This window comes from Perna viridis, chromosome 8, assembly GCF_037379345.1.
Source record: "Perna viridis isolate PV_CMFRI_1.1 ecotype Kerala chromosome 8, ASM3737934v1, whole genome shotgun sequence".
NCBI classification, from domain to species: Eukaryota; Metazoa; Mollusca; class Bivalvia; order Mytilida; family Mytilidae; genus Perna; species Perna viridis.
Window position 1 is genome coordinate 9062274 of NC_142452.1, and position 72089 is coordinate 9134362.

Here is a 72089-nt window from a genome sequence, read left to right on the forward strand (position 1 = left end):
AATAATGGCGCCTTAAAAAACCTTCATCAAAATCTGACAAATGTTTGTGGCCATTTTGAAAATGGCGGCCGAGACGCACGCGATTCTTTTTTCGTGATTTTGTTTGGACTATTGAGCTTAATTTATACACCAAGTTTCGTCAAATTCTGACCAGCGATTATCGACAGATATGATGTTCCAATTTCCGGTGTAAAAAAATGGGTACCTTTAGTCTGGCGGCCATTTTGAAAAAATGGCTGCAGCTGGAAATTATTTTTGAGGTTCTGCATCCTTCGAAGAGTAGTTCTACATCTTGAGAAGTGTCATCTCAATAGTACCAGCCACTTTTGAGAAAAAGTCATTTTTGTGTCACAGACATCAGTTTTGTATCACAGAAATCAATTTTGTATGCAAATTAGTTTACAGAATCCTTGCATATGCAGATGAATTCTCAAATCACGATTTTGTAAGAAGTCTCTCATTGGATATAGTAACCGTGGGTCTCGCAGACTCAGGTTCACGATTACATCGAGGAAGGATATATCATATTCTGCAAAAGTGAGTAATACCTAATATGAGGAAGGTGAGACCTTAAAAGGTCCCGAAGAAACATATGAATTAAAACACCTTTCATAATTTGTGTTAGCCTTGTTATTATTAACTAACAAATTGGTCAAATATGTCATATACGGTTTTTATTGTCCTTATGCCTTCTCCTATTGTCATGGTCTGAAATATGTATGGGGCGAAATGTCCAACTTTGGTAATGAACTGTGAGTTGTCATGGACCGAAATGTATTTGGGTCGACTTGTCCGGTATTGATTACGTAATGTTCGTTAACATTCGGGTGCCATGTTTTCACCATCCTTCTCTAAGAAAAAGCTCAGATTCAATTATTTATATTTAACCATCGAAGCTAGTTTATGTTTCTTAGACTGGTGTGGTCCTCAATCGCATTTACCAAGATATGCCATTAAACTGTTTTCAAGCTCCCGATTTTACATGCACAAACCGGATATTGATGCCTTTTCTCCCCATAAGTATACAGAGCCCTGTTGATAATACAGCCATTTACGCTTAATTCAGGAGCGTAATAAATTATTACTTACTTTTGCAGAATGGAGCATCAGCCATATGATGTGCCCTTGCACGAAGTAATCGGAAACCTGCGAGACCCGCAGCTACTATATCCAACGAGAGGCCTTCTTGCAAAATCGTGATGAGAGAACTCATTTGCATATCCAAGGGATTTTGTAAACTAAATTTGTACAGAAGTTTTATGGCCGTCATCGTGAACTCGTGGATCGTTATGGTGTATCCACCAGCACCATGAAAACTGATTTATTCAACGGGTCATAGTTTTTCTTTGCTCGTTTGTCTACCCCGGACTTGACTTTTTATGAGCAACTCGGCGGGTGTTTCTAAAAAAGCAGAGGACGCTTACCCTACCGGTGCACATGTTCCATGCTCCCAGTTTTTAAATTCTTTTCATGAGATATTATATATACTGATGAAGATGTACTTGTAATATGCCTTGTGTGAAAAGTTCTTTGGAATATTTGAAATGATGTATTAATATAGAAATAATAAGAGAGATGTATGTCTTCCGTGCACATGAAATATATTTTTTTTGTAAAAAAATGGTTGTCAAACTGCAAACTGTACTTGGTGTTAATTCAAACAAACTTTACATGTTTTGAAAAAAAAACATTGTTTCTCTTTTTTCATTGTAGTTGTAATATATATTGTAAAACTCAGTATATAGATGTTTGTACAGAAGAAACAAATTACAACAAAAACACAAAACAAAAATGCTGCCCGTTTACACATAAAATAATTACATAATCCTGAAGGTTTAGCGAGCCTTGAAACCTAGTTAAACCCACAATTTCCATCCGTACCAAGTCTGAACCATTGAGGTTGTTAACAATTGTCTGGTTTTTGTTTACATATTCATTTTTTATACAGACTTTCCACATTGATGATTCCTTCTGCCTTTTACCTAGAATTTATCAGTTCGGAAATTTTGTTCGTCAAAATAACAGATAAGAAGTTAAGAAACGAAGCTTAAAAATCGATAATATGATTCATATTATTCGATGGAAACAATGAATTAGTGAAAATGACGACAGTATATTCATTTACTTTTGTTACTTTGTATGTATTATTTTGGTTATTTTATGTTCTTTGTTGTGTGTGCCTGTTTTTCCATGTCTGGGTTTTGTCCCTGGATTACATTTTTGTTTATTTCCGCTAGAATCTTGGTTCTCTCGATTACTTCTATAACCTGGCATTGAAAATGAATGCATCTGGCAGTCTTTTGGTTGACAGGTCACCTGACCCACAACTGCAATCTACCTTCGAATGGACGACAATGAAAAACATGATCTGATTCATTCTTGATGAATATCTTCATAGACCATCATGCACCATAACAATCCAAACGTTCGCACAATATCCTCTTTAGACATGAGTTTTTTTCTTAATATAAAAGGATACTTAATTTAATAACGAAAATGCAGGTAATACAACATGTTATTGTACTTTATGTGTGCCTTTCTCTTATTTTGTTGCATCTTTTATTTTCATCACTTTTTAAAATGTGATGAACATACTATAGTAATTACTGCTTGAGTATTAAATGACTGTTCCTCTTCCTCTAATCTTATCTCATCTGTGAGAAAGAAACTTTATATCGGTCTATCAAAGAAATTCTGTAACAACAATAAAATAACTTTTGTACTGATGATTTCATCACAGACTGAACATACTTTTTTCTAATTTTATTTCCGAATATCCTTGCTTTATTAAGAAATACAGGATAAGATGACGTTTGAACTGGCATGTCAGTTAACTTTTAGCAGGCCTTTGTTCATATATTTGTAACGTATAATCAGTTTTTTTATTTATGTTTTTACAAAAAATTCAGACGTGCTTGAAAATAATTTCAGATATGCTTAATTGTGTAATATCATTTCAATGGCCAGTTTTAAGAGGGGAGGGTTATGATCACGCCAATGTTAATGTTATTACTTGATGAAAGATTATATATATAACTATTTCTCCTTTTCAAAGATAAATCATGAACTAATTCTCCTTTCCAAGCTTAAATAGGAGTTGATTTCATCTACACATATTTCGGTTTCATGTCTTGTTAAGAAAAAAAAATATCACAATTAACTTTTATTAATTTTCTATAAGGGAATTATTTTTTTTACGATGGAGTAAAAGTGATATCATCAGATAATGAATAGGAATTATTTTAGTATTGGCGCTTTTTTGCTAGTATTGGATAACATGATACATAAAAAACATAAAAAAATGCAAAAACATTTACGCTCTATATTTACTTACTAGGATGTACCTCTCGGTTAATGAAAGTTATATTTTTATAAAGCCTAGTCGGCCGAGTGATCTATAGAGTTAAACTTAGTACAGGCGGTGTTGCCATAGATTTTAGAACAGAGAAATGGTTCGAATCCAACTGAGGGGACGATCGAATTTGCAGCCTCGCATCGATTCCAGAATTTGGATGTTCACGCATCAAATTAGACTTTATATATAACATTAAGAAAAAATAAACAATAGTAAAAAGTTTTAATTTGAAATCCAGACACGACGCCTTTTATGTGATGTTAGCGTTGTTCATTTCAATATCTTCAACTTTGATAGAACTAGGAATCACATGACTTGGTTTATTCTTGACAAACATCACTCCATATCCAAAATCGCAAACTTTTTAATAATTCAAATAATTTTCAACTATCAATTGCGCTCTTAGATAGAAATGGAGATCTATACATTTCGTATAATCCGCCTAACAAAGATTTTGAGACTACAAACTCATTGAACATTTTGATAAGCATATAAGGTATTTACACAAGAAGTCCCATTCTTATTTCGTCTATTTCAATTAAACACTGAAAACTGATTATGTCGTATAACTTTGAAAATCTCAAATCTGGAATTCCATGATTAGATTTAATTTCATGCAATAGCTGAACTTCATATTCATCAGAGTCCCGGAATACGATAAATGTTTTAAATAGTTACTTTCTTCCCAGGGATTGTATAGTGGACGACCGCAAAACAGATACAACGTATGTATGTTTAAGTGCTTTTGGTTTTTTTGTTTAGAAAAAAAAAACACTTTCTAGGACGAGATTCTGGAGAACAAAACTGTAACAGATAATTCTAAGAGAACAATTTTCCGTGTTTCAGCTCTTCTAAAGCCCTTTCTTTAATAAAAAAAAAATAACAGGTTGCTCCTTAAACAGCTATACAACCGATCAGTATATTTTGAGGTAGACAATGATCTCGTCCGTACATAACCTTGAGCATCAGTGAACTGTTTCGCAATTGAGGCTATTGAATACATAATTAATGGATACAGAATGCGGTAAGCTATCGCTTTATGTATTCTTTTACCGTCTCTTTTTTCAACAATTTTGATACAATGTGATAATCACGAACATGGTGTTATATTACATAAGAACAAAGCATCATTAACAGACTGTCTTACCATCATCTTAATTTCTGATCTTTGTCGATAACAATAGCCAATTTTGTTCCAGTTTTCTGACTTACTTCCGGTGAGAGTATTACTTCTTCGTTTAATATTGTAAACCTGTTTATTTATTAGTAGCATTTTATAATTGACTTTTTATGAGAACTCAGCAGGTGTTTCCAGAAAAAGTATAGGACGCTTACCCTACTGGTGCATATGGTCCATGCCCCAGTTTTTAGTCCGAGTTGCTGATTTATTTTTTACTTTGTATGTATTATTTTAGTTACTTTATGATCTTTGTTGTGTTTGTCTGTTTTCCATGTTTAGTCTTTGTCCCTAGATTACATTCTTTTGATTTCCGCTAGAATCTTGGTACCCTTAATTACTCTCTACGACTTGAGCTTGTTCAAAACATTATCACTAAATGGAATATTGATTCATTGTATAATGTGTATAGACTGTTATTTGTTTACTGCCGAGGAGTTTATATGAGTTCCGTTAAACTGCTAAAAATAATGTTTAGTTTAACATATTTCATTAAAAAAAAATAACAAGTATCTTCAACGTACAATCTATTTATTTACGAAAAAAAAAAATTTAGTGACAAGCATGTTTGCGCTCCATTTCATGTTATTCCGACTTTATAATATATATTTACAATATTTGATAAATTGCGTATTTCAGCAATATCATTTCGAAAACTGTAGTTATAAAATCCGATTTGTGAATAAAAGTACCTCAGAAGAAGAGAAAAATTCATACTAATACGCTATTGTAACATTCTATACATGCACTAATGTTCTCGCCATAGATCAACCTTTATATTATATGCCGTTCAGTTAATGTGTTTGAGTACGAGTGTGTGTTTGTGTCTGTGTGTGTGTCTGTGTTGTTCATTTTTTATTTTTTGCACACAATTGACGAATGGCACTTTTCATCATCTTTGTGTTCTCGTGTCATTAACATGCGATTTTGGGTAAATTTTTATTTTTAAAAATATTTTTATATATTTTTATATTTTTAAAATATTCTTTACTAAGTATTTTTTAGTTGAAATACACTAGATTAATCGTCTTAACAATTGTTTTGTCCTTCGTCTTTGTCTCTAAGCCAATGTACTACAAAATATATTAAGGAATCCATGTTCTTTTAGTAAGTATTTTTAGTTGAAATACACTAGGTTAATTGTTGTCTTAAATAATTGTTTTGTCCTTTGTCATTGTCTCTAAGCCAATTTACTACAAATCTTAACATTCATACCTAGTAAAATATCGTAAAATTTTTGTTCTCTCATATTACATCCCAGCTGATTTGAAAGCATGAATATTAAAACTAAGGAAAAGCTTAACACTTTGGGAAAAAAGCAAATTTATTATAAAAAAAAATCAAAGCCTCTTCAAGTGTGGAATCATTAAATATATTTCTTAATTCATTGGATTTCTTAATTACTTTCCTTCATTACATTTTATCTGTTGTAGGCGGGATTATAAGGGTAAGCCTCTGATTTAAAGTCTAGATCTTGATATACTAAAGGAACAAGATTGAGAATCAGTGTAATCCATAGTTTAATCTGCTTTTTCTGCTGACTACAAGTACGGTAATGGCATGAAGATCATAGAAATTTCCTTCAAACTTAGATTGAATGATTTTTAGCTGACAACATTGGGGGGATGGGGGATATTACTCCTACTCATAAAATAATGCGTTGTTGTAAGATTACAACGTTCGCTTTATTTTTATAAAGTGTCGAGAAAGGCTGGTGTTGCCAGAGGGGCATGTATGGACGCAGACTGGTATTGCGAATTTGAACAAACGAACGTACATTCGTTTGGCATTGGCTAGGAAACAATATTGTGGTATTTAACAACAATTGATGTCACATTTATATTGGATTTAATATGACCACTTGTCCACGGCAGTCAATTAGTAGTTGTGTCCTCTACATCAGGAACTAGTGTGTTCATTTCATGGACGAGTATGAAGCAGGCATTATTACTCTTGACACTTAAACATGCATTAGTGAATTCTATATTACACATGTACCATATAAGCAATAAGAATAGATCAATCTTTTCTGACCTGCAATAATTTTGTTTTGTGCAAGCAATGCAAAATATCCGATTTCGGAACTGAAAGATTCTATGAAGTTTCATTAAACTCAATTTAGTAGTGTAGGAGGAGTAAAATTAAGAACCCATCAGCAAATTGGAAGGAAGGACGGACACCTCTATCATTATACACCATAGCTGAAATAAGGGGGTGAAATAATTGACGATATTTCCTCTGCTATACATAGAGAAAGTGGCGGGTGCTTATTTTTTTCAGATTTGAAGACCTATTTTTCAGAAAATGATTTAGATTTATAAATCATAGACAAATTATATACATATACATTACAATGCTCCTTTCCTAAATATGTACTGAACTTTTCTATGTCATGTGAAGAATTGGCCATTTCACTTACTGTACGTAAAGGTGATTAAATTTGTTGTTCTAACTCTGGATGCTACGTTTTTCTATTTTTAACAGAAACCGACAGTGTGGTATCTATCAGTTACATTTGTTTGTTTCTTGGGGTTTAACGTCCGAGCAGCAATATTTCAGCTATATTCAGACGATGAACATGAAATGATGATGAAATGAAAAAGAGATGGGACACAAGGACAATGGGGTCGACACATTTTGATTGCCACTGGAAATAGGGAGAGGTGGGTATGGTCGGGCAATTTAGCCTCCTGTGGCGGAGCCCTATGGTTCTTACTCCGGGAGAATACCACAGTAGGGTTCTTTAACGTGCGAGGAACGTGGCATCTTTCCCAACACGGTGCACCACTATGGTTTGTGGTCAGGTTTTCCGTATTATAGCCTGACAACCCCAGCATGTAAGACGCCAGGGGTACCCCATTCAACCACCTGGGGCACACATCCCAGTTGGTCTATGGGCAAAGCGCCCTAGCCCCCCGGGTTCTGAGCACTATTTAGTCGCCTTTTACGACAATCTTTCTATCAGTTACATGAAATAGAGATATCCTGTACTGAAGTTTTTAAGTTCCACAACTATGAAAGAAAGCTGTATAGTTGTTATATATTACATGAAATTAGTTACAATAAAGTTGGTGGCATTTTCCTGACATTTTGTATGTTTAGGAGGAAGAACGCAAATAAACTTTTTGCAGGCAATTATTTATTTCATGCAACAATATCCTGGACAATTCGTCAGTACTGGCTTTTCAGAGACTGCAAATTAAATAATAAAATTAGTATAAGATGATATTTTGTTCTATAACAGATAAGCGTGTTAACATTTGGGCCATCAATGGGCCCACACAAATAATTTCAGTATGTTGCAGTTTTGTGTTGAGATTTAGTGTTATAATTCCCCACACACTCGGTGCCAGCTGGAATTTGCATATTATACATGAAATAAACTAAAAATATTTTGAAATTAATACATGATATATAGTTAAAAATATAAAATAGATTATATGGTTAAATTCAGTTCAAAATGTACTTCAAATTCAATTGATTGAACATATGAAACTGCCATAGTATAATAAGAAAAATACCTTTGTAGGGATCTATGTCAAAATTAACCTTTAGTCAAATGACTTGGTAACAAAATGATAACTACAATATAACTCCCTGCAAAATTACTACGTATACACAATGTATGTCATATAGTTTAATCTTTGAAAATCTTTAAAAAAATGTAAACGCCCATAACCCAGTAAAATGTGTCCGTCCTCTAGGACAGCTTCATAAAATCGCAGGGTTGAACCATGAAAAAAGTAGAGGTAAGTAAGGACACACTATTCAAGGTTAATACAGCTTTGCATTTTGTCTGCATTAACACAGGATAAGAATTTCATCAATTCAATGTGACCGTATTTGACCCTCATTTGGCTCAAGACTTATCTGTACTTCCCTTTGGAGGAAAAAGAATTTCATCAGAATCTACACGACCCTTTTTGGCCCTCATTTGGTTCAAATCGGTCTGAACTTTGAAGAAAAGGCACATGGTGGTACAATTTCAAAGAGATCAGTTCTGTTTTACTGAAGGTATCATCAAGACACCAGAAAAATGTTGGGTTTTGACCCTAGTTCTTAATCAGATCAAGTCACAACCCCCAAAGGTTCCTTGTAGTGCAATTAAAGAGAGGTCAATTTATTTGTAACTGGTACTTAACTTCAGAAATTAGGGAAATGTCTTTTCTGGCCCTTTTATGACCCAATCATTCTTTAAAGGTTCAAATCAACCATCAGTACCAGTCTAACCTTAGTGGAATATAGATAATTGTAGAGCAATATCAGAGCATTCATTTGCTCCTCAGAATTCAGGGAATGCTTGTTTCTAGCCATTCTTTGGTCCAAAATTCCTTAAGGATTCAAATCGTAACTATCAAAACCATTCAAACCTTATTGGTATATAAACAATCGTAGAGCAATATCAGAGACATTAACATAAGTTACGTTATATAGTTCTATGAAATGGTGGCTTTTGGTCCTTAATTCCCTAACGGTTTATGCCATATCTCCCATAATCAATGCTGACATTCTTTCTGGACTTAAAAAAGCAATTAACTAATACTTATATTACACATAATTATCAGATGAAACTCAGTGTCTATGGACATGCATTGGCAACAAGAACGACAGTATCAAATCATTACGTGTCAACAAACTCGAATAAAAACTAATGACTTAACTGACCCCTTGCCATGTAGAACTATTTAAGACCTAAAACGTTTATTTATAGTAAAATAAGAAATATGCTTCTATTTTATTCTGTGTAAAGATTTAACTTCTTCAATCAATCAGGCAGCATAACAACAATTTCCTGCAGAAATTATTCATATATATACCCACAATGAATGTAATGTACATGCATACGAGTTTATATTGTACCTGTCAAACGTCATTAAACGTCAGAATGTACAACATGTACACGTAAATGAAGTTTTTCGAGTATGTAAATTCAATCATAAGATTCTTGAAAATGAACTGAATTTTCTGGCCATCCTTTATTTCAATTAAGTCTGAAACATCAAAGTCCATCCCAGCCTTCCTTTTGTGGTATAACATCTTTAATATAAATTAGTTAACAACACTGAGCTATTCACCTATACAGGAGTACTATCTTGTTATTAAGTTGAATACATTATGGAATCAAAAATTGTAATTTCTAATAAAAGAACTTACCTTATTTTAATGAACTTCTTCAAACTGGTAACACATTGACAAACATTTTCCTGAATAAAAAGAATCATATACATTGAATGTATAAAATCACACAATGTATATATTACACGGAGGTAGGATGGAGAGGACACCCGTGTCCTTTAACTCAGATAATAAATTAAATTAGTGTGTATGATATCACAAAAATACTAATACCCCCCCCCCCCGAAACTTTTCTTTCCCTTTTTATATGTGTGTGTGTGTGTCTGTGATGAATCATATGTATATTGACTACATCCACAAAAACACAAATGATAATGACATAAATGACATTCCTCGAGTGATCTGTAAATGTGCCCCTCTAAGGAAATCAAAAAGTATAGTATAGCTATAAACTGGGGTAATCAGTACGTCGCATAAAACAAAATTTCGTGTACATACATCATCATCTTCATGCACTTTATGTACGTCACAATTAAATGATCTGAGAAATGTAGATTTATACAACTGTATTTTAAGCCCTAAAAAGCTGGAGCAAGTATTATTTGACAGTAGGTCTAAGCTGAATTACAAAATATTTTAATTTGGATCATACTAACATGAATATATACAGCATATATATCTGGTATAGGAATTAAAAACAGAAATTCAAAATAATTCTTCAATTCTCACCAGTAGAGAATTTTGTTGATGCTTGCAGAATGTTAGCCAAACTAATTGCATCTATACCTTTGTTGACAAACGGTAGTGAAAGAAATAATCGTTATTTTTATCTAGCCCTTTTACACAAGCTGGTTTAAAGAGTCTTTGAAAACCAATATCCAAAATGATGGGAACAAGTTTACATAATGATGAGGTAGGTTCAGAAGCAGAAGCGTTAAGACTTGTTTTGTAAAGGGAATGTAGTAGTGTGACATGAACAGAATAGAGTTCAGTACGAATGTGATGATGTCCTAGAAGGTTTTTTTTATATAGAAAGAAGAAAAACATCTATGGAGACATCATGCACCTAAGGTGATGTATAGTGACAAAGGCCTTGTCTGTCTTGGATTTGTTTCAAATAAATTCATTACTTGATAACGACTAAACGTTATTTTAATAAGTAATGGTCTTGATTTGGAAATCCAAATACAATGGTATTTAGCTATTATTGTTTTTCTTTACATGTACGTTATGAAAATGTAATGCAAACACATTTAAGTATCAAGTTTTTTGTTGAAAAAAGTTAAATTGTCGCCCCTGTATTGAAGAGGAATCAAGGGAACCAAGATTTTAGCGAAATGCAAAAGAATATATACCAAGGATAAAGACTAGCAAGTGAAACAGACATACACAACTAAAACACATTGAATAACCCAGATAACATTAAGAAACCAAAGTAAATGAGAACTTGGAATCCACTAAAAATTGGGAGTATAGACCATGTGTACCGGTCCGGTAAGCTTCCTCTGCTTTCCTAGAAACACCCGCCGATTTGCTAATAAAATGTTTACTCCGAGGGAAAAAAAATAGGAAAGGAAACTATGACACTGTGAACAAATTGGTTCTCATAGTGCAGATTGATGGTAAGGACAAAATGACCGACGAAGTGGATTGTTGTGAAATGTCGGTTAATCCAATTAATTGAGATGTTCATTATGAAAGGTCAATTGTGAATATGTATAGTATCCAAACTCGTAAAATTGAGTGTACTAACACTATAAACTGTTAGTTCACAATATTCCCTAAAACAATTATATTGCAAATGTTCTGACGGAATTCAGGACCACTATCCCCACGGGTGGAAACAATGGAGACATTGATTATAGTCAAAGCTCTCTGAGTGCAGAATCCTCAACATTTATTCCGAACCAAGGCTTTATAGAAAACTAAATATGGCATTTTCAGATCTCCCATATGTGTGTAGACTAAGAGAGTAAACCCATGATCCTGACAATATTACATGGCGTAGGAGTATGTTGACAAGTAAAAGAAAATCTTAGGAAGAGTGTCCCAGGGGAAGGGTAAATTAAATAAAAAACATCGAAGTCCACTTCGACAGAGAAATTTACCAGAGACTGTTATAATTTTTACATGTTTCTGAACGGTGATATCACCTATATTGACGATGTGTATAGAAAATAATGACACGAAAGCAACGAGAGTGAGAACAGTTCGTTTTCTACAAATTGTTCTATTATCGAAATGCAAGGCATGATACAAACATTATTTGGTAGCGTTGAAACTTTTGAACGTATAGATTGAGAGAGAGTAAAACAATAGAAACTTTGCTTGCGAAAAAAAAATCAACTGAAAGCGAACTTCTGTGATCTAGTGGCAAACTGTAAGAAAAAAATCACCCATCATGACTCTACAATAAATTTCTAATTCGACATTTATAATGACTATATTATACGACAAACGTAACCAGGTAACCCTACCTACCGGTGCATCCTACCGTCGCACCTGGTCCATGCTCCGAGTTTTTAGTGGCGTCCTAGTGGCTCATTTACATTTGTTACTTTATATGTCTTATTTTGGTTATTTTATGTTCTTCGTTGTGTATGTCTGTTTTCCATGTCTGGTCGTTGTCCCTGGATTGCATTTTATTGATTTCCCTCGATTATTATACCATATCTGGTAAACGAATTTGATATCTACACGTATCAACAAAAATAAATCAGTAGATAATGAGATTGAGCGTGTAGAAAAACTTTGTACGCAAAGGAAGAAAAACATTCAAAAGATAAGGAATACATATCTTTCGTCATACGCAGCAAAAACAACTCCAAAATGTACCCCAATAAAAAGTGAACAATAACAACACAACTCAATAGATACTAACAGGTAGTTATAAGATTGAGATACACAAAACCAGACAAGCGTAACAAATACGTCTAATGGTAGCCATAGGTTCGATCAACCAGAGTAAAAGCTCAGTAATTTGTCAAATTAATCTGACAGTAATAATCGCTATAACGAGCAAATATCAAAGAATACAAAATCCCTGTAAGAATACAAAGAGTGATTGACGGAGAATGGCAAGAGGGAGACAAAGACTTCTCTTCTTTTAATATGTCACTCACAATAGAACCGCCTCTTCTGTAAAGCTGGCAAAGATGCCGAGTAGACTGTATCTCGAAGTAAAGCATTTCGCAGTCAAGCTGAACTTGATATACTAACTTGGAATGTTAGATGTATTATGTCCTCAACTGCGTGTTTAAGTGTTTAAAATAAACGAGTAATCAAGGGAAACAAGGTTATAGGGTAATCAAAAGATGCAACCCAGAGACAAAGACCAGACATGGAAAACAGACATACACAACAAAGAACATAAAGTAACTAAAATCATACATAAAAAGTAACAAAAGCAAATGAGCAACTCGGACTCAACTGGGAGCATGGACCAGGTGTACCGGTAGGGTAAGCGTCCTCTGCTTTTCAAGAAACAACCGCTGAGTTGCTCATAAAAAGTCAAGTACGAGGTAGACAAACGAGGAAAGGAAAACTATGACCCGGTGAAAAAATCAGTTTTCATGGATACACCATAACGATCCACGAAAACGTCGATAAAACGTCTGTAGTGATGACTTCATTCTTGTAGCAACACAACCCTGTTCCAGAAATATATTTGTTAGAGTTCTAGCGCGATACAAAAGGTCTGCGTAGTTTCGGCAAGCTCTGGCATAACTTATGAGTTGTGTTAAAGAGACCAACCCTTGTGCGTCACTTCATTTAAGTTGTTATATTACCTATCATGTTGTATGGATGTGATGTATGGTCGAAGCTTAAATCAACTGACATTTTGTTAAATACATACTTGACTTGAAAAAAAAAACAAGAGATATAATATGTGTCAAAGTATTCCACTTCATTGTCTATACTAGAAACGAAAGATGAATTTCTTAAAGAAACTGTAATTTATATGACGAACTCGTTTTATCAATACATTATCCTGGGTAACTTTTACTGTTTTTGTCTAGTAAGGACAACATGTAAAAAGCAATTGCCATGTGATGGAAAACATAGATATACAAGCTATATACTCATCTCTGTCACCCATATCGTGCTATGTATTGGTCACTAATGCACGGCAAATCGTCAACTAATTATCGATCTATACCATAAATTGAGCAGCGAGACATCCTTGTGTCTCCATTCATATCATTGAGTAAATAACATACGTCGTGAGCATATAGCGTATTTATGCGAAACTATTTTAATTGCTGAATGTACTTACAATATCTGTCTAAATAACTTTGCTACAAGATCTAATAAAATTACACATACAGACAATTATCAAAAACATGTCAAATATTTAAAACATCGCATAAATAACCTATCCGTTGGTATGCAGCCACGATTTTGTCGACATATCATAGCGCCACTTACAAAATCGGATATTAAAATAAAATTTGAAATAATTGTTCTAATCTATCTATCTATCTATCTATCTATCTATTAAAACGAAAAGTTTTAACGAAATGATTACGTAAATAGGAAATAACAAAAATTATGCCCGAGTAAAAATGAACATGCCGACTTATATCATTGCTTAAGGAATGAGATCGGTAGTGCGTTTTATCAATATTCGTGCGAGGGCAAAATTTTGTTATTGGTGTTGTTGGTCATTTGGTACAAACGTTTGAAATGATGATACTTTGAGGAAAATGGCCGCTGAAAAAACTATGTGTCAAAGATCATACCTATTTCAAAATTCATTCCACATGCTGTTGCTGGACCGATTTTCTTCTTTTTCTTCATGTTTGTATAAAATCCTTCAAATAATTGGAAATTACACAAAAATTAAAAACGAAATCATAGAAACAAAGTATTCTTATTTAAAATTATTAACTTACCAAAACAAATTCAAACTGAGAACGCTGAAATTATTTGGAACAATATATGGCGACTAGCTTCTTCAACAAACATTTCAAGAGAGCGCTCTACGTCACGGGGTTTCTATTTCATCAATATTGGATCTCCCAAAAAACTGGTGTACATTCCCGAATACGTCCCCTGCGCTAAATTAATTTAAGTATAATTAACTTATATTCGAAAACTGAATTGGTAATTATTAGCTAGCTTGGTCAATGAATGTAAATATAAATCCAAAATTTACACTTGAACTTAACAGTAAAAATTATAGCCAAAGAAGCAATGTAAAAGTGGGGGAGTATTTCCTGGATTAGGGGCTGAATAGATTAGGGTTGGACGACAAACCAGAGCTGATTTGGAATACGGACAAAAAAATGTGTGCCACTATATAGAACACACTCCAAGTAAAGTAGTTGTTGTGAAGTCGTCTAGGACTATTCCTGGAATGGTTTCGAATTCGCGTAAAAGAAACACAATAGTCGGATCTATCAATGCTAGAGGTGCCAGAATGCCTCCACTTATTATCATGAAAGGAAAAACACAAAAGGCAGTAATGAGCTACAACACCGCATATGAACCAGTAGGCGCGAGATGGACTCACCAATCCAAAGCATGGACGGAAGATATCTTAGGTGTTGAATGGTTTACGAAGATAATTTTGAAGGAATACGGGAATCAGCGACTTCAACCTCTTATTATGGACAATCACCATTCACATGAAGTTCTTGGGCTAATTCAAAAAAGGCTAAAGAGAATGACATCACGCTATCAACTTTGCAAGCGCATACTACGCATTACCTCTGTCCCTTGGATCGCACTGTCTTTGGTCCTCTGCATAGTAATTATGATAGGGTCTTCTCAGAGTTTTGCCAAAATCCCGGTAATCTTGTAAAAAAATAACCTGGACAGGTCTGTTCAGGAAGGCATTTGAAACGGCATTCAAACCAGAGAACGTAATAGCTGGATTCAGAGCGTGTGGAATATTCCCAAGGATCCCCTTAATTATTCCATCTGCCGCCTTTGCACCCCCTTCTGCTTTTGATACCAACAAACCTGACACAAATGAACATCCGTTACAATGGGTGATTCGTAGGTCCTTAGATACCGAATCTAGGTAGCGACAGTGACCAATGCAAGTACAACACCAATAGCCGAGGCTAGATGTATCGCTTCTGAAATCATGGATACCGTTCCATTAAATGAAATTAAAGTACATTCATACGAACAGAATGTCATTAATGTTCCAGGAAGCCCAGAAGACCCACATTTTATGCGCACTTTATCTGTAGATGTTCTTCTACGAATAGTTGACAATGAGACCAGAGAAACGTTGAATCACTGATTTTCCTCGATACCAGTATAAACGAAACGAGTGAAATTATTTACGAAATCAACTCAGTGATTCAACCAGTAGGAACGTCCCTATCTGCACCATATTCTTCAGCAGCTATTGATTGAAATGCATTCGTAAATGCAATCCGCCGCCTCAGAAAGAGCTAGGGTAAATAAAACGGTTATTACAGGGCATAGAATCTTGACATCTGATGATGTAATAGAGAGCAAACGTAAAATCGAGGACATGAAACTTAAAAAAGAGCAAGCAGAAAAGAAGCGGCTCTAGATTAAAGAGATGATAAATGCAAAGAAACAAATTAAAAAAAAACAAATTAAAGCCGTGAGATCGGAAATTGACCTATAAAATTTAAAACAAGGATTGTGATTGTGAAAGTTGTATCAAATGTTCATGTGAATATTCTTCATTTTTCATTATTGAATGCACAGAATGGCAAATGTTACAGATGATTTAAATGAGTTGATAGATCATACCTTGTAATCACTATTCTTTTATACACAACACATACCATTTGGTGAGGAAAGGCGGGGGGACTGGGATATCATATTTTTGAAAAAAAAAAGATTCCAAATTTGGGAAAAAAAGTATAAGCTTCGACAAGCAAAGATAGATTTCAAGATTTCAATATTTTAATAAGATTACACAGACATAATGAATATGTAAAATGAGAGTATTGTCATACATACACATAACAAAATGCATTCAACGAAATAATATAATAATATAGTATTCACAATAACAATATACAATATAATTGTGCATGGTTTCAAAATAATGCAGCTATTTTTTTTATATAAATACAAAGTCGTTTGTAAACCTCAACGTTACAAATTGATAGCAAACCTTCCATTTTAACTAAACTTGGATATTTGATAAAGTAATCTGGTAAAAATTCATATCTAAAACTGACAACTACTTCACTTTGACATATAAATAACAAATGAAATTCATCACAAATACCATTTTCACATAGAGTACAAACCCTTTCATGTTTAGGAATATTTTTCTACAGGAATTCTCAAATTAGAAACTTTAAACTTTGTTAACCATACTCTATTTTTTTCATTCAACTGAATATTTCTCTAAACCAAATTGATTTTTAAAAGATCTACAACACTATCCCCTAGAAGATGTTGAAATTTCATTATTTCATTTTGCAATAAAGTGATCTGATGAAATCTGCTTAAAATATATCTTCTTTTGATAAAAATCTGATTTTGGTAGTATTTCGTACTTTCAATATTCGCTTACAATATTTTAAATGTACATGTTCAATCAATTTCAAATTTGCATAGCCCCAGACTTCGCAACCATATAATAAAATTGGTTCAATAATTGAATCAAACATTTTTAATTGTAAATCTGTTAGAATATTTTCATTTTGTATACATCTATAAATAAAGTGTAAGGCTTTTTGTGACTAATTTATCATTTTCTTTCTAGTTACTATAAAAGAACCATTACATTCGAATATAACACCTTAATATGAAAAAGTATCAAAACGTTCTAAATTTTCGCCATATTAAGTAAATAAAAATCATCCTTGCACTTCCTTTTACTGAAAACAATAACTTTTGTTTTAGAAGCGTTTACTTCAAGCTTCCATTTATCACAGTATGACTGAAAAATATTCAAAGATCTTTGCATGCCTTCTTTTGTTTTTGATAATATAGCTGTATCGTCGACAAACAAAATCACAAATAACTCAAAATAAATATGGAGTTCTTCACTAAATCTAGTCTTGACAGTATCTAATCCTTAACCTTCTAAACTTTTAAAATAATCCTCTAAATCATTCAAAGATATACAAAAGAGAAAACATGAAAAGAAATCCGATTCACAACAATTACATCCAACACATGATTTGATTCCATATTATAAATCACTTTGAAACACATCCCTTTTATATAATAATTTGCAGCTTTTCCCAAAGACAAGACCTTGAAACAGGATCAAACGCCTTTTTAAAATTAACACAAGTACAAAAATGTTTCCTTCCAAATGCAAAATATAATTCCTCCAGAGCATGCAATAAAAAGATGTTGTCAGCTGTAGAGTAACCATTTCTGAAGCCTGCTTGTTTTTCTGAAAGCAGATTAATTTCACTTGCAAGTGTGTTAAGTCACATGTTATTCAAGGTGATAGGTCTATAATTAGTTGGATCGGTCTTAAAACCCTTATTTTTATACACTGGTATAATGATACCAGTTGTCCAAGACTGTCAAACTTCTATCAGGTTTTTTAAAAACTCGTTTATAATACTGTCTGTACCTGTAGCCTTTCCGTTTTTAAGATTCTTGATGGCGTCAACAGCTTCTTGCTCTGTTATGACAAGATTTCTTAATTCATGGTGCCATCACAATTCTCGTTGATGCTAATACCATCTTAATCATTATCATTATCTATGGAATTTATGTTCTTAAAACAATCGTAAAAGTTTCAATGTCAATAGTAACATTGCTCTTTTCACATCCAGAATATTTTCGTAAGACATATTACGTAGTTGAAGTAAGAAAGGATACGAGGTAAATGTTACACACACGGCACAAATAATCAACTATTGAAACAGTAAATATCCGGATTCACTGTGTTCTGATTCTTACTGTTTTAAACTAGTCTACGATACATGGGATACTTACCAAGTAAACTCTACACTAAATATATTGACAGTATTCCAGGTAAACTCTACACTCGATATAATGACAGTATTCCAGGTAAACTCTACACTCGATATAATGACAGTATTCCAGGTAAACTCTACAATCGATATAATGACAGTATTCCAGGTAAACTCTGCAATCAATATAATGACAATTAGAAAAAATATATCTAGTGGCATTAGTTTATATGTCAAAGAGAAAAATTTACAACGGTCGAAATGTGCTATATATGCTAATTGAACTGTCAGTAACATGATAAAAAAAGGGTTAATTATGTACGTATATTCTATTTTAATATTGAACTTAAAAAGTTCGTTTGCTATTTCATATCTATCATATCACAGTTGTGGGAAGTCGGTCGATTTAAAGTCCGGGAATTCGGGAAAACCATTAGTGGGATTAACTTTTTCTATTTTTCGTGGTTCGGGGTCTAAGTTTTTATTTCATCGGGAAATCGGGATTTGGCATTTGATTTCTCGGGATTCGGGGATCAGAACTTGAGATAAATGATACTACAGACACGATAGAGTCAGTCTCATATCTTGACCTACACTTAGAAATTGATGGTAAAGGAAACTATTGACCAAACCTTACGACAAGCATGATGACTTTTCATTCAGTATTGTCAACTTTCCGTTCATATGTGGCAGGATCTCTTCGGCACCTGCGTATAGAGTTTTCATATCACAATAACAGAAACTAAAATTATTAAAATAAATATGATACAATTCATTCAAGATTGTAAAAAGAATTGTTGCAACAAATACATTTCTTTCAAAATGTAATTTAAAGGAAACAGAACAATGTTCCTTTTGCAAAGAAACAAGAGAGAATCAAACACATTTGTTTTTCTATTGTTATATAGTCAGAAATTCATGGTTAACTTTAAAAACTTTTCTGCTTGATCAATTTAACATTGATTTTCCTACTGAGGAACATAATCCTAGGTTGTAACTTGGAGAGATATGTGCCAGCAATGAATGGCATCATTATGTTTATAAACTGATATTTTATACCCGGCTGGGTATCAATACTGACATTTGATTGGTTAGCTACACGTCGCTCAAAATCCCATATCCCCGGACGTTGCTAAGCCATTTCCCCGAGGAGCGTCACGCAGAAATCAACTAGTTTGATTCTGTTCCGCATATGCCGGTATTTCATGGATGTTACATCAACATTAACCAAAACAAATGAACATGAACTCCGACTTTAGCGCAAAATTTCAGTGATTGAATTATAAAATGTTTTATAGAATTACTTGAAATTCCTTAATGAATGGTGAATTCTGTACACTCTATATATCCCGAGTAATTAATTGTTGTACCTTTTAAACGAATTATACTTTGAGGCCATTAATTTGTCCTATTTTTCAGATTTTTTACCCACATGACTTTGCTTCGTCGTCATCATCGTCTATGGAATTCCTGACCTAGTTTAGTTTCGACGTCACATAACTGATCCATGAACTTTTGACGTCTGTGACGTAGCGCTCGAGACGTTGACCGGCAAAAAACAACATTGTCGATTTCCATTGTTATTTCAATAAAAAACATCTTATATTTGGGCACCTGTATGGTTTTACCAAAGGTAGAACCCTACATCCGATAAAAAAAGACACTCAAAATTTGCATATTTCACAATATTTTTCAAAAAATACTTGCAAAAACGTCACATTTGCGTTACATGTTGTGTTGAAAATGTCTGAATAACGCCAGTTTAAGGTAGTACAATACAGTTAGGTCATTTCTGAATATTTGGTCTCATTTTGTTGAAATAAAGCTGTTTTGAGGCAGTCAGCACAGCAATTTCTAGTGTTTTGACATAAAAAAGGGCATACTTTTGAAATCCGTGGTGTGTGGGGGTACAAGTCATTTATAAGTAATTTAGTGATTATTGTTATAAAATCCAGTAGCCATGGTAACATACTGAAAAACATATTACTGAGTTTTAGTACAAATCAGGGGTGCCTTTCCAAAACTGACAGCCAATTACTATGTTTTATAAAATATCAGGCACTTAGACACTACCACAGGATGAAAGCATGCAGGGAGTAGTTGAAAAAGGGTATAAATAAGATCCTTTTCGATTCATTCTCTCACAAGTGTAGTTCCAAAAGATCGTGCGAAATAAGATATTTTGAAAATCAGCCATCAGCCGGGGTAACTTGGTGTGTGAAACAGTGTAACTGTATAGTGTACCCTAAGCTTGAAACCGGGGATAAAATCGTCATTCACGTTTGTATCCGTAGATATGGAGATTTTAAGCCCTTCAGTACTACCTTACACAATTCGGCTTCGCCTCAGGATATACTAACGTTCTTCAAGGATTAAAAATCTCCATATCTACGGATACTAACGTAGATAACTTTTAATGTTTACCGTTGTGTAATTTTAAATTCTATCCTTTGAGTTGAGGTTGCCATTTTATATTAAAAGGAGCAAGCAAAACAAGAACTAAATACTGGTCAATATTACTCCTACATACAAAAAAAAAGATTAACAAATAATGGAATTTTCTCAGGTTGACTTGAGAGTGTATGTGTTTCCATTCTATTCTTGTCTTAACGTTCTATTTTCGTCAGAAACTTATATAACATATGAAATAATTAATTTATGTAAAAATATCATATGTCATTTGAACGTCTCTGAATGACAAAAAAAAAAAAAGAAAAAAAAAGGCTCGCAGTAGTTTCTCTTTCGGTTATGGAGTTTGTACAAATCCTTGCTTTGATTTACTAAGAAGTATTTGGTGGTGGTGATACCTATGTTTATTTATTAGTTCCATCCTCTGTTTAGTAAATAGTAATATGCCCGATTTTATCCAGATAAAATTAGATGAAGCAAGGCACCCCTAAATCTGGGATCACCCTTTTCGTGTACTAGTGGGAGCAAAGCCCTGTGCCCGCAGACTGAGGATTGTATTTATTTGCTACTTTTATGTATTTTAAAAGGCATACCAAAATCTGAAAGTGGTGCAAATCTGAGCCCATGGGATTTTTTTTCATACTTATCCCTCATTGATTACCAGGTCGCTCTAGTAACATTTTGTACCATTATTACACACCCTCCGATAGCTCGATCAAAAATCACAAGCCGATTTCATAAACGTCTATTGATATAACTAATAAACCGTAACAACAGCATCCTGAATCCTGTAATGCAGGTGTTCTTAGCACTTCCAAACATGATGGCGTCCTTCATTTAAAGCGATAAAAAAATATGGAAAACTATAAAGCGAAAGTACAAGGAAGTCAATTCGGACACTGAAAATTCGCACGGCGTAAATAAACGAAAGATAATGGACGTCAATGACATGGTGATACCATTATACCTCCGAATTTTCTTTTTTTTTCTTTTTTTTTTATTGTGTTTTTTTCTTTTTAAAAATACGAAACGTTGTTGTTTATCAAACATTAAGACACAACAAAACTGTGTAAAAAATTAAACATGGTTTTGTTTTATAACTGCAATACGATTCTATCTTGGTATTTTATTGTACTGTTTGATGACCTATTCAAATACTTATCTGATCCTAATATCGTAAACGTTACTGATGTTTTTCTTCATTCATTAAGTTAATAAATTGACAATGACAAAAGATTTTTCTAGAAACTGACAATATTTTTTGTTTTCACAATTCTTGGTGTTTATGTAATAAACTATTAAACAATGATAATTCATAAATGAAACATTTTAAACCTGTAAACTGAAGCTATTAGTATATAAATCAAATTAATGAGATTAAAATGGCAAGTGTAGTCATTTGTTTTACATTTTGAACGTCATCCAATTACGAACTTCTAATACCGAAGGTACAAGTGATGAAAAATGTCTTGACAAGAAACCACTTAAAATATAAACAAATACCACTCGAATGACATAGAATAACAAAATAAACGAATAACAGACGAGATATAAAGCAATATAAGTGATGCAAAGCCTCGAATTAAAATATATTTTAAAGGCCGCTGTCTTCCAGAATAACTACAGACAGTTCAACTTTAAAAACATTTCGTAAAATATTTAATACAACAGTATGATCAGTCTTATGCGTTTTGGTTGAAAAAAGAAAACTAAAACCAAAAACAACACAATTTATGTTGAAAAATTCGAAACATAACGCATCAGCGTCAAATAACTGTTCGGGCAAATGTCAAAACGCTGAGACAACATAACGTCCATAGTATGCCATACTAAATTAAAATCAAGTCGTTTTATATTTTCTGGCGTTTGATACAATTGCATAAATGAAACTTGACTCCACGTTTGAAAAAATATACAAAATAACAGCGTCATTTTTCCTTTTTGTGCACAAGAAGGTCTTTTACAAAAAAAAAATTCAAAACTGTCAACCATAATTTGCAAAATGTGTTAAAAAAACTCAGGAATGGTATTAAAGAGAAGTACAGCTAACTTCGTTAATCATTTTTATCGACATTTGAAGCTTTGCGTCAAAGAAACACGCCCTCCTCGGTTCTTACAATATATTTTACTATTTTTAAGGAAACCCTTCATCTCAAGCAATATTGTTTTGAAAGGTCTACAATCTTATTCGGGAATATGTATGATACTTAATGTGTTATTGATTGATATTTTGTTTATTGGTATTTACTTGTAAGATTCACTTTTCATTCTGTTTTATTATATTTGCACGGGTAGTCAGTCAGTTATTCCAAACGTTCGTTCTGTAACATTTAAAACAGTGGTAGTTACCATTCTATTCATTAAATTATTTTAAACGTGGCGCATTCAAAATTTATGGTATCAGCTCATTTATTTTTATAAAACAAAATAAACCCCATTCTTCTTTATTGGACTTACTTAAGATAGTAGACCTTGGATATCCCAAATTTTTCCCATAATTCTATTTTCTTTAAATTTGCACATGGTATTACACTATCTGTGGGGCATTATTTGTCAAATTTTGAAGAAAATTCACCTTGCAGATTTTGAACAATGAAGACTAAAATATTGCTTTTTTTTAAAATCTGAATCATTAGCCAAACTGAACCATATCTGGTATTTTAGGGTCATTTTGACAATATATTTAAATAAATAACTGAATATTAATTCAAATACACTTTAAAAGGATTAACATATCAGATTTAATATAAAATTTGATTCTTTCCAGAAGAAATACTAGGCTTTTAATTTACCAAAATAACGAAAGAGGGGGTAATTTTCAGCCATTGGCTTATATAAAAACCTATATTTTGCGAAAAATTCATAATTCAGTTTTCGTACAAAACGGATATTATATGGACTATTCATATGCTAATCAATAAACAAATATTCAGAAAAGTTCACCGTGTATAGTTTTTTTTAAAATGTTTTAATGATAGTAGGGTAAAGCATTGTAATATTTTTTGATAATTAATCATTATGGCTAAAATCATGTAAATATTCAAAAAGGTTACCAAGTATCAAATTATGATGACTTATATTGATGAAAGAGCATTGCCAGGCACAGCTTGAGTCAACTACTGTTGATAATTAATGTCACACAAATATTTATACTTCTGCAGGAAGGGACAAACTTATATGCTTAACGTAGTTCAATGCTGGATAGAGCCATATGCTGAACAAAGCAACAAAATGAAAACAGAAAGCTTAAAGTCATTTAAGGAATTATAGGAATAATATATTTTTTTTTCAACTCTAAAAGGTTAAGAAGTTATAGAACTGGCAATGTTAATATTGGTTAGTCGTACTGTCTCATGACAGAGGTCACTTCATATTTCAATTTTAATATTATATCTAAAGGAATCTTGATTTGCCGCAAAAGGTTTCATTTCAAACGTTTGAATGTACCGTTTTGAAACATGTAATCAATACTTCCAAAGAGCAGATTTACTGGGGCTGGCATCTTTGCTCTAGAAGTTGAACCCTTTTTTGAGTTGTTTCCCTTTAACATCAGTATCACTTTGAAGCTTGCATATTAGGAGTCATTCAAACACTCTAGTAACTAAAATCCTTTCAATTTGGATGACCTCCCTTACCCCAGGTCTACTACCTTAAGCTTAGATAAGATTTGGTATTGGTAGTCCTAAATTTTGAAAAAAAACTACGCGAGAAGCAAAACCAACTGAAAGTGGTTTAAAGGGAAAAGCAAGTCAGTTGTCTTTTGATTTACCAACAAAAGGAATTATTTTAATCTCTAAATGATAAATCTCAAGGTGTTCTTTTTCACCAAAATCATTTTAGTGATAAATGCATACTTGTTTACAAAAACAATCGGGTCATAACACGACATTTCAATATGTACAATATGAAAATAAATATCACTGTATTAAACAAACGACAATTGTACATCAAATGTTATTTTAAACAACAGTTTCATTTGTTATAGACTTTGAGCAAGATTTCATCAATTCTTTCGAGAGCTATTTCTTTATCCTCGTGTCAGTGTGATGCAATATCCTCGTGATCTTGAACAAACAATTCGTCTGCCTGGAGGACAATGACCGCCACAGCCACCATAATCTAATCCACACCGCTGAAAGGTTCTCTCACAGAGATGCTGAAATATAAAAAAGGTACATGAGATACTCCAAAGGACTGAATGGTTCTTGTAAATCTTGATTTCGCTCATCTATCGTATGTTTTTTCTCTCTTTTGTTGGATTTGAGGTTAATTGGCAGAAAAGGGTATATGGTGATAGTATAAAGTTATCAATCAGGAAGTCCCATGACATGGCACACCTATATCTTCCGTCATAATTTAAAGCGGCTGTGATAAGTGACAAGTAGTACCAGAATTTTAGTGTTCCGGAGAAAATTTATGAATGAACGGACAAAGATGGCCCCGATAACGAAATTATTTTACCCTGACAAACATCAATCCTCATTTCTTAGCAATAGAACAAATAAAGAAATGTTTATTTTCAAGTTTCATTTTAAGTAATATAAGCTATGAAATGACAGTCTTATATTATGATGTCATTTTCTGTAGCTGTAAGTGATTTGCAAAAATACGTAGGTTTTTGATTTGTACGTCTCTTTTTTATATTATTTTAAATAATATTTTGTATGTATTTATGCGTAACAAAAATACAGGCTGAATTGTTAATTGTGAATATCACGAAAATAACCGAGCCCATTATATAAAATTTCAGAGGTACTCTTTTTAAAGGTTTTAATGCAATTCAAACATTTCACAACACACAGTTTTAGTCATGAATAGCACTTTCTTCAATACGTAAGTTTAAAAATAAAAAGGATCTAATACATATTAGTTTCTTGTTAAGATTAAAATCGGATGAATTCAATATCTACCACTAATTAGTGTTGCCAATGCGCACATGGCTCAGGCAAGATCTAATCATTTGATTGATATAAAAATATAAGATAATTAAACTAAATGGCAAAAAAGAAAAGAAGCAAAAAAAAAAAAAAAATTAGCAAAAAGAAAAAGTAGAAATCAAGCAAATAATGATTTATGACATTATCAATTACAAAAAACACATTAATTAAATTGCCCTCTTTTACAAATTTAAAATAGTTTTGTGCTGTCATGACAATCTACTTTTAAGTTGTAACTTAAACAAAGGGGCTACCATTTAATTTTGAGAGAGTGTGGGATCGAAAATTCTTGAATAACTGAGTTGGACCTTTTTTCAAATAAATATTATGATCTTGAATATGGGATCCCGTGCAGGTCCGAGTGTCAAAAAAATAGGCCTGCAGCAGCGCTAAGCTTGTTGTAAAAGGCGACTAAATAGTGTTAAGAACCCCAGCCTGGGGCTAGGGCGCTCTGCCCATAGAACAACTGGGTTGTGTGTCCCAGGTAGTGGAAAAGGGTACCCCTGGCGTGTTACATGCTTGGGTTGTCAGGCTATAATACGGAAAATCTGACCGCAAACCATAGTGGTGTATCGTGTTGGGAAGGATGCGACGTTCCTCGCACGTTAAAGAACCCTACTGTGGTATTCTCCCGGAGTAGGAACCATAGGGCTACGCCACAGGAGACTAAATTGCCCTACCCTGTCCACATCTCCCTATTTCCAGTGGCGATCAAAATTTGTCGACCCCATTATCCTTGTATCCCATCCCATTTTTCATTTCATCATCATTTCATGTTCATTTTATTATCCCCTTCATGTTCATCACCTGAATATTGGTGAAATATTGCTGCTCGGGCGTTAAACCCCAACAATCAATCAATCAATCAATCTTGAGGATGGGAGAGACAAATATTGTGTCCCTTTCGAAACTCTTTGATCCGGACATCACACTTTTACATAATGAAACTAAAACTAAAACCTAGAAAACTGTAAGCGATACTCACTAAATCTATATCTCACTCCCCAAAAGTACCATTTATACAGAAATCTTAATTGTACGATAGTTTCAGAATCGAAAAAAAGTTTTGGGAATTAAAAGTGTCATTGAAATTCTGATATTTTTATCCTAGTTGGGTTATTGTCTCTTTGACATATCATTAAAATCCATTCTTGTTATGTTCAAAAGTGCTGTGTACATGTAACCCTTTAACTGTTTATGGTTATATTCAAAAGTGCTGTGTACATGTAACCCTTTAACTGTTTATGGTTATATTCAAAAGTGCTGTGTACATGTAACCCTGTTTATGGTTAAGTAAATGAGTAAAATGTCCTCAGGGAGACACGGTACAAGTCATCATGCTTAAGCCATATATCAAAGAAAGCCATTGTTTCCTTCTGATGGGTGCTTAGTAATTTCCGAATACCGCACATGTCAAAATTCTATGCCGCTTGGAAAACAGGAAGTAAATGACAGAAAGCTGGAAAGGGAGACATGGTACAAGTCATCATGTGTATGCCATATACATAATATCGAATCATTCCTTCTAGTTGAAGCCAAGAAATATTTGAAAGAAATACTTATTACGGAAGGAATAACGGACTGACGGAATGACAGACAGACACCCAATCACTATATACCCCCACATTTCTAGGGATTTAATCCACATTTCAAAAGTTAACCCAATGAAAACCTGAGATGGGCAACGATTACACAAAGTAGTAATTTGAGTAATTTTGTGTTACAGATTTGCTATCGATAACCTACTATTCTTTTGTGTAATCGATTGCAACTGATGAATTTGAATGAAGTAATCATAATTAAATTTCGAGAAATGACTTTGTTCACACATTTCTGATTATAAACATTTATGTAGAATGAACTTTAGGGATTAGTAAGTAGTAAGCATAACATAATATTGTAACGGGAGAGCATGATTTGACTCCCAAAATTATACTCCGCCACTAAGGATCGAACCCTAGACCGCTCGGTGCCGGCCAGCGACAAACCGATTCGGCTAAAGAATTAATCCTTTAGCCAAGTCAATTAACTGGCTATTTTAAGCTCATTACCTACTACAATGCAGGTAGACCGTCCTGCCACAATACCAAATGTTGCGAAGTTTTAACGCCTGGTTTTCCATGCGGCCTTCCTTCAATAGTTATAGCTATGAAAACTATTGACCAAACTTTACGACAAACGTGATGACCTTTCATTCAGAATTGTCAACTTTCCTTTCATCTGTGGCAACATTCCTTTGGCACCTGCATATGGAGTGTTCATAACACAACTCATACGTTATGCCGGAGCTTGCAGAAACTACGCAGACTTTTTGTATCGCGCTAGAACTCTAACAAATAGGCTCCTGGAACAGGGTTATGTTGCTACAAGATTGAAGTCATCACTACAGAGGTTTTATGGTTGTCATCATGAACTCGTGGATCGTTATGGTGTATCCATCTGCACAATGAAAACTGATTTATTCAACGGGTCATAGTTTTCCTTTCCTCGTTTGTCTACCCCGGAGTCATCTATATAGCGGAAACTGAAATTAAAAGATCTAGCCAAACGATATTCTTTCTTTTAGATCAGCTATAAAGTCAGCCTCATAAGAGTGAAGGAATAGGTCAGCAAGTAAAGGAGCACAATTTTTCCCCATTGGAATGCCGACCGTTTGTTGAAAAACACGTCCACCACATTGGACAAATATGTTGTCGATTAAAAATTCCAGCATTGTGAAAATATCTTCCTCTGTATATTTGGAAGATGATTTGGAATCTTACAAAGTATGAGTAATCTCTACCAAGACCGATATATTTGTATCTTGGTGTACCATCTTTTTTTGGAAAAACAACGATGTATAATGTTTTTAAGTCGGGATTTTAACTTAGTATGGGGAATAGAAGTATACTGTGTTGAAAAATCATAGGTGTTAATGCTATTATATTCAGATAATAGTCTTGAACTGATTGTCTCCAAAAGATCTTTCGAATTTTTCAGGATCCACATTGGATTAATACCACTACGGGAGTAACAAGTGTTGTGGTAGGACTGCAGGCCCTCTTTGACAATTGTTAGTAAAGAAGCTAAAAGTTTTGAAAGAGGTTTGGTGGTACATTTTGCAGATCCAGCTATTAAATTTTGTTTGTATGGATTCTTGTGGAGTTTAGGAATCCAGTACATAAACGGTAAAAATCACAATTGTCGTCCTTGGTAGAGAGAACAAAAGAGGATAGCACAGATTTGTGGTTTTTCACAATCTCTTCTTTGGAGAGTGTGGTAGCAGTATAGGTCTTATCACTGCTATTATTTTCTACGTCTACCTCTGATAATAAACATTTGATGTAAAACGTTTTGCAGACAAAAACAATGTTGCTTTGGGCTTTGTCTGCTGGTACGACAACATACTTGTCATGTATAGTAGACAATGTTTTTGCTATTCATTTTTATAATCGATTGCTGTCGATTACTATAAAAAATCAATTAATTGAAATTTTCGATTTTGATTACCCTCTGTCTTTTGTGTAATCGACCGGTGACCTGATCCACTCTCCCAGTTTTTATTGGAGTCCTAGATGCTCATTTACTTTTGTTACTTTGTATGTATTATTTTAGTTACTTTATGTTCTTTGTCGTGTCGTGTTTGTTTTCCATGTCTGGTCTTTGTACCTGTATTACATTCTTTTGATTTCCGCTAGAATTTTGGTTCCTTTGATTACTCTAATGAAAACATGAAAACAAATAATAAATTGCACCCCCCTTTATTAACTAGTCCCCCCAAAACTGAACTGATAATTGGTTACCGAGTTTAATAAATAAGATATGTGAGTCCTGCTTCTTCGACAAATACGCAGTAAATGTATGTGCAGTTTCCTCTCAGTTGATCGAAAACAAAGTACATAATGAAGTGGAGTTAAATAATTTAAAATTCAAAAAGTTACTTTTCGAAGTTATTGTTGAGGAACTTGAGAATGTTTGTAAGTCGCTAATTATGACGACATATTTCAGAAACTTCTGCAGGTATGAAATAAAGCTATCAAAACAACATTCCACCTGAAACAGGCATAAGTCGAGAAACCATTTAAGGTCTGTTAACAGGGAAACCGTCTTTTTTTGATATTCATTTTAACATACGTTTCGTTATGATTATGAAGGAAAATTATGGTATCAATATATTAACTTTACCACAATATACACAGATATTCTCATGAGATAAATACTTATTAGTCTATGAGTCTTTATTTTAAAAAATGACGTTAATAGATTTGTTTAGATCAAAGATGGGAAATTTAACCTATATTTTTTTAGTTATTCTAATAAAGGTTCAAGGTGTAATTCATGTAGTAGGTGTAATGAGGTTCTAGTCTTTATTAGGAAGTAGTCCTTGTTTCATACCAAATCTATTCTTGTCATTATAACAAATTTTAGTAACTTGTAATTTGTTTGTTGCCCAAAAGTATGTATATTTTGTATGAATCATGATTGTTTGTACTGCAAACATTGCCTCATATGGAACCGTTTAATTTGGCGATATAATCATGAACATCTTTATACCTTATCTATTATAAACACGCTACTTGATGAGCCATTCATGTATACGTGCATTTAAAAAAAAATATAGGACATGATTACACTAACTGACCTTTTACAAATATGTGAGTATTCATTTATAGCATGGTTGGTATCAATTAAAATCATACTATACGGCAGGTGTTGTTTTGGAAAACTACATCTAAATATACTTGAGCGGAATATATTCTTGCAGTGAAATTGACACATGATATTAACAGATTGTCAGAGTATAGATTATTAAAATTACCATTTCCTTGTGCTTAAAATCGAATATGAAAGACATTGTATCTCTAGAAAAATGTTAACAATATACACTCTGAATAGTACTCGATTTGTTCAAATATTTTTTTGCAATTACATATTTTAAATATTCTCTTCTCACGAAAACGTTTCAAAAGGTTTGAGATATGACATGAATAAATATAATTACACGTCAATACAGTGGTGCATCAATATCTCTTTACAACATGTAATGCACTTTAAGCAGAGTGAAAGTTAAGGTTCTACATATAATACATCTTAGTTCTAAAACATTTACAATTTATATTTAAAGGTAAACTGTGATTCATACATAATCAAGCCTACAGCAAAATTTAAAAAAAAAACCAATTAATAATGAAGGACATTAAAATTATAGGAATAATATGAAGAAAAAACTATCTAAAGGTTTACATACATTAAATCTTACCATTTTCGGAATACTCATTGTATACCTCTTGTTTCTCAATATTACATTCTGCAAGGACAAAGTCAATGACTTCCTGGGTCTCACTGAGAGCCCATCTAATGTCCTGAACATCGATGGCACCACGAGCAGGAATAATAATAATTTAAATCCATTTCTAGTCACTAAATACACAAAGTGCATACTGTTCAAATATAAAGTTTTCAAATTTTAATCTTTCCACTTTGTCAAAATAGCACTGTCATTTCAGCTACCCAACTGTTCTGATTTTATTTACGTTCAAATTAAGATAGATGCAAGGAAGATAATATACATATTTAAAAGCGTGAGGTATTTTATATTTGTCATCCATGGAAGATCGAGTCCAGATAATTGCGATTTTAATTGGTTTGGAAACTATGACGCACTGTCACTGGTGATATGTAGGAGAAAGATACATTTAGCGTTTCAACAGAAATTCAGTATTGAAGGTGTAGCTTTAGAAATCAGCATAGTTTTACACTGACCAAATTAAACTCCTTGTTATCGGAAAGAACATGATATTAATGAATTCGAATATGTAAGGACAATGAGGTTGAATTACGACTTTCATACGTTTTGTGTAAGCCTAACGAAAATTTAAATATGGGGGTGTGCAAGTAAACAAGTAAATACATATTCAATAATTTAAAGATTTTATTAATTCGTACTGGAGAATACTGACAAAGAACTTGCATATTTAAAGTTGTTGCTTTTGAAATCATAAACTCATGCAAAAGCTCATGACAAAATGTAACAAAATTTGCCCTTGCGGTTGTTGTTCAAAATTTCAGTCAAAGTGAAACAATAATTTGTGCATGTCTGTAAGAAGACTAAACAACTACTTTTCTCATTGTCAATCGAAAAAAAAACAACAAATTTTCAGCACCGATACATAGCATTATCTGATATGAAGATACACCAGCAAAATATTTTTGAACCCAAAACGTAATTTATCAATACGAAGAAGCCAAAAAAAAAAAAAAAAAAAAAAAAAAATGAAAGTATGAAAATTATGCAGTTTGTTACATTTTCAAAAAATATATTCAATAGAGTAAACAATGTAATCCAGATTCGAGCGGAAAGCAAAAAAAAATATACGTCGAGGATAAAGACTAAACAGAGGAACAAGAAACACACAACAAAGAACATTAAATAGCCAAAACATCACAAAATGAGCAAATCGGACTCCAATAAAAACTGGGAGAATGAACTAGGTCGCCCCTTTTGAGTAAGCGACTTCTGTTGTTCTAGTAACACCAACCGAGTTGCTCCTAAAATGTAAATCTGCGGTAAAAGAAAGAGGAAAAGGAAAGGAAATCACGGAGAACAAATTCGTTGTCATAGTTCAAATGGACACATCGATTCTCGAGTTCATGAAAAAAATCAATAGTAATGACTTCAGTCTTGTAGCATGATAGCTTTTCCAGAAGCCTTATTGTAAGAAGTCTAGCAAGCATGGTTCGATTCGGTAGTCCCTGGCATAATGTGTGAATTATGATATGTAAAATGACGAAAAGTAAACCAAGGTTCCAAAATAACTTTGTTCCATATAAAGTGCTGTACTAAATGCAACTTATAGACAGAATATATATTGCATATATTGCATTAAAATGTATAGTATGAAACCATTAAGACATATATAGGCCATCGTTCAAATATTGTTTCAAAATGACCTTGTCAAACTTCTTAACGGTGATTAATAAGAGTATCTTATGTATTACTCAAAAAGAAATAAGGTTTTACTAATTTTAAACAGCCTTACTTTTGTGTTCCAATATTCGTGGTTCATGCCACATAACATATTAAACAGAAAACAAAATTAATGCAATACACTAATAAAATTGTGTAAAGTTGTTATTTTTTTTTATGTCAATATAATCAACAATAACTATAAATGAGAAATTGTCACATATTAAAGACATGTTAAACCAATCTTGAAACAACAAACACGAGCATTCTCGGAACGATATGTTTGTAAATGATGCATTTTAAGTACTATGTGTCTGTAAATGTTGGTATGAGTGTACTTAACCTTTATCAGTTGTGAAATATTTCAAAGTGGTGATCTTTTTGTCAATGAGCGTTTATATTATTTTATCGATGAACAGTTCTTCCTGGTTCTTTATTCCTCTGAAGAAAAAACACAAACGAAAAAACAAAAAAACAAAACAAAACAAAAAACAAACAAACAAACAAACAAACAAAACAAAACAAAGAGTACACAAATTACAAAATATCTGTAATCACTTACTTACATAAGATATTCATTACTATCAATACACAAAATGTAAGCTTCAGAATAAATTACAATTACGTATGAAATAACACCACATAACTTAAAACTCCGTCAAAAACAGGTCCTTCAACAAGGTAGGCATGTCCAGCATTGCCAGCTGCACCCGTCACATGGTAGGCATGTCTAGCACTACCAGCCGCACACGTCACTTGCGAGTGAGTAAAACTCCAGTGTTAATTTTATTGAATCAAACTGAAAATATCTTGCCCCATCTGTACGATAGAATTTTTATAACGTTTATTCAAATTTTGATGATGACCATAAAATTTCTGTAATGAACATATTTACAAAGGATGAACATAGGCCTGTCTTAGAAGCTTGCTTAACGGCATCTTTGCTCTACTGAGAAAGTCAACACATTTTTTCAACACAGTTTTGAGGCCGTGCCATCAAATATAGGCATACTTTCAAAATCATTTTGGGAAGATTAAATATCAGTAATGATTGAAATTTTAATTATTCCGAAATGACAACTAATTTAAAGAGTAATCAAGGGAAACCGTTTGTAGAAAAACGCGTCCACAACACTGGACAAATATGTTGTCGATCAAAAATTTCAGCATTTTGTAAACATCTACTTCTGTATATTAAGAAGATGATTTGGAATTGTTTCTTAAAAACTATGAGGAATCTCTACCAAGAGCGATATATTTGTATCTAGGTGTACCATCTTTTATGGAAAACAACGATGTATAATGGTTTTAAGTCGGGATTTTAACTGAGTATGCGGAATAGAAGTATACAGTATTGAAAAATTTTAGATTTTTATGTTATTATATTCAGATAATAGTCTTGAACTGATTGTCTCCAAAAGATCTTTCGAATTTTTCAGGATCCACATTGAATTAATACTACTACGGGAGAAATAAGTGTTGTGGTAGAACTGCAAATCCTCTTTGACAGCTGTGAGTATAGAAATTATTTGTCTTGAAAGAGGTTTGGTGGTGCATTTTGCGGATACAGCTTTTAAACGTTGTTTGCATGGATTCTTGTGAAGTTTAGGAAATCAAGTGCATAGACGGTAAATCACAATCAACGTCCTTGTTAGAGAGACCAAACGAGATAGCACAGATTTACGGTTTTCCACAATCTCTTCTTTGGAGAGTGTGGTGGCAGTATAGTTCTTATCATTGCAATTTTTTTCTACGTCTACCTCTGATATTTAAAACTTGGATGTACGGACACGGCAAGTATATTCTCTTTTCTGTAGTAATTCTCTATGAAAACTTAGCATCATACAAATAATGAAAATAAGTTGGCAAAGAGTTGTGCTCTTTTCGTTCCTTAGGTATTCCAAGGGTCTGTTCGACTATCTGTCCTGTAAACTTGACAGAACGTGTTGACCAGAATTTGCAACAATTTATCAACATCAGATCCATATTCTCGTTAGTGAGATTCAATATGTTGTGTCATTTATTTGTCTATGGCAAAGTCAGCTCCTGCCATCAATTGCATCGTGCGACGTCGTCTATCGGTAATTTATCATTTTAAAGCCCCTTTGAAATCGCACCGGTGATTTATGACCAATTGGCCACATATTTGGGTTACATGTTTCTACGTTAAAAATATGTCTATTATACATATCAAGCGTATACCATTCAAAAATGGAATAAGACAACAGCAACAGTATCAACTCTAATTTGTTATATTTTACCCACAAAATAGGGCTTTTTTACCCTTGAGTTCAATTTGAATTTCGTTCTCTATAGTACATCTCTGTCAGATTTTTAATAAATATAATGGTATTTTTTAACTATTGCGGAGATTTAAATGATGAATATATCCCACAGATCTGGTAGTTGAAAATAAAACATAAAACAGATGAACTGGTACATGTTTCGGAGACTCTTTTTCATAGCATATCTGGCAAATCTATTTCCTTACGCCATGTTTAGTATTGCTACGCCTTATGACAGTTAAGTGTGAAATTTTATTACTTACGTTTATAATTAAATCACTGGTTTGCTTCTTTATTCTCGTGGCCTTAAAGCAGGTATTTTCATATTTATGTTTCACAATGAAACGTATGAGAATTATAGATAAATAGCAACAATTATTAGCTTCATATTAGTTATTATGGTCTAATACAACAACAAACCGAGGCGTACCAAACAGAGGACATGTAATTGTGAGATCCAACATTCAAGAATGCGTACTTGCAATCCTTAAAGCTTCTCATCGATATTGTTGGTAGAAACTATATTCGGTTTCTATGTCAAAATTCGTCTACCCAGTATCTTCCGGTCTGCCAGGGCTAGACAAGGTCTTTTTCGGTATAAAAACATAGTTTTATGGTGGAAAAGAATGAAAGAGACTAACCATAAACTATTTGTCGGTATAACTATCTCATTATTTTATTGGAAAAACGAGGAACAGAATATCAAAAGAGGAAATTACGAATATTTATGAACTACATATTAACTACAAAGCTAAAATTAAGTGTAGTTTTTCAAAGAATATTCTTATTTTGTTTCTCAAATTCACATCCTTTGTGCTGACAGAAACTCGTCTTATTACGTCTTGTGAATACAGTATAATAAAATTATTTTCAAAATCAGTTTTAAAAATGTGTAAATAGTCGAACCCCTTTTCACAACACTTCCTTGAAGGGAATAATTTCGAAATAAAACCATACACATGGATTTCTTTAACTATTGTAATAAATTAATTTCAAGCCATTCCTGAAAGCATTTTAAAAATTTGTGTATGGACCAGTTTGCTCCTTGAAGAAATAACTGTAAAAATTCTAGCGTTTAATCTTCAGAAGAGTGAGTGATGTTTACATGCAGTCACATTTAAAATATCATTGTTTATTGAGTGCGCAGAATGAATATATCGTTGAATAATTAAGAAATGTTTACAAACTGGAATTTATTTTTTCCCGGTAAACAGTTGATTGAACGTGTAGTTCAAAAGAGTAACATGTTTAAAAGCTGAAGATGATATAAACAACCATGTTTACGGTAGTGTACTTTAAAATTGAATTTCGTCAATAAATAGGTAGCTGGTATACATTGATACCAACTGCTGTGATACAAATAAACATACAAAGATGATTTTAACCGCAAAAGTGAAATCTTAAGATACATGGAACAACAGAGTTAAGATGGGTTGCACTCTTATTGAAATGCGATAGCCCGTGTCGAAAGTAATTAAATGTTGTCAACATAAATCTCCATACAAGATGTAATGCAAGTTTGAGAAAAGGATGAAGTGCATTTCAAAGTTGAGGGCATTTCACATTTTTGTTTGCAAATTTAACTAGTTTTCTCCATCCTTTCGTTTTTGATATCTATGTTCTATCGTAAGAGAAATAATTATAATGAAACAGTAAGGAGTATATCGCTGCATGAACTGTGTAAATGTCAAATCATTAATTTTTCTTTGATATTTTTTCAAGTTGGTAATTCTCGATCGAACTGCACCACAACAATTAGAATATGTATTCCATGTTTCGCTTGTAAATACATTATTGTGATACAGTGATAACAGTTCGATTCAGAAAAAAAAAATGTTTATATTAAATATAAGTTTTTTTTCTGTATTAAATTTGAGAGTTATCTTCTCTGCACGATGCATTTAGTATAATCGCTCTCTCTCTGATTAAGAAACAATATTAAGAATTTATTAACCCGTTTCTGTCTTAAAGAAAGCAGACGTTGTTATAATTTAAGACTATATTTATTTATTAAGATTTTACCTTCGCCACTAAAAGATAATTGATCACGGTTAACGATTGATTGATTGGTTTATTGATTGATTATGGTTGTTTAAAAATGACCAAGAGGAATCTGTGTCAGTTGTCTTTTAAGTTCTAGTTCTAGTGGATAAATTAACGGACCATTCTCAAAAAGAATTAATTATTAAAAGATAGAACGGCATCAATATAACGATACATGAAAGAATCCAGCTTCCTCAACTTTCTTGTCTTTTACTGAATATTGAAAAATCACTGATCAATATGAAAAAGTAACATATTTATTAAGAGGCATAATAAATGTACATTGGAACGCCGAAAAGTTGCTGAAAAAGTGTGCCTCTAAAAGTGATAAATTTGTTGTCAAGGAGAAACTCTACTGATCACTTGTTGCTCGGTATAACTATATATGATTAATACCGCTACACGAGTAAACAGTTTCACATTATTTTGCCATCCTTTCTGCGCCGAGAACAAAATCTGGGTCACCTGTTCAGACAACTCTATTGTTGAACAATTAGATGTTACTGCTATGTACCATTGTTTGTATGGATACTTATGTAGTTTTTTGGAACCGAATTTAAATAAAGTAAGCCCTCAGACTTCTCACTTGAAAGAATATTCAACGAGGCCATAAAATACTTGTTGAACACTATGATCTCATCCTCGTCGAACTTACTGCATTTGTAAGTTGAATAACCAGAATTTTCAATTTTAATAGTAATGCGCTATACATACAAACATTGTCAGAGACTTACTTTGTCTGTAGTTAGACAATAGAATATTTTTACTGAGGGGAAGAAAGAGTTATTAAGAGAACAAAGATTCGAGCGGAAATAAAATATATACTCCTGTCCAAAGGCCTATTTGTAAGAAGTAAGAAGTTTGGCGAGGTACAAAAATCCGCGTAGTTTCGGAAAGCTTTGGCATAATGTTTGAATTGTGATATGAAAACTCCATACGCGGGTACTGAAGGGATTTTGCCACAGATGAATGGAAAATGATAATACGGAATGAGAAATCATCGCGTTTGTCGTAAGTTTGGTCATGAGTTTTCCATCGATGTCTAACATCTGTAAGATTATGCTGATTTTATAATGAGTGTAGTGTCCTTCATTCAAAGTTCTTTGTGGTACAAACAAATCCCGAAACTAGGGTGTTTAAAGTAAACACACGTCGTATATGTAGCGAAAACTGGGGTCAAAGGATCTGCATAAACGATGCTCATTTTTTAAAATAATAACGTTATCCTTTTACGTGTGAAGGAATGAGTCAGCGAGCAGGGGAGCACAGTTTGTTCCCTTATATCAGTAAAAAAAATCTGCTTATAGTTTTGTTTCTTCATGTTTGCAAAGTTTTCTGTGTTTAGAATTATAAATATAAAGCATCTTCCTTTAATGACCATTTTCAAGAGATTTATTTACAAAATTTGCATAAGTGGGTGAGTGATTTTTAAGACCAGCACAGGACTGAGAGAAACATGGTTTTCGATTTGACTTTGAATTTTGCCTATTGGGAGTTTTGTTAATACATTTGGCCGACTGTTTAGTGATATCTGTCAAAATAGAGTTATATAAGATAGTAATTGTATCACACTCATCAAAGTTTATGTTCATGAAATCTGTGAACTTGTTTATAAACTCACTATTTTGTATTACACTCCTTGAGACGTTTAGATTTCCCACACGCACGATACCCAAACGCACGATAAACGAACGCTGCCAGCGTGCGTTAAAATGCACGATACACGAACGCTCATATCGTGCACTTAAACGCACGATAGACAAACAACGAAAAATAACAATATTAACAAATCATGAATAAAGAAAAAAATAGAAAATATAACACAAAAAAAACAGTTGAATAAAGGAAATAAACGAATACAAAAATAAACGAACGCGTCTATCGTGCGTTTAAACGAACGCTCGTATCGTGCGTTTGAACAAACGCTTGCATCGTTCGTTTAAACAAACGCTCCTAGCGTGCGTTTATCATGCGTTTAAACGAACGCAAACGATGTGTAAACGCACGATAAACGATGCACGAACGCTAAAATGGGAAACGTGAAAGTTTCAAGGAGTGTAGCTCATTATAAGTAGAAAGTGAAACATTAGTCCACACGAATTCACCAGGACAAGGTTCTAATGATAGCGGACTATACTTTGATGTACAAAAATTTACCAAATTAGCACAACTGATTGGACATTGCCAAAAAATGTTGTTAAATCATAGATTTTCATATATTATATTGAATTCAATCAAGTTTGTGATACCATTGTGTAATCAACTAAATTTGCATCCGTTGTAAGTTATTCAGGTACATCCTCTGTTAAAGTCACCAATGCATTCTAATTCCTTATTCCCTACAAAAATTGAGCAAATATTTGCCACTATTTTAATGTGTTCGTGGTTAAGACATAATATCATCACTATATACACACTCTGAAAAAGAGCCAAACTCGACATAATCAGTCTTTGTATTAGTATAGGCATTAAAATTGCCTTGGATAATTAATTGTATCTCCTAGCCTATTGTGTCATTGTAAAAAGTGGTATAAAGTGATTCTATATCATTGATCTGACCATTTGAATATACTGGGAATAAACAAACAATAGCTAAAAATATCCCTTTTTTGTTTTGAAAAAAAAACAAAACAAAACAAAACAAAAAACAATTGGTCAAATTTTACTCATAGGTTGAAAATAAAATGAAATAAACATTTTACAAATTATTCTATTATATGAATTTCTATCATATATATTATGTATTCTATTATATGAAACTAATCGTGTGAATACAATTGGAAACCAAAAATATCGAAGAATATTTAAGGCAACCAAGGTTATAGAAGTAATCAAAAGAATGTCATCCAGGGACAAAGACAGACATACACAACAAAGAACATAAAGTAACTAAAATCATACATACAAAGTAACAAAAGCATGAATGAGCAACTCGGACTCCTATAAAAACTGGGAGTATGGACCAGGTGCACCGATAGGGTAAGCGTCCTTTGCTTTTCCAGAAACACCCGCCGAGTTGCTCATAAAATTCCTAATTATGTCATTGTCGATAGAACTATTTTGATCCATTCCCTACATATGTAGGGTGCTCCGTCTCTATCAACCACATAACATATGACCTTATTTTCGCATTAAACTTCTTTCAATTTTGTAATTAATATTTGATCATGTTTAATACGGCTTCCCTGTCATCATTTATCGTGAAATAATTCTTGCTATTTTCAAATCTAAAACTGCCTTGGGATTGTGGTTACTATAACTGATTTGTAATTCTATGATACAAAGAGTTTTAATTATTTCTCATTCTTTTAATACCAAAAATCCATACAAGATGAGACATTCCGACCTTTTAAATTAAAAAGAACAAATATCAAATGATGATAATGACTGAAAATCATGACAACAAAATCTGTCTATAGTGCGTTGGTGTTGCAGTTTGAAATGTCTGATACCTTTTTTCATCAATACATTAAGATTATTTCCTATTTAAAAATTACTAGCTTCTTCAAAGTAGTCTGAAAACTTTTCATGTTTACTAATGATAGTCTCAAAACTTTATTTAGAACAATTTCAGCAATTTCAATGGACTATAAAGTAATGAAGGATTGGTAAACATAAACTAAGCTAGTCATTGAGTCTCGTTTACTGGAATTAACTTATCTATCCGTCATATAAGGCCTAAGGTATGATATTATCTCTTAGATGAGTGTTGAAAATTCCGAGTGAAGCGTACCAGAACGAGCGAGTACTCTCATGAACAAGTTTCACCAGGAACAAATCAAGTCCTTTCTTATCCGTAACACAGACCTGCTTTGTAAAGTAAAATATACATTTATTCAATAAGAATAGGTCCATCATTTACCAAAATCATAAATTGCTCGTGACGTCACTAATGGTCTTGTTTTGATATGAAAGAGGAGCATCTTCCCACACAACCACCCATTTACAAAACAATTGACATATTTCAACAAATATGAGCGTAAAATATATTAAAAAATTGCACTGAAAGAAAAAAGACACCAATCAAAAATTGCTAGGTCGCAAATCATATACTTAAATAACTTGTAAAACTTAATTACTACCAGGAATGAACATATTTAAATTGTATTTCAGTAATTAATTTATTAATTAATGTCATAATTAAAACCACAAAATTAAATTAAAGACCAATAATTGACCACCCAACCAAGACTTAAAAAAATAAAATAAATAAAATTATTGAAATCGTCGTGCGTGATTATTGGTAAAACCCTCGAATTCGATTTCCAACAACAAAGTTCCTTTTTTCTCCACAAAAAATGAATAATAAAACCACAATATCCATTTGTTCTTAAAGTATTATTAGTTGACTATTATTCGTATTGAGTAATTAATGTCTTTGAACTGCTTTGAACCTGAATTTGATTGTGGTATTGTGTTGTCTGTATTATTGAGCATGTTATTGAGTGCCACTTTAGTGTGGTATTATATGCCATATGTGTTGGTAAGTGTGGTATTGTGTATCGTCTGTGTTGGTAAATATGGTATTTTGTGCCGTATTAGTTGGTTAGTGTGGAATTCTTTGCCGTGTGTGTTGGTTAATGTGGTATCGTGTGCCGTCAGTGTTAGTATGGTTTTGTGTGCGGTGTGTGTGATGGTTATTGTGGTAATGTGTGTCGTATGTGTTTGCTAGTGTGATATCATATGTTGCCTTTGTTGTTTAGTGTGGTATTATATGCCATGTGTGTTGGTAAGAGTGGTATTGTGTGCCGTGTGTGTTAGCAAGTGCGGTTTTGTGTGCCGTGTGTGTGATGGTTAGTGTGGTATTGAGTACCGTATGCGTTGGTAAGTGTGGTATTATATGCTGCCTTTGTTGTTCAGTGTGGTATTGTGTGTCATGTTTGATGGTAGTGTAATATTGTGTGTCATGTGTGTTGGTAGTGTTATATTGTGGGTTGTATATGTTGGTTAGTGTGCTATCGTGTGCCGTATATGTCGTTACGTGTGGTATTGTGTGAGGTTTATGTTGAGTGGTATGATATAATGTGCTGTGTGTGTTTGCCAGTGTGGTGCTACATGCTGCCTTTGTTGTTTTAAGTTATATTGTTTGCGTGTGTAACACTGATTGCAGATAAGTGAAAGCCTGTGTTTTCAGTACTGAGAAAATGTTTTGCATTTTTTTTAAGATAATGTTGACGATCTGCAATTTTCATCATCTCCCTCTTTCACGATTATAAAAAATGTTGTTTTAATGAAAAGTGGTATTATCAAATGGACATTTAGAATTTGTTATCTGTATACATTGTTTTCGGTGTTGGAACATACAGGGATAGCACCTGCCTTTAGCGAATATGTGAAAACTGCGGTTTCGCACCTTGACTTTCACTGGAAAATATGATGTTTATCACATCACTCTGACTGATATCTTTTTTTTTTAAATAACCTTTCTTAAAGTCCATTATTACAGCTCATGACTAGTATTTTAATCACGTCTGAAGTTTGATACCGAATAGGATAATAACGATTCCGTAAATTTGATAAAAAATGGGTTGCTTACTATTTTTTTTTAAATTAATTAGAAAAATGTAGTAACTTCATATCAAAGTAAGTCGTCCTAAAAACGGTTCTGATCGATTATATTTCAAAACATATCAGACCTGTAAAGGATGCTAAGTTAAGATATCTAGTTAAGTTGGTGAGATCACCCATCTAGCAAAACCTGGTGGCAAATATACAAACATACGGCAAGGCGACCTTCATGACTATAATGAATGATAATTTGATATAAGATAACTTTAGTACTAGTCAATTTCTTTCAGAGAATAACCCTGCCAGGGCAGCTAATATCCTGAATAGAGATATTTACTGATGGTCTATTTACTGGCTTTTAAAATACAATAAGACAAAAACCATGACCGTGCTTACTAAACGGTAATACTAATATGATTCGCTCCACATGAATAATATTGACTTACATGCAGTTATGTGTCACATTTATATAGGAATGTATTTATCAAATAACATATTTTAGTATAAACATAAAGATATGGACACAAGAAAAATATCGAGATCTTCATAATAAATGTTATGGAATTTGTTAGTACAGAGACTCGAAACAAACAAAATCATGGCCAATCTATTAATCGCAACAAACGAAACAGCTTCTTCTAATGGCCTTGCTATATATAAGTATAACGGGTGACATAATCTTCTATACGAGCTTTCTTCTATAGAAGTTACAAATCTGTATATATAGTTAATTGAATGTAATTCTATTTCACATTCTTACCCTCCACGTGTTCAACATGATGAAAGCTACCTGTGTGCGGACTTAAGTGAAAATCTGTCAACAGATGTTTGAGTTATAATTGCCCTTTTTCGACATTTTCGGCTTTGTTGATGTGATTATTTTTGGTCCATGCTCCAAATTTTTAGTGGAGCCCGAGTTGCTCATTTGCTTTTTTTACTTTGTATGTATGATTTTAGTTACTTTATGTTCTTTGTTGTGTATGTCTGTTTTCCATGTCTTTGTCCCTGGATTTACATTCTTTTGATTACCGCTATAACCTTAGTTCCCTTGATAGCTCTTTCAAAAGTCTTCTCTGAGATTACTATTCAGAAATCAAATGAAACTTTGTAATATTATTTCTTGTGATATTTTACACAAACTGATTGTTTAAATTTCTGAAACGTCAAATAACATGGCTGCTGTAACTGAAAAAAGAACATAAGGGTCAAAGTACAGTTTTTTTTTCAAATAACTCAAAAACCTTTGAATTGAGCAAAATCCTGTTTAGGGTAATATTGTTCACTATCAGAAAAATGGACCAATGCTGAAATTTTCAAAATGATTCGTCGGCCGAAATTGGAGTCATAGCCCCTGAAGCAGATACTTTTGTCGTTTTTCAAGTGTACAACTTTGAAAAAAAACTTCCTCCCTGAAACCATGTGACAAAATTTAATGAAAGTTGGCATAATTGTTTTTAGGGTATCCTACACAAACTGATTGTTTAAGGTTTTTTCATTGGTAGAAAAACATGGCCGTCATTACTGAAAATGGGGTAAAAACGATCTTTTGTTTTGTTTTTTTTGTCCTCAACTATAGAAGAATAATGAAAGCTTCTCAAAAGATAAACATAACATCTTGGGTTGACTGGCAGTATTGAAATATTCTAAGACGACCATTTTTAAAATACAATTTTGCGACCATTTGCACCGGTATCTCGGATTCCAATGAATTTTGATTTCTTGATGAAACATGGTATTTTATGGTATTTTCATGGTTGAATGGTGATGAAGAAAGTTTAAACTCAGTTTCCGCTATATAGATGACGTATTATCTTTAAACAATTCTAATTTCGGGGATTTGATACATCGCATTTATCCCGAAGAACTTTAGATAAAAGGATACTACAGACACTGTGAGGTCAGCCTCATATCTTGACCTTTACTTAGAAATCGATGGTAAAGGAAAACTATTAACCACACTTTACGACAAACGTGATGACTTTTCATTCAGAATTGTCAACTTTCCTTTCATATGTGGCAACATCCCTTCAACATCTGCGTATGTTGATATCACAACTCATACGTGTCAGAGCTTGCCAAAACTACGCAGACGTTTTGTATCGCGCTAGAACTCTAACACATAGGCTTCTGGAACAGGGTTATGTAGCTACAACATTGAAGTCATCACTACAGAAGTTCTATGGTCGCCACCAAGAACTCGTGGATCGTTATGTTGTATCCATCTGCACCATGAAAACTGATTTATTCATAGTTTTCCTTTCCTCGTTTGTCTACCCCGGATTTGTCTTTTTATGAGCAACTCGGTGGGTGTTTCCTAAAAGGCGACTAAATAGTGCTCAGAACTCTAGTCGGGGGCTAAGGCGCTCTGCCCACAGAGCAACTGGGATGTGTGCCCCAAGTGGCGGAATGGGGTACCCCTGGCGTGTTACATGCTGGGGTTGTCAGGCTATAATACGGAAAACCTGACCGCAAACCATAGTGGTGAACCGTGTTGGGAAACATGCCACGTTCCTCGCACGTTCAAGAACCCTACTGTGGTATTCTCCCGGAGTGGGAACCATAAGGCTCCGCCACAGGAGGCTAAATTACCCGACCCTACCCATTTCTCCCTATTTCAAAATTTGTGGACCCCATTGTCCTTGTGTCCCTTTTTCATTTCATCATCATTTCATGTTCATTTTATCATCAATTTCATGTCCATCGCCTGAATATAGCTGAAATATTGCTGCTCGGACGTTAAACCCCAACAAACAAACAAACAAACCAGAAAAGCACTTACCGGTGCACCTGGTCCTTCTCCCAGTTTTTAGTGGAGTCCGAGTTGCTCATTTACTTTTGTTACTTTGTATGTATGATTTTAGTTACTTTATGTTCTTTGTTGTGTATGTCTGTTTTCCATGTCTGGTCTTTGTCCCTGGATTACATTCTTTTGATTACCGCAATGACTTTGGTTCCTTTGATTACTCTTTGAATTCACCGATATTTGGTATATATAGCAAACGTGGTCTCCTGGGTTGTATGGGGATGATGACAATGTTGTATAGCCATGATTTACCTTCATTTTCTGTTCTTTTTCAGTATATGTAAGCAAGTTAATGTTCCGTCAGACCCAATGGAATAACAGAGCATGGAAGAACACATGCCCCATTTTTTTTCGGAGATTCTAAAAACACTTTGAAGGCATTTCCAACATTTTACAGTGCCTAAGGATATATCATATGATCCTAAGGAACATTCATACCACGTTTGGTTCTAATTAGTCATGTAGTGTCAAAGGAGAAGAGTTTTGAAAAATTGTAAACGACGACCACGACGGACCACGACGGATGACAAGTAACGTCAATAAAAAGTAGCTCACACGGTTGGGACCAAAATATCGTCCTCCTAATAAAATTGATTGGAGGAGTGTCGGAAAACCATCAAAAATTTCCTAAATGCTTTACGCAAGAAAATTATTTTGTTCTATTCACGTCCTACCTCGCGGAAATATAAGATTTATTTACCAATTATTGACCATCTCGGGTAGAAAAAAATAATACAATGATTTTCCACGCATGCTCGTCAATTTACAACGAAGGTCTTCAGTAGAACCTAGTACTTAGTAATTTATTTGATGAAACTCATTCAGAAAATAGTGATAAAACAATTTCAAAGGTTTCCCATTTCCATGATTTTTTTAGTCAATCTCCTCATTACAATTGGTTATTAAAAGTTTATGACAAAAATTTGACTTATATATCTGTAGAATACAATGATATATTGTCATTGTCTTTTTAACTTGGCTTAATATACAAAGGAATCAAAAGAACTATCAGACAGGGGATGGTACCAGAAAGGGGGTGCTGTATGGCCGGGGTGATTGTAGTAAACTTAGAATATAAAAAGCTTCTTTTAACTAAATGTTTGTGTCACTTAGTACATGTGTTTGAATTAATTGACAACATTCAAAACAGCACACTACTCTACTACCCTAAATGTCTTTGGTAAACAATTGTTAATGCATTGTTTTTGTTTCAAATACTCACAACTCATTTTAATCATAAAACAGTGGGTGTCGGTATCTCTTCATGTCTGAAACGGTTAAATATGGAGCAAGTGTATCGGTTTATTAATAAAGTCCATGGGAAGAACAATTTGAAGAAAACAATTATTAAAGTCAGAGGAAATTTTTTTAAACATACGGTCCTTCAAAACAATACGTCCAAAACAATTTGGTCGTATGACGCCTTGTAACTTACAAAATATATTCGAAATCTGGTTGAAACAAAAACGCAGGCATGGTTTTTTGTGAAGAATCAAATGAAAAAAAGTCGGACTAGAAATAGCAAAAATATTTTTTTAAGGACACTCACTTTAACATGAATGTGGCAGACACTATGTACAATATTTTATATAATCAATTCACAAAATTATGAGAGGGATAATTTTTATCAAAGCATATCGAAATTGAATAACAAAATAGGCCTTTTACATGTAGATCAATTTTAATAAACGAAGAAAGACAAAGAAAAAAATCGAGCAGAAAATACTAGAAATGTACTCCATAATATGGTCAGTTATTACAAAATGTTTCAAAACTGAGGACTAGACACTTTTAAAACCACTTTTAAACCAGAGTTTTATGTGACAGTGAGATTAAAACAATTCAGAACGAGCCCATTTTGCAGAGATTCGCTTAAGTACTTTATCAACACGACCTGTATTTGTGAACAGGCTGAGGATAGGCTTTGTAGCCTCTTGGACTTTTATGTTTAAATGTCACTTTTATATATACATATCTTCCGAAATGACATTTAATGAACTTTTGATTTCAAATGAATATAAACTCTTCGACAATATTGCTAAGATGAAGATTTAAATGTCAAAATATAAATGGAAGTTTATTGTCCGAGACTTCAATTTAAAAAGACGTTCTCACAATCTCACATAAATCTGTACTTTCCTCTTTTAGCCCCGTGCAGGTCCGGGTGTTCAAAGAATAGGCCTGCAGCAGTGCTAAGCTTGTCGTATAAGTTGACTAAATAGTGCTCAGAACCCTAGCCGGGGGCTAGGGCGCTCTGCCCACAGAGCAACTGGGATGTGTGCCCCAGGTGGTGGAATGGGGTACCCCTGGCGTCTTACATGCTGGGGTTGTCAGGCTATAATACGGAAAACCTGACCGCAAGCCGTAGTGGTGCACCGTGTTGGGAAACATGCCACGTTCCTCGCACGTTAAAGAAACCTACTGTGGTATTTTCCCGGAGTGGGAACCATAGGGCTCCGGCACAGGAGGCTAAATTGCCCGACCCTACCCAATTCTCCCTATTTCCAGTGGCAATCAAAGTTTGTCGACCCCACTGTCCTTGTGTCCCATCCCTTTTTCATTTCATCATCATTTCATGTTCATGGTCTGAATATAGCTGAAATATTGCTGCTTGGACGTTAAACCCCACTTTATCATTTATCAAAATTCGTACCATGTTTCCCAATTGTGCAGTCAATAATTAATGCACAATTTATTTCTTTTTGAGGATTAACATTTACAGTGTTTTAAATCATATGATTTTTTGTTGTTTTTTTTCATTTTGTGTGAATAAAAACGACTTAATACCTGCAACGATCGTGTAATTGGAGGTTAAAACTTTTGTTAATCTTTAACAATTTACTTGATTTAGTATGCAACTACAAAATATACATATATATATTTTTTTATTGTCAATACAACAGCGACAATTGGACAATTTGGCCTGATGACGTTAATTACACTACAAAATAATATTATACATATGTGCATAAAATCGTCCACATTTATATGGCTCTGGAATAAATATGTAGTAAAAAATAGAAAAGCAGGAGTACTTACCGTTTGGTGGAGTGGCTTGTAACAAACAATGATCAAAAATGGGGTAAACGGGAAAATACTTAAAATAATTTATAATATGTATGATAATATAAAATCTTGTGTAAGAAGTGGGAATGAGTTATCTGGTTTCTTTGCTTCAGAATTTGGTGTGCGTCAAGGCGAAAACAGGAAAAATAGGGCAATAAATCCAACATGGCTCCACAAATTTACACAAAAAAATTGACCACAAATAGATCTCATCATTTCGAACACTTTGATAAGTCAGAATTTATTTTATATAACGGTTTTAGAAACATACAATTTATGTGAAAAACGTTTGTCTGACTCCTATGTTCTACGTTTTAGTAATAGAGGCTATGTTTTTCAACGGATCAAAATTCCCCACATCATTTCTGGCTAGAATATCATAAGGAACATTCATACCAAGAAATGATGGTTCTAATTGGTCATGTAATGTCAGGCGATAAGACTTGAAAAATTGTTGACGTCGACGACATTGGACGATGACGGATGTCAAGTGATAGTAATAGCCCACAGGACCCTTCGGGTCAGGTAAGCTAAAAAGGACCTAAATATCGTCCTCCTGATAAAAATATTGGAAAGAGGGTCGCAAAACCAATCAAAGATTCATTAAACGCTTACTGCAAACAATGGATTAGAAGAGAAAAAAAAACAGATAAAAGATCCGTGGACAATTCATGACCATCGCAGATACCAATAGGATAAGAGTGAATAAACAAAATATGATCACGAGTGCCGAAGAAAGCCTAGATTTAATGAGTGTGCGGATCTTGTTCAGCGCACGAATTAAATCTTCACGCATTCGTGGCACGAGTGATTATATGTTGGTTATTAACGATAACCAGTTGATTATCCTATTAATTATATAGATTTCCTCCATTATTCATTGCTATTTTCAATATGAATTTTGTATTTTGTGAATGGCGGATTGATATTCGTAGTGTGAAGTTTTGGCGTGAGAAAGTGCGAGAATAAAATTACCGAATTTATTTCGCAGTATGGATTATATCGATTTCTTTTACACTGGGAACACTCGGTAAATCACTGCTATCTATATAAAAAATGTATTTAAAGTTGAACATCACGAATGGAACTACATTTCTAGAATTTTACTTCAATTTTCATACCGCTTGACCGGTGTGGAAAAAAATGTTCTCTTATTTTGCATCAATTTTCATACCGCTTGACTGGTGTGGAAAAAATGTTCTCATCAATAGTGACTTTTCTGTTCTCAGAGTTCGATTGGCTTAGAAATCGATTGTCTTGGACTCCATCTTGAATCGCCTCGATTGCCATTGTAGTTATATTTCGGTTAAATGAGATAATTTGGTGTTTTCTGACCTTAAATAAGAATTATGAAGGGACTCGGAAAGATTTGAAGTGAAAAACCATTGAAATCGTTTGGTTTCTTTTGTTTCTAAAGTTTGCGTTTGTGTGACGTCAACATGTTTCCTACGTATCGGAATCATAACGTTTCGCGCGTTTTTCACTTTTGGGTATTTTTTGACGTTTTTAGGGTATTAGAGAAACAGAATCTACACTCAAAGCTTATTAATTATGAATTTCTCACATCTCGTGAAATAAATTTTATAGTTTGAATAGCTTGGCAAGCCTGGCGATCAAAACTGTAAAATTTATTTCACTCGATGTGAGAAATTCCATAATCAATTCGCTATCGTTGTAGATTCTATATTTCTTATCACTAATGACTTTTTTGTTCTCAGAGTTCGATTGGCTTAGAAATCGATTGTCTTGAACTCCATCTTGAATCGCCTCGATTGCCATTGTAGTTATATTTCAGTTAAATGAGATAATTTCTCACATCTCAGTCGTGAAATAAATTTTATAGTTTGAATAGCTCGGCAAGCCTCGCTATCTGAACTATAAAATTTATTTCACTCGATGTGAGAAATTCCATAATCAACTCGTTATCGTTGTAGATGTATTTATCATTTGACACTAATTTACCAATTTCTAGAACAAGAAAAAATAAAAGAACGTAAATGTCATCCAGAAGTACTTCTTATCGAAATAACGAACGAACTTGAGTACTTTTCAATTCATAAATTCTATAGACAGTGAAGTACAACATACACCAGCTGCTTTGCTATGTACTAATACCTATCAAAAAGACTATTCCGACCAAAACTACACACAAAGCCGTTCAAATCACGTTTTATTTAACCTTCCATGAAATGTTCTACTACTAATATTTCTGAATTATTACTCTCTAATTTAACCATTTTTTAAACATGTATTATAAACTATTGCAATAAATGTTATGAAAATATTGGTGTAAACTGTTTTTGTAGCGCCAAAATTCCGTTTGAGGTATTAGATCAACTTCGTAACTTTCACTATTCGTATGATTCTGTAGATAGTTTTGACTTTTCTACCCTGTATACAACACTGCCACGTAAACTTATTATGGAAAAGTTGCCACATTTAATCAAATGGTCCTTGGGTAAATCTGGCTCACAATTCATTTCTTGTAATGACTTCAATCCAGTTTCAGTGATCAAAGACGGCGGGATAAATTATTGTACATTGATTGGACGTATCATTATCAATGCTTTCAATTTTATGATTGACAATATTTTCATTCGATTTAGTAGTACTCTATACAAACAGGTTTTTGGTATTCTAATGGGGACTAACTGTGCTCCTCTGATAGCTGATTTGTTTCTTTACTTTTATAAATCACATTTCATGGCCAAACTCTTTAAGGTAGGAGTTACGTAAATGAACGCCCCTAGCGGATTAAGGGAAAAACGTTGTCGTTGCCGTTACTATGCAAGTTATTTCCCTTTGACCACAGACTAACAAATGTTCGACGGCAATCGAAATTCCCGTGAATATTTCGTTCGTAAATTGTATTATACTAAATAACATAACCTTCGCGCCAAAGAGAGATCAGAAGATGTTCACGAGAAAAAAAAATGAATGCACACGAAAGTAATAACGACAATTTGGAATGGAGACAGGTCATGATAGCAGAATAGTAAACATCTGACAGATATGCTGAAAGGGTGTAAAAAAGTGTAAGTATATAATTCTCCTCTATTCTTGCATAATTGTAAATCTAAACGAAGATATGGTCTTGGAAGCACTCTTAATGAAAAAAAGAGAAATTTGGAAATTTCATCCAATTAAAAATAAATGACCAGTCACGTTTCGACGAATAAAATATATATGAAAACAAGTTAGAGGAACGATAATTTAAAATCATTTGTATGGGAAGAGTGCATTACATTTTTGTGAACATACAATAAATGCGCGTAAAAATAAGAAAAAAAAACCAAACAAACAAACCAAACAAACAAACAAACAAAGAGAAAAAGAAATAGGTAAAAGGATTGAAAGCTGCGCTACCAAAGAGGCATACAAAAGGAAATATCCCTGAATAAGTGTGTGTGTGTGTGTGGTGGGGGGGATGGTCGAGAGAAAAAAGCACAAGATATCAAATTGGCATCCCTGCAACAAACTATCAAATAAATCAAAGCACTCTTGTACTGAATCAATTTACATCGATTGTTTAAATTAATCGTCAAATTGCAAAAATAGGGTTACTATAGAAGGAAAGAAATGGGATCGTTTTCAAAAGTATCTAAACACAAGCTTGATGTTGTACATGTAAATTGTCAAAAATAAACTCATTTATTTAAATTCACCCTTCTGATTACGAATGACGATCAATTTGTCTTGAAAGTAGCACAGTAAAATTCAATCAATTGGCACCGTAGCAGTGCGCCAGTTTGTGTGATATTCAGGTTTGTTGTCAGTTTACCTGGAACACCTAGATGAATGAACACAAAACTCACTGACATCTTGCATAGTTGAACTAGAAACTACTAGTTTGTCTTTTTTTTTAGTTTTATATGTCAAAATTCCATTTAGCGAACTCCAGATGCCCCTTTTTACATGCACATGTACTTCTCATAATACAGTTTGTTATCAGTTGATAAACTATGACTTAAGTGCTACAAATAACACCTTACCGTAGACTGACACCATTCCTTAGAAAACTGCATGGTCAAAATTACTATACCCCATGAAATATCAGTTGCCTTTGACAAGGTTTGCCAAAAAGAGTGGAAGTGAACGGGATTACAGTAGTTTGGCAGGTGAACATTACACAAGTAGAATGCATTTTTTTCATGTCTGACATTTATAAGCCCCGTGTCAAAAAAAATAAAACAAACACGAGACCCATCGTGAAAAAATGCCATGAAAAGCTGTTATTATGATATATTTCCAACAAGATTGTTATGAGTATATATAGCTATACGTATAGTGGAGGGAAGAACATAATTAGAATTGGTATGTGCTACAATAAACTGATTGGATAAGGACAGAATTCACCGGTATTTCTATGTCCCATTTCCCCTCATGACGGGGAATAAATTCACTGTAATATAATCAATAAAATCAGTATCTCAATTGCAAGGCACCTATTGTGTAATACTTCAGAAGATTTCCCAGCTTTCCTATCACTGTCAGCAGGTGTCTCCTTCAGTAAGAATACAATTACTTCATTAAATATCACGCCTACCAAATATCACATATGTTCATTGAGCTTTTTTTTATCATTTAGGCCATACAATAATGCAGCGATCATGTATCTATTTTTTTTTTTATTTTGAAGACATCTTTTTTTTTCGATACAAATACGTGTTATTAAATAAATGAATATACAGAAAATGCATTCGTAAAATATAGCAATCTGAAATAAAATGGTTAAACAATGCTACATTTATTTGTAAATCGCCTTCTTCTTGAAAAACTTTGTTCCTTTGCCTTTTCGGTATTTTAATTCCCTTTTCCAACATCTTTGAATTCATTTGAAACTGAAGAAAAAACTGTGTCCAGGGCCTTCCGTTCACTAATTTTGCTACACGTACTATACATGAAACATGTGTCGTAGCAAGCCTAGCGTTTCATTTACAAGCGTATAACATGTAAAGATATGTGACGTCGCCGAAATAAATTTTGACGTTACCGAAAAAAAAAAAAAAGGTAAGTATTCCCAATTTAGGAGAGCATGACGGGTTGACGAGTCCCGTTGTCAAGTGATTTTTTATACATCTTTTGATACTATTAAAGATGATAATTACATACTATTTTTTAAAGAAAATTCTAGGCACCGTTATTTCACAGTACTAAGAAATAATTTAATACGTGCCGTTTTTTAACAATTTCCCTACATATCCTATGTATTTTCATCATTGTACTAGTATATTTCAAATCTATGTACTTAGAAAACGAAATCCGATAGAATGTAACTTTTGTCATATGATTGCATTCGAGTCGATCTTGCCATATGCAAAATTTCAGAAAAATTCTAGGACGTGATATTTACGTATCTCCTACCTTAAAGATCCTTCAAAAAGTTATCCGTTGCATGAAATAAATTATACTTTTAGATATATTGATGATATTTTGGCCATGAATAATCCTAACTTAGAAACTTTGCTAAAAGTTGATTAATTCAAAGAAGAATAGAATTCGTACACCTTTTCTTGATTTAGTTTTTACACTAGAAACTAGAAAACTGCAAGCTCCATACTAAAAGATACGACAAAAAAAAAGAATATATTGATTTTCCTATTGTTAATTGCACAATCCTAGATGGTGATATTCCTGATGGCTCTCCTTTGGTTTTTACATTTCAAAACTTGTCCTAAAGTTATAACCAAATAATATATCAAGAAATATCCGTCCTATTTTTCGACCAACCCATACCAAATAATGGAGCGCCATCTATGAGCTAAGGGACTCAAAATACTGGCAGAAAATCAAACGGTTACAAGTTATAAATGTCGAATTTCAAAGTTACGAAGTACACATTTTTAAAGTACAAATTAAGACTTTTGAAACATTAAGGTACCGTCGTATACATAAAACTTCTTGCCAATTTATGTTCCTCCAAATATATGTACATGTACCGACCCTGTAAAATAGCTTTCGACAGACCATATACTTTTACCAGTGGCAGATTGTCTTTTGAAGTCTTTACAAAAATATATAATACTTTAGCTGATCCAGTTCTATTTTACAGGGTCGGTACATGTACATATATTTGGAGGAACATAAATTGGCAAGAAGTTTTATGTATACGACATAAAGCATGCATGTTCGAAAAAAATAATACTTCAAATATAAAAGTTTTAGCATATAGGGGTTTCCACTTTGAGGAGTGGGAGTATATCAGGTTCATTGGAATCGGAATGTCAAAGTTGCTAGACAGCTTAATCTGTTCGACATTAAAGATAACCTATACACAAGTAGATGAACAAAAAATTGGTCAGAAAAGACAAACATTTTGATTTTGAGAAATCGGAATGGTATGCAATTTCTTTCATGATAGAAATATACCTGAAGGTAATAAGTTACAAACATATAAATTAAACAAGCCATGTGCTAGAAACAATTAAGTTTATGTACACAGTATATATCACAGGAAAGTTTTAATCGTGACAGTTTATTGGATACAAGGGACTTCATATATAAATTTTGAATAATAGAGTTGATATATTGTGAACAAATAAATAAATACCGCAGCAGAAATCCGGGAAACCAAAGGGTCAAACTTTATTTGTATATGGTCAATTCGGTACCTTAATGTTTCAAAAGTCTTAATTTGTACTTTAAAAATGTGTACTTCGTAACTTTGAAATTCGACATTTATAACTTGTAACCGTTTGATTTTCTGCCAGTATTTTGAGTCCCTTAGCTCATAGATGGCGCTCCATTATTTGGTATGGGTTGGTCGAAAAATAGGACGGATATTTCTTGATATATTATTTGGTTATAACTTTAGGACAAGTTTTGAAATGTAAAAACCAAAGGAGAGCCATCAGGAATATCACCATCTAGGATTGTGCAATTAACAATAGGAAAATCAATATATTCTTTTTTTTTTGTCGTATCTTTTAGTATGGAGCTTGCAGTTTTCTAGTTTCTAGTGTAAAAACTAAATCAAGAAAAGGTGTACGAATTCTATTCTTCTTTGAATTAATCAACTTTTAGCAAAGTTTCTAAGTTAGGATTATTCATGGCCAAAATATCATCAATATATCTAAAAGTATAATTTATTTCATGCAACGGATAACTTTTTGAAGGATCTTTAAGGTAGGAGATACGTAAATATCACGTCCTAGAATTTTTCTGAAATTTTGCATATGGCAAGATCGACTCGAATGCAATCATATGACAAAAGTTACATCGTATCGGATTTCGTTTTCTAAGTACATAGATTTGAAATATACTAGTACAATGATGAAAATACATAGGATATGTAGGGAAATTGTTAAAAAACGGCACGTATTAAATTATTTCTTAGTACTGTGAAATAACGGTGCCTAGAATTTTCTTTAAAAAATAGTATGTAATTATCATCTTTAATAGTATCAAAAGATGTATAAAAAATCACTTGACAACGGGACTCGTCAACCCGTCATGCTCTCTTAAATTGGGAATACTTACCTTTTTTTTTTTTTTTTTTCCGGTAACGTCAAAATTTATTTCGGCGACGTCACATATCTTTACATGTTATACGCTTCAAGGACGAAGCTGAGAGGTGGGTCAAAGCTACAAAAGACAACATGCTTACAGCCTTTACAACAGATTCTGACGGAACCACTACAAATGTAAGTGCAAAGCCATCTCTCATTACTAAAGAACCAGCTATTGCACTGAAAGGGACAAAGATAATTTTCATAGTTGTACCAGCGTATGTGCATCAGATATATCTGGAGATTATTTACCCATATGTACAACCTGACACACTTATTGTCGGATTGCCTGGTCATCCCGGATTTGAGCTCCAGTGCAAAAATGTCTTGAAGGAAAAAGCTAAGACCTGTACGATGATGGGATTTGAATCACTGCCATGGGCATGCAGAATTACTGAATACGGGAAAAGGGTTCAACTTCTTGGATATAAGGATATTTTGAGCACTTCTCTGCTAACTGGTCGAGGTTGTAAACTTCCTTTTCCGGCTGTAGAAACAGTTCAACGTATTCTTGGTGACAAACCTCGGATTAATATTGCAAAAAATGCCATTTCAATAACTCTCAAGTCCGGTTCAGTCCTTCATCCTCCAATCATGTACGGGAAGTGGAAAGATTGGGATGGTGTTCCACTGAATGAAAAGCCTTTGTTCTACCAAGGTGTAACGGAAATGCAAACTAACCTCATGTCATGTCTAAATCGCGAAATTCGCATAACAGCTAAGAAAATCCAAGAGCTAAAGCCAAGTCTTGTAATGACAGATGTTGTCACAATGGAGGAATGGTTTAAAACTCACTACTCCGATACAATTTCTGACACCTCCAGTTTACTCACATTATTGAGAACAAACAGTGCTTACCAGGGACTTGTTCATCCAATGAAAAGACTGGAAACGGGTTTCGTTCCCGACTTCGACTATCGGTATATAACTGAAGACATTCCCTTCGGTATTGTCATTCTGAAAGGTATTGCGATTCTTGTTGGTGTGGCAACACCAACTATGGACGAATTAATAAATTGGGCTCAGAAAATTTTAGGAAAAGAATATCTTGTTGACTCAAAACTAAAAGGGAAAGATGTGAAATCCGTTAGAGCCCCGCAGTCATACGGTATTTCCACCCTTGACCAGCTGGTGGAATACTTTGACTCTGATATGATATATGAACAATTCTAATGTGACACACAATTGACTGAATAAGTACAGTAAGTTCATGTAATGTCTTCTGTTAAGACGGTGTTGTGCATAGTTCTCGACTCTAAGTAAATATTACGTTACTTAAACACTATTTTATGTAAACAAGATAATTAACAAAAGTATTGTTTGTCATTGGTTATCTTAATCTTGTTACTTGTTTGAATCAATGAAATTTCCTTTTTTTTTAATTGAGACAAATAAAATCTGTTCAATAATCAAGTCACAGTTGTCTTTCTTGGCATTTATTATATTGTTTCACTGATATTAGGACAATTTAGGACATTACTTATCAAATTATTTTTATTCACATTTAATAAAATCACTGAAACTTGTCTCAATACAGATGTACACTACACAAAAGCATATTCCGTTGTTTAATAAAACATGTTATTACAAAATATAAAGTATAAACATCTTTTTTAAGTCGTTAATATTGTTGCGACTTCTTGCACTCGTAATTTCTGTACTGTACGTTAGCACATGATTTGTATATTTATATATTACTACTTAACAGAATGTTGCTGATCTGTGCCGTTTTTACCGTCATAGCTTCATAGTTCTAGCTTCATACGAGATAAAAATGTACCTTTTACATATGTGTTCTACATGTGTTTTTGCTTGTATGAGAACGGGAAGTTTACATTAAAAGATGAAATGACCGTTTAGCATTGAACATTTATTTACTTTGTTTCCGATTCAGACACAGCGCTCGTTACAATTGACTATGTTATAACTTACATTAAAATGTAGTAATTCTGATTTGATAACAAACCGGGTACATCCCGCTAAGTATAAGGCTGTAGCCGTCTACATAAGACTTTTCATTTTCCCATAGTGGGTCTCATTACTGTTGCTGTTACGCTTCAAATAAAAAAGAAATACGCTCAGAGTAATTATATGCACATATTTTCGTACGTGAATATTTTAAATAATTATTTCTATGATAATTAAATTGTTGATTGTTAAAGTTTCTCTATGTTTATTAAGAGATATTATTGGTAGTAAGGGACGGCTCATCTTGTGACATGTAAAATTTGATTCATTATCCTACATAACAACACCTAGATGAGCTGCCCGGTACTACCATACATCCTGTACTACATTGTAAGTTACAGCCTTGAATTAATTCTACGAGAAGGAATGACCCAGCCAACCAAAGTTATATTTTTATATAGCCTAGTTGGGCGAGTGGTCTAGGGTGCTGGACTTTTTGCAGGCGGTGGCGCCATAGATGGCACAGCGGTACGAGTTCGAGTCCCGCGGAGGGAACGACCAAAAAATCTGCTTCGCAAATTTGACAGTTCTGACATCGTTGAGAATTTTTCTGATCCTTCTATACTTTACATTGCCTTTCCTGTGTCAATTTGATCCGATGGAGCAGTGTAGCGAAAAGAGTCGAATATATACATACACATATATATGTAAATATATCGGGGCTGGTCAGTATCATACAAAGACCAGTTGTTTTGATTGAAAAACATCGGGTTATCACGGCTACGAAAGAGTTATCACATCAAGGGAACCAAGATCCAACGGATGTCACCCAATTTTAGAGCATATCGCATTCGTGCCATTCCGGATGTTGAAAGCAAGCTCAAATCAGTGGCATAGAATGTTTGACGATTAGCGACTTTGAAGACTTCAGTTTTTGATTTAATATATCTATCGCGATACCTGGAAATAATTTTGTTTACAAATGCACATATTCTGTAGCCTAAACATCTAGTGCAGGGCAAGGTGCGCCATAGATTTGAAAAAAAATAACCTGATTTGAATGAAAACTTTCATAATTAATGATAATTGATGCTGGTATTTAGCTGGACCACTGAACAACCATAATTCATCAAATTTTTTAGAAATGGCAATTATTCTACGGAAATCAATATCTGCTAGATTTAAGTTCAAGGAAATCTTAATTAAAGTCGTTCCATCTGAATATTGACGGCTGTAAATTTATTTTAATTTATTTCAAAATATGTCCTGTTTGTGAAATAAAGAATTTAAAATATTTTCCCAAACTTTATTATGTGCTTTTGTGTGGATTGACTCAAAAAATATATTAAGTTTCTGAACTACATTTACATGTAATTATTAGGTAAACAACAAGATATTTCCTTAGATAATGACTTTCGTTGAGCCTAAATGTTTGTCATTTCTTTAATGCTTACACTACAACTGACAAAGAAACCAAATTATTATATAATGAAGTAACACAAATGGTTATAGTTACAAAAATTAGCACAAAGTTGACTCAAAACATTCAGTCAAACCCTTTTGGGGATTTAAGATTGACAAGCATGTCATGTTAAAGTGACATTAATCCTCTGCTGTTAGCCTTACTGATGACTATTTTAATTTTGAGTTAAGGAGATTTAAGAGATAAAAGGAACATGAAACAAACAAGAAAACAAGTAGGAGAGAAGAGAAAAAAACTTGGGAAAATATTTATTTCATATTTAATCTTGATACAATGTATGTACATTTTTGCATACTTGATAACACTGGAAGTACTAGTCACCAGACCGTAACAATAACCAGTTATCTGCCCCACTTGTTGTATAAGCATGGTAATCATTATCCCCTTTAAAATAAATTTACTATCAACGAGCCTGATTATAAAACATCAGCAGCGTTGAAACATGCAATGATCTATAAATAACCAAATGCTTCTATTGGAGATGAGACATATAATTGGCCATAAGTGACAAAACATTGTTTTGTGATAAAATAAAGAAAAAAAATGTACTATTCGTACAATGTACAATGTAGTTCTGTTAACAGTTCCAACCATATGACCCGAAGCCAGTCCTTTTAGTGTGAAGTCTTGGGGCACTATTTCCTGTGATCCAACTTTATTTTCTGTTTGTTTAAATAAAGAATATCTTTATACATATAAAAGAGCTTAAGACTTTCTTTTCCGATCTATAAACTTTCTTTTCTCTAATTTTAGGTTTATATGTGGCAACATTACTGAAATTTAATTCCATTTTAATACAAATGTATATTAAGGTTCTTCCCAAGTCAAGATCTAGGTCTCACACATATACTGATGCTGTAAAATTGTCAATATTTACATGTAGTTCTTACTAAAACTAAGCCTGAGAGGGCCTCTACAAGATGGCAAAGGAACGGTTAACAAATATTTTGGAATGTAATACCCATTTCCCTTGCTTGTGTATTTTCTTAAAAAATCGAATGTTGCCGATTTTGCGAGCTTGTAGTCACAAAACTCATTCAGGGTTTTCCCCAAGTAAAGATCTAGGACGTTCATACTATCCACAATAAAAAATGTTTTTCATTACATTATTAACTAAAACGATTTGAAAAGTTTTCATACTTTGCATAGTTCACAATGGATTTCTTTACTTTCGCGAAAATGTGTGAAAATATTATTTTCCATGCTCATACATTTTATGGTAACATTCGATTTTTTAAAGAAAATACACAAGCAAGGGAAATGGGTATTACATTCCAAAATATTTGTTAACCGTTCCTTTGCCGTCTTGTAGAGGCCCTCTCAAGCTTAGTTTTAGTAAGAACTACATGTAAATATTGACAATTTTACAGCATCAGTATATGTGTGAGACCTAGATCTTGACTTGGGAAGAACCTTAATATACATTGGTATTAAAATGGAATTAAATTTCAGTAATGTTGCCTCATATAAACCTAAAATTAGAGAAAAGAAAGTTTATAGATCGGAAAAGAAAGTCTTAAGCTCTTTTATATGTATAAAGATATTCTTTATTTAAACAAACAGAAAATAAAGTTGGATCACAGAAAATAGTGCCCCAAGACTTCACACTAAAAGGACTGGCTTCGGGTCATATGGTTGGAACTGTTAACAGAACTACATTGTACATTGTACGAATAGTACATTTTTTTTCTTTATTTTATCACAAAACAATGTTTTGTCACTTATGGCCAATTATATGTCTCATCTCCAATAGAAGCATTTGGTTATTTATAGATCATTGCATGTTTCAACGCTGCTGATGTTTTATAATCAGGCTCGTTGATAGCAAATTTATTTTAAAGGGGATAATGATTACCATGCTTATACAACAAGTGGGGCAGATAACTGGTTATTGTTACGGTCTGGTGTCTAGTACTTCCAGTGTTATCAAGTATGCAAAAATGTACATACATTGTATCAAGATTAAATATGAAATAAATATTTTCCCAAGTTTTTTTCTCTTCTCTCCTACTTGTTTTCTTGTTTGTTTCATGTTCCTTTTATCTCTTAAATCTCCTAAACTCAAAATTAAAATAGTCATCAGTAAGGCTAACAGCAGAGGATTAATGTCACTTTAACATGACATGCTTGTCAATCTTAAATCCCCAAAAGGGTTTGACTGAATGTTTTGAGTCAACTTTGTGCTAATTTTTGTAACTATAACCATTTGTGTTACTTCATTATATAATATTTTGGTTTCTTTGTCAGTTGTAGTGTAAGCATTAAAGAAATGACAAACATTTAGGCTCAACGAAAGTCATTATCTAAGGAAATATCTTGTTGTTTACCTAATAATTACATGTAAATGTAGTTCAGAAACTTAATATATTTTTTGAGTCAATCCACACAAAAGCACATAATAAAGTTTGGGAAAATATTTTAAATTCTTTATTTCACAAACAGGACATATTTTGAAATAAATTAAAATAAATTTACAGCCGTCAATATTCAGATGGAACGACTTTAATTAAGATTTTCTTGAACTTAAATCTAGCAGATATTGATTTCCGTAGAATAATTGCCATTTCTAAAAAAATTGATGAATTATGGTTGTTCAGTGGTCCAGCTAAATACCAGCATCAATTATCATTAATTATGAAAGTTTTCATTCAAATCAGGTTATTTTTTTTTCAAATCTATGGCGCACCTTGCCCTGCACTAGATGTTTAGGCTACAGAATATGTGCATTTGTAAACAAAATTATTTCAAGGTATCGCGATAGATATATTAAATCAAAAACTGAAGTCTTCAAAGTCGCTAATCGTCAAACATTCTATGCCACTGATTTGAGCTTGCTTTCAACATCCGGAATGGCACGAATGCGATATGCTCTAAAATTGGGTGACATCCGTTGGATCTTGGTTCCCTTGATGTGATAACTCTTTCGTAGCCGTGATAACCCGATGTTTTTCAATCAAAACAACTGGTCTTTGTATGATACTGACCAGCCCCGATATATTTACATATATATGTGTATGTATATATTCGACTCTTTTCGCTACACTGCTCCATCGGATCAAATTGACACAGGAAAGGCAATGTAAAGTATAGAAGGATCAGAAAAATTCTCAACGATGTCAGAACTGTCAAATTTGCGAAGCAGATTTTTTGGTCGTTCCCTCCGCGGGACTCGAACTCGTACCGCTGTGCCATCTATGGCGCCACCGCATGCAAAAAGTCCAGCACCCTAGACCACTCGCCCAACTAGGCTATATAAAAATATAACTTTGGTTGGCTGGGTCATTCCTTCTCGTAGAATTAATTCAAGGCTGTAACTTACAATGTAGTACAGGATGTATGGTAGTACCGGGCAGCTCATCTAGGTGTTGTTATGTAGGATAATGAATCAAATTTTACATGTCACAAGATGAGCCGTCCCTTACTACCAATAATATCTCTTAATAAACATAGAGAAACTTTAACAATCAACAATTTAATTATCATAGAAATAATTATTTAAAATATTCACGTACGAAAATATGTGCATATAATTACTCTGAGCGTATTTCTTTTTTATTTGAAGCGTAACAGCAACAGTAATGAGACCCACTATGGGAAAATGAAAAGTCTTATGTAGACGGCTACAGCCTTATACTTAGCGGGATGTACCCGGTTTGTTATCAAATCAGAATTACTACATTTTAATGTAAGTTATAACATAGTCAATTGTAACGAGCGCTGTGTCTGAATCGGAAACAAAGTAAATAAATGTTCAATGCTAAACGGTCATTTCATCTTTTAATGTAAACTTCCCGTTCTCATACAAGCAAAAACACATGTAGAACACATATGTAAAAGGTACATTTTTATCTCGTATGAAGCTAGAACTATGAAGCTATGACGGTAAAAACGGCACAGATCAGCAACATTCTGTTAAGTAGTAATATATAAATATACAAATCATGTGCTAACGTACAGTACAGAAATTACGAGTGCAAGAAGTCGCAACAATATTAACGACTTAAAAAAGATGTTTATACTTTATATTTTGTAATAACATGTTTTATTAAACAACGGAATATGCTTTTGTGTAGTGTACATCTGTATTGAGACAAGTTTCAGTGATTTTATTAAATGTGAATAAAAATAATTTGATAAGTAATGTCCTAAATTGTCCTAATATCAGTGAAACAATATAATAAATGCCAAGAAAGACAACTGTGACTTGATTATTGAACAGATTTTATTTGTCTCAATTAAAAAAAAAGGAAATTTCATTGATTCAAACAAGTAACAAGATTAAGATAACCAATGACAAACAATACTTTTGTTAATTATCTTGTTTACATAAAATAGTGTTTAAGTAACGTAATATTTACTTAGAGTCGAGAACTATGCACAACACCGTCTTAACAGAAGACATTACATGAACTTACTGTACTTATTCAGTCAATTGTGTGTCACATTAGAATTGTTCATATATCATATCAGAGTCAAAGTATTCCACCAGCTGGTCAAGGGTGGAAATACCGTATGACTGCGGGGCTCTAACGGATTTCACATCTTTCCCTTTTAGTTTTGAGTCAACAAGATATTCTTTTCCTAAAATTTTCTGAGCCCAATTTATTAATTCGTCCATAGTTGGTGTTGCCACACCAACAAGAATCGCAATACCTTTCAGAATGACAATACCGAAGGGAATGTCTTCAGTTATATACCGATAGTCGAAGTCGGGAACGAAACCCGTTTCCAGTCTTTTCATTGGATGAACAAGTCCCTGGTAAGCACTGTTTGTTCTCAATAATGTGAGTAAACTGGAGGTGTCAGAAATTGTATCGGAGTAGTGAGTTTTAAACCATTCCTCCATTGTGACAACATCTGTCATTACAAGACTTGGCTTTAGCTCTTGGATTTTCTTAGCTGTTATGCGAATTTCGCGATTTAGACATGACATGAGGTTAGTTTGCATTTCCGTTACACCTTGGTAGAACAAAGGCTTTTCATTCAGTGGAACACCATCCCAATCTTTCCACTTCCCGTACATGATTGGAGGATGAAGGACTGAACCGGACTTGAGAGTTATTGAAATGGCATTTTTTGCAATATTAATCCGAGGTTTGTCACCAAGAATACGTTGAACTGTTTCTACAGCCGGAAAAGGAAGTTTACAACCTCGACCAGTTAGCAGAGAAGTGCTCAAAATATCCTTATATCCAAGAAGTTGAACCCTTTTCCCGTATTCAGTAATTCTGCATGCCCATGGCAGTGATTCAAATCCCATCATCGTACAGGTCTTAGCTTTTTCCTTCAAGACATTTTTGCACTGGAGCTCAAATCCGGGATGACCAGGCAATCCGACAATAAGTGTGTCAGGTTGTACATATGGGTAAATAATCTCCAGATATATCTGATGCACATACGCTGGTACAACTATGAAAATTATCTTTGTCCCTTTCAGTGCAATAGCTGGTTCTTTAGTAATGAGAGATGGCTTTCCACTTACATTTGTAGTGGTTCCGTCAGAATCTGTTGTAAAGGCTGTAAGCATGTTGTCTTTTGTAGCTTTGACCCACCTCTCAGCTTCGTCCTTGTATACGGAAAGAACATTCACTTCCACATTGTTTCTAGATGAGGCTATCGTAGCAAAGCAGTGTGCACCATTACCCCCACCACAGATTGCGATCTTAAGTTTTTCTGTTTCCATATCTTAATCACAAAGTAGCTGCAATGAGAAAAATTATCAAAGTAAATTGCAGCATTACTGAACAAAGATTAACAAATATATTTACATGTACGTCTGTATTTCTATGTCTGTTCATAGCTGTGGACTCTGGGTAGGAATAGAAAAGCTGGCATATCTTGTAAATTATAGTTCTGTGAGTTCTTCATTCGAAAAAAACGTTAACATAACAAAGGCAGTAGAAAATGATAATTTGATCCTAGTTTTTAAATTTTTTTCAAAACATCATTACATTTTATTGCAGAAATACATTATTGTTAGCTGTATTACAGTCAAGGAAAAGTAACTCCATTGGGTTTTGATTAATGCCTAGTGGTGGAGGAGATCCTGCACTCTCAATAAAAAATAATTTTTAGTTCGCTTCATTATCTACTAAGTTGTGATTAAAATCGTGACACTTTTGAATTATTTGTGTAAATCTATATATGTTGCACTTGACCTTCACAAACCACGTGTCAACAGTCCACTGACAAGCAATGTTCTTTTTTCAAAGGAAAGCATTTTGTTTTTACAAATAAAGCAAGTTTTTCTCAATAGATAATTCTTATACTTTTTGGCGCCCCTCCCTTATTAACAATGTGCATTACTAGATCTTATATTACCAAGGACAATAACAACGTGCTCTACTACTTACCCTTAATCTTCCAGGCGTGACATCTGGCGGAGTGTTATGACCACGATTTAGTTTAATATTTATTATAAAACACGACTGTACATTGATGAGTACTATACTTTACATACAATACTGTAACTGTCTAACTGTTTATTTGGTGGTATATTATCTGATACGAGTCAGTCTATGCCGAATTTAATTTTGTTTCTTTAGCTATGCATTTAATCTAAAACAAATAACAAATGGTGTTAAGTACGTACTTTCTGTCCCACAATCCTTTTGCGAAGGTTGAGAAAGTAGATATACATGGGGACCATCTGTTAAATCAACAATGTAGTTCAAAGTAATTATTAAAGAGCTATATCTTTGAAATCTAAACAACATCGGTTTCAATCAAAATCAGTCCCCAATTTTACAAACTTTTATAAAATAAACGAGGTTCAAACTGTTCACGTTTTATATCCATTCAGTCAAGGGAAAAATTATGCAGCTCATAAAGTATCTAATAGTTCACAAACAAACGATCCTTCTAAAATGGAGTTGGACTCGAGTGCTCTCTAAAATTCTGTCAGAAAACTTCCTCAGGATAGAACAGAAATCCTGACAGAGGCTGTCCTGGGTCAGGATCCACTTTGCCCTATTCCCTGACAGATCCTAACCGATAGGACATTTGCCGCTGGTATATACTTTATTTCTGCTAAATCTATGTAGAAACATTGGTATACAGATAAACATGCATATTTTACAATATTAATTTACAGTTGTTGAGGAACAAAGATTGAAGTACAAATAACCAACAGACAAAAAAGTAAGAAAGATAAATACAGTGAGGAACAAAGTTTGAGGTATAAATGACAAACAGACAAAAAGGTAAGAGAGATAAATACAAAGTAGCATATAAAAAAATGGATAAAATCAGGGTGATGAGTAAATGGCTAAATGAGAGAATCCATTTTCTTATTGATAGTTCTGATAAATTGACACAACTTGCGGAGTGCAGACATTTTTGTGGTGTTCATTAGTCTATTGGACTTTAAAGCATTGCAATTCACTAAAAACTTCTTTTCTATATATATTTTTCTTTCCATCATGAAGGACCTGCATTTTAGTATATAATGATATTCATTACCTATATCTCCGCCCCCGCAAAAAGGGCAGATTCTGTTATCTCTTGATATGTTTTTTCCATCTCCCACTTTCAACAGGAAGTTGATTAAGATGATTTATGAGTCGAAATTTACATAACGTTGCAATATCTTTATCATTAAGTATATCAAAATAATTTTCGACACCATGATCTTATTTTTAATAGCCGGTAATTTAATGTTTTAGCACCATTTTCAATATCTGAATACCAACATTGGATGAATGGGTCATAAAGAGTTTTTTCAACAGTACTTTTTAGCCATTTACCATTGTAGACAAATTGATAGAGCCAATGTATTGCAGGCCACATTCATTCAAAATGTTTTCAATACCTTTAAACCAAAATGACGAAAAAGATGTCGTGTTTGTTAGGTTTATTATCAGCTTATAAGTCATGGTACTTAATTTTTGATTTTTGCTCTGGACAAGTTTCATCCAAAAAGAAAGCATTCTTACTTTAATATCTAAGACAAAAGGACATCTTCCTAGTTCCCCATAAACCATAGAGCTAGGCGTTGTTGATTTAACTCGGAGTAGAAGTTTACAAAACTTCCAATGGATTTTTTCTATAATATCATTATTACCTCCGACTTGATACTTTGTACTGGACATTTTTAAAGCTGCGTGATACAATTTCTTGATTTGAAAATTTCTAGGAAAAATAAATCCTAAATCTCAGTTGCGTAACCAGTAATATAGTTGACTATTTAGATATGAAAAATCAACGAACATAAAATACTGTTCATACTAAAATATGTCTAATATACTTTCAAAGGTTATACAAAAGTGAAAATTTAATGTGAAAATTAGGAACTTTTACTAAAAGGGCTTCCACTTAAGTATAGTGTAGCAGTTTGTTAAACTCCATTCAGGAGACTGTTGCATGCATGTAAAAAAACCCTTTCCACTCAACTTCTATTTCTAATTCAGGAAAAGTTAAAGAAAAAAAAGCCTTCGTCTGTGGTTTGAGACAAAAATTTAAATAGATGTAACTTGTAAGTTGATTTAAGAGGGATGTGGATGTCTGATTTTCTCCAAAATACAGACCTGTATGCAGAACGGACTACAGTTACGAAAAAATATGGCGTATTTAAAATCGAAAAAGCATCTTTTGTTCGAAGGGTTTTTTCTGCACCTTGTATCTTCCGTATCGTGCATGAATCGACAATGTCTGAATTTTATATGGATTGGTATATAATGCAATCTTTTACACAAGTCTTTATTTTTCACTTTGATAGCGTTATGCATGTATAAGTATGTCAATCATTCATTACATTGCATACTTTTAACGTTAGAGGCTCATGAAATGAATGTAAGTAAAAGCGGTTAAAGTTATGTTAAAACAGTGTGATTTGAAACAAAATACAGTTCAATAGTCAAATGAGTGCTTATCTAAAATTCTGAATTTTACCATTCTTTATAGTCGTCATTGTATATCAAAGCAAGGAATTAAGCACCTATCCTAGACGATTTTTCTATTTTACACATACATGTATTTACATGTATACTTATACAATACCTTTGTTTTAAAGCCATAAAAGTACTGTGTACTGGTAGTCTTCTTTCACCTAGACTAGTCTCTTTATTTGTTATGCCGAAGATTATAAAAAAAATTAAAATTCGAAAGGTCAAATTTGTGTTAGACATTAGCCTATATAGCCTTGATATGGTCATATTTTCATTATTTGACCTCATTTGGAAGGTAAGACACCACGAAAATGTGTTTGTTCATATACAAGGTCTGTTTACATTATTGTATTTGAAATTGTAAATTCACTTTTGGCCTTTTTCCTTGATCATATCATTTTTATCACATCAATACCGAAAATAAAGCACTTCAAATATGAGCATTTTTATGGGATGCTGACATCAGTATTTTCATAAACAGTACAGCTATTAATAAAGGAAGAGTATCTGTTCTTCACTTTCAATTTCAATGCAATGTGAAGTCTTAAGATGCATCCATATAAGAAAAAATTCTGTGTTAAAATGAAGCAATGAATTCATTAATATTGGTAATTTCACGAAATTCCAAACTGTCGGTAAAAAACTTCAATACTTATTGTTTATAAACTGTTTATAAGTTCTTATGGGACAGAGAAACTTTGTGGTGTTTTATTTACTACAGAAGTTCATTTGGCATATTTAAATGTGGAGTTTTACCACGAAGGGTTAAAACTTGTTGGTATGAAAGTATTGAAGAAAACAATCTGTTTTCATTGTAACGATTCTTTTTTCGAAGATGATTGGTCATCATGTTCGTTGTGTGCGGATTAAAGACTTAACCCTTTTCATAAAATTTGTAGAGTATAATAGAGAATTCAACATTTTCTCTGATGATGTATTTAAAAAGGATAACTTATCTTTGTTAATCTGGTGACTGCTTTAATACGTGACAAAGACTTAAAATTCTTAAGTTGAAGAAACACGTTTCTGTATTTTTGTATTACTAGTATAATATAAAATTAAAAGTTTTTTTATCATGTTTATAAATGTAATGTATACTTATATAGTATCCCATTAACTGTAATCACAGAATGGCGATTATATAATATCACTGTATTGTTATGTTTATACGAAGTAAAAAGTAGTCAAAACTATAGTCAAGACAGAGAAAGAAACAATTAACTTACAGTATAGAAAAATCTACAAAACATTATACTAAGCAATCTGGAATCCAATATGGATCAGGTTTTGTGGACATCTATAGCCAAATGTTTTTATAGTCAGATACAATTCGAAGTACATATTTCACAGTTAGTGAGGCTGTTTTGTCTTTCTGGTTCTAGTCATCTTTAAATTCAATATATTACACGAATTTCTTCATTTGCAGTAAGGGAAAATCAATCACTTGAAATTATCATTTTTTTATGAATAATCTGCTAGATGTATCTGAAAGGTGGTTCAACCAATACATTATTTTTGTGACATAAGGGAAGTAATTCAAGCTTTTTATCTGCAAAATTTTCTTGATTACCTTTATGTATTCTAACATAAAATTTCAAAGTATGCTCGAATAATCAATTTGCAATATTTGAATATCAATAGCATAATAAACTTGTCATTATCTAAAGTGATTCATAACCGTCTATATAATAAAGAAAATGAGTTTATTTTAGCGATTCTTCTTCCAGTCTAATAGATTGCTCAATACCGAATCTAAATTTACAATCTCCCTCAACGTCCCAAATTACTGTCCTGTGATCTACAGTGTAACCTTTAGCCCCTCTCTTGGCTTCATCTTTCATTAACTCGGCAAAGTCACCTTCAATAGATTGAATGAAGGAGTTATTATCGCGAAGATTTGTAATGGCAACAACGACGATCCCACGTGCTTTAACTCTCATTTTATATTTGGCACTAAATTCTTTCTCTTTGACTTCCATAACGGCTGTAGTTTTGGTTTTTTCTGGAACTTTGATGGTACTATCTACGGCCCAAGTAAGCGATTTTTCACTCGTATCTTCGAATCCAGTTTCGATAGTCGTCTCTCTGCCGAATCCAGCAGTAATGCCTGCAACTTCTTCAGGAAGTCCTAGTTTGAGCTCAACATTAAATCCTTTCGTAAATCCTTTGGACATATTAGTAGTACTTACGCAAGTTGTAGTTCGTTCAGTTTGAAACGAATGTTCTTGATCAGATTCAGTATTATTATAAAATGTTGACTGGAATACTATTTGTGCGGTAGGTACGTCGTCCATTTTTTTATCTGTGTATTCTTCACCATCTGAGACGAACCTCACACGCGACCAATTGACCTCTAACTTGACGTCATCGTATTTGAGTTTGCTAAGCTCTTTCGACCTTGTTTTCATGAAAGATGTCCATGCCCACGTCTTTGCTACTTCTTCTAGATCCATTAAACCAGACATTTTCTGCAAAATACAAAAGAGCTTTAAAAAAACGTACTTGGAGCGTAAACCCACTTGCGTAGACCTCGAGATATACTGTATATTCACAAATCTAGGTCACCAATAGACAATGAACTTAAAACATTGGGATAATCATGAAATATTAGAATACTATTATTATAACATATGAAAGTTAAAAGGATCACGAGATGAACTTTTTAAAGTACATGTTGATATGTCTGTGAAATAGTTTAAACAGTGAAACTCGAAGCATGATTTATTTTTTGGGTCAAACAGGTGTTCGGTTAACAATGATGTAAGGGGCTTTGGCTTTGTGTCTGGTAAGAATAGGTTATCGGAGTATTCGGTTTTGTGTTTGGTTAAGAACTGGTTATCAAATTATTCGGTTTTGTGTCTGGTAAGAATTGGTTATCAAATTATTCGGTTTTGTGTCTGGTAAGAATTGGTTATCAAATTATTCGGCTTTGTGTCTGGTAAGAACATGTTATCGAATTATTCGGCTTTGTGTCTGGTAAGGACTGCTTATCGGAGTATTCTGGGTTTAGTTTAGACATGTTTCACTGTATACTTTTATATGTATATATGAAACTAATCTCGCATCAACAAAAAATAGCTCAATAAATGGAGGTTATCGATAGATTAGTCGCCATTTAAATAATGATAAACACACACACACAAAACAAACAAACAAGTAAACAGATCTTTTTAGTTTGCAATGACTAAGCAAAACCTGCAGATAAATATATTTCCCAAATTTCAACGAGGGTATTATACCAAACACTTACATGTAGCAAGCATAATTCGTATAAATATAAATGTTTCCGACGTAGTCTTGTCAATGTTTTCATTTATGATTAAAAGTTACGTTCTATCGAACAAAATTATAAATAAATGATTGTAAACTTTGAATTGTAAATTATTGAAACGAATTCAAGTGTGAAATTCCAAAACAGATTAATAACTTTAATGTTATTTAATTGGATCCTAAGGGTCGTTATAAGACCTAAAGGTCATAGAAATGTTCACATTGTCGTTAAGTATATAATTTAAAAGATCTAATATAACTACACACTCATCAATTCATTCCGTATTTCTGTCTTCTCTTAGTATTCTGACGCAAGTATTCATACTATATATAACAAATCGTAATATTTACAAAACCTTTACAAAATGAAACGGCGATGTAAGAAAAGCCCATTTATAACAAAAAACTGTGAGCAAAGCTCACTTGTTGATACCCCCGCTACCTTCCCAGGTGCACAACGCATATTATAAAGCATCTGTAAAAGATTTATCATATCCCATACAGTGGTTTCAGAAGAGTTGCAGATTAAAAGAGGTTCCCTATAT

General features: G+C 33.3%; 2 protein-coding genes, 1 long non-coding RNA gene and 1 pseudogene across 9 annotated transcripts in view; 1 reads left to right on the plus strand and 3 right to left on the minus strand.

The window, feature by feature from the left end:
* Window positions 1–16517: 16517 nt before the first annotated feature.
* Window positions 16518–31660, minus strand: LOC148609212 (uncharacterized). 4 transcript variants are annotated; one of them, XR_015914450.1, is made up of 5 exons: window positions 31079–31650; window positions 19864–25058; window positions 19126–19200; window positions 18516–18669; window positions 16522–17961 (listed from the first exon to the last, which is right to left on the minus strand). It is a non-coding gene; the product is annotated as an uncharacterized LOC148609212 (long non-coding RNA). The 4 variants fall into 4 exon arrangements; XR_015914448.1 differs by having other exon boundaries at window positions 16519–17961; window positions 19126–25058; window positions 31079–31656; XR_015914449.1 differs by having other exon boundaries at window positions 16520–17961; window positions 18516–19200; window positions 31079–31654.
* Window positions 31661–56029: 24369 nt separating this feature from the next.
* On the plus strand, window positions 56030–57851 carry LOC148609213 (opine dehydrogenase pseudogene; annotated as a pseudogene).
* A 5302-nt stretch (window positions 57852–63153) lies between these two features.
* Window positions 63154–66014, minus strand: LOC148609214 (opine dehydrogenase-like). Of its 2 annotated transcripts, none has more exons than XM_088541122.1 (2): window positions 65982–66014; window positions 63154–65090 (listed from the first exon to the last, which is right to left on the minus strand). In XM_088541122.1, the coding sequence occupies exon 2, from the start codon at window positions 65070–65072 to the stop codon at window positions 63834–63836; it is 1239 nt and encodes a 412-aa protein (XP_088397248.1). In that variant the 5' UTR covers window positions 65073–65090; window positions 65982–66014; the 3' UTR covers window positions 63154–63833. The 2 variants fall into 2 exon arrangements, with proteins under 2 accessions (XP_088397248.1, XP_088397247.1); XM_088541121.1 differs by lacking the exon at window positions 65982–66014 and adding an exon at window positions 65743–65928.
* Window positions 66015–69425: 3411 nt separating this feature from the next.
* LOC148609215 (uncharacterized) overlaps window positions 69426–72089 on the minus strand; it is an 8110-nt gene continuing 5446 nt past the window's right edge. For all 3 annotated transcript variants that reach the window (XM_088541296.1, XM_088541297.1, XM_088541298.1), the window contains exon 2: window positions 69426–70742. In XM_088541296.1, coding sequence (XP_088397422.1) covers window positions 69978–70739 — 762 coding nt within the window. In that variant the 5' untranslated portion in view covers window positions 70740–70742 and the 3' untranslated portion in view covers window positions 69426–69977. The remainder of the gene's footprint in view (window positions 70743–72089) is intronic.

What these genes read in the sequence shown, in the direction of transcription:
- LOC148609214 (XM_088541122.1), bottom strand. Translation starts at nt 65,072, where the DNA reads ATGGAAACAGAAAAACTTAAGATCGCAATCTGTGGTGGGGGTAATGGT.